Source organism: Phragmites australis, chromosome 6 (genome assembly GCF_958298935.1).
Source record: "Phragmites australis chromosome 6, lpPhrAust1.1, whole genome shotgun sequence".
Classification (NCBI taxonomy): Eukaryota; Viridiplantae; Streptophyta; class Magnoliopsida; order Poales; family Poaceae; genus Phragmites; species Phragmites australis.
Window position 1 is genome coordinate 7,923,357 of NC_084926.1, and position 72,089 is coordinate 7,995,445.

Here is a 72,089-nt window from a genome sequence, read left to right on the forward strand (position 1 = left end):
GTGTGATGGCAATCTAGTCACGCTATAATTGCACACCAAAACCCCTCGCTTGGAGGAGCTCAATGAGGTATTCCCAGGAGAACGAGTCTAAGGCTTTCACGATGCCCAGCTTAACCATTAAGGACAGGAACCTACTGCAATGATAAGCCCTAGCTTGATTTTGAACTAGCATAAAGTTGTCACGGATACATCTGCCCTTAATGAATGCGCTTTGTGAGCGGGAAATGAGGGAATCAATATGCTTAAATAACCTAAGGGCCAGCACTTTAGCTAGAAGTTTTGTGAAGGAGTGGATCAAGCTAATTGCCCTAAAGTCATTTGCAATGGATGAGGCCTCCTCCTTTGGAATCAAGGTGATTCTGAAGGTGTTTAGGATTCCAAAGGCTTGTGCTGAGCAATTGTGAATGCATTGGAACACCGTCATCACATCATCCTTTGTGATTGGCCAACAACTTTTGTAGAAAGTCTCGGTGGATCCATCTAGCCCAGTGACTTTTCTGCCAACATTGCAAGGATAGCATGCCATACTTCATCCTCGGAGAAAGTGGCCTCTAGGTCTAAATCATCCACCCGAGGTAGCTAGAGGAGATCCTAGTTGATAGAGCGTAGTCGTCGCTTCTTAGTGCTAAGAAGCTCCTCGTAGTGGTGGTAGAGAGCCACTTCTTTCTCCTCATGAGATGAGGTGATTATGTGTTGAGTTTGTAGCGAGTGGATGAATATTTTTTTTTGTCTCCCATTCATTTTAAATGGAAGAAGCGGGTTCTAGCATCCCCACCTTTAGGTAGGTAATCCGAGAAGCTTGCCTTTTCCGCGTCTTTTCTACTGCCACTAGGTCTAGGACACGTAGCTTCAGATTTTTGCGGAGGAAAACCTCCTCTAACGTTAGCGTCCTATTTTATTGTGCTATATCTAACTGGAGGAGCACATAGTTTGCTATATTTAGTTGAAGCCGCACATCACTAATAAGCTGCCTACTCTAGACTCGAAGTGTCTTAGCCGTTGCATGAAGTCGGGCAGCTAAGCGGCACATTAGGTTAGCATGTTGCTACTAAGACTCTCAAGCCACTTGAATGACATTCATAAAACCCATGATTTAAGAAATTTTTATATTTTTTAAATCGAAAATTATAAAAAATAAATGTCCATTTCTATATTTGTGATTTTTTAAAATGGACACTTATTTTTTAATTTTTTATTTAAGAAATATAAAAATAAAAAAAAGTTTACCACGTCGCGCGGGAGAGAGAGAAGTGGGAGGCGGGCGAGACGAGAAGGTCACGTCGCCTCCATGGCTGGCCTGTTGGTTTCCTTCCTCCCTTGGTGAATGTGGCCACCGCGTCCGTACAGCGCCGGAGGTAGGCCGCGATCAGTTTCCAAACAAAGAGGATGATGAACTGTCAGTCGCTCGGTCTCACGCCATGCGTTTTTGCATTTTCACTCATGGAAATGGACAAATGGTGTCCAGAATCATGACGGAGCTCTCGATATTTTTTTCTCTGTAAAAAAACTGGGAACATCGTACTGATCATTTCATAACATTTGACTCTGTATCATTGAGACTAGCTAAAACACGGTCGGGCCAATTCGATTTCTACAGTTGAAGCCACAGAAACATCGCAAGAAAAACTCTGCGGGGAAAAAATATTGCAAGAGTTCCGCCAAGTCTCTTCTCCAAGCTCGGGTGTGACGAGAGAGGTAGCAGAAAAGGAGCACAGGGGTTGGGGCCTTGAATGCCGGGCGGGCGGGCTATGCCATGCACGTCTGGTCGCCGTCAGGACTCGGGACGGACGGATCGGTCGTGCCTCCATTGGGCGCCAACGCTGCTGCCACCTGCTGCTGCCCGCTGCATGCTGCTGCTTTCAATTGCTACGATCGAGGCCACAGCGACGCACTGCGCAGCAGCAGCTCCCATCCCACAGCAGCGGCACAGCCCCCCTCTCTGCCTGCGTCGCGTTCGCTTGACTTGATAAGACCTCCCCTTCCTCCTGAGTCCTGAGTCCTGACCTCCTCTCTCTCTCTTGATCGACTGTTGCGTCTGCACCTGCTGCCCCTAGCGGCCCAGCGATTGCATGTGTTTAGCTGCTGCGGCTGCAGCTGCTACCACATCACGTATTCGATCGCCTGTTGCTTCTCCTTGGGCCGACCCCCAATCATAGCGTAATGGAGTGCCTCATCATTCATTTCCCTCTGCTCAAAGCCATCTTTCTCGGGCGGTGTGTAGCTACTACCCATCACTACATGAGCCTTTCAAACAAGAACAACCCAGCCGCAGCAGATGCTGCTGCTACGACTATGCAATGCAACATGTACGAAGTATATTAATTTTAACTATGTACTAGAGAGGTTTACACCACCACTTCGATATGTTCGATTACTATCTAGTATATGTAAATATGTTCTTTGTGTTATCCTAAATCAAATTTGCATGTACTAGTGTTTTCAGAAGATCTGCGCTCCTGCTGCATGTTGGCCCATTCTCATGCATCTTGAATTGCCTACGTGGCATTGAGTCATTCAAATGGCCGAGTCCACAGCCTGACTGCCTGACTACATTGAGCTTGTTTCCATATCCGCATGACTCGCATTTCACAGGATGCCTGTAGTTGGAGCCATCTACATGCATGCACGCGTCCAGTAGCTCTACATGTACATATGACTACCTGTATTCTTCCAGCTATACAGTTGTTCAGTCATTAGTGACTGATCGTCTCCTGCATTTTCTGTGTGAGAACTTAGGTACTGTTTGGACCAGCTAGAGTTTATGGAAAGCTGGTTTATGACTTATGGATTGTTAAAAGCTAGCAAGTAAAAGCTAAAAAATATTTAGATTCCTGAATTATAAGGTGATTGGATTGTTGGTTTTATGTGTTAATTGCCTATAGTATCCTTACCTTTATTACAATTTTTTTGTGCCAAGTTTCTGTTCATCTGCTATTAAGCCGGCTGTTAGGCGGCAAATTTCTGCTGCTGCCCTGTCTTTTTGGTGTCAGGTTGCATCCTGCATTTTGCAGTAGCTGCTGCTGCCACCCTGTTCTACGCCAAGCTGCATCCTCTATGTATATATGATCGACCTAGCTAGCTTCTTCACGTGTATGTAGTTGCCTACTAGCTAGCAGTTTGTGTTGTCGTAGTTATATTACTAGCTATCTAGGACTAGGAGCAAGCTTCTGGATCGTATGAAGTAACTTGCTTGTGTGTTGACCTTGGTGGTGCCAAGAATTATGCCCACACAAATTAAAAGGCTCATGTGGCATGAAAAAAATATTTATAGGTCCTTACAAAAACTAAAGTGCAGGAATAAAAAAAATAAAAGGTTTATGGTTCATAAAAATTTAAATATTTATCCATACAAATAGCATCTCACAATCACTCTCACATAGCAAACAAAGCATTAGCAAGGTTATCACGGAAGACATTCATGTCTTGATCTTCGTCACATAAATGATTATTAGCACCACTTCGTTGAGATGAAGAGGCCACCGGGATTGGCATATAGTTTTCATCACGATCACACATGTCAAAGTTTGCATCTGCCATAGAGGGTCATACATGCAAGTATTATTTTGGTTTGCTTTATCATTGGATAAGATGGTAAGTCCAACAAAATCATCCACTTCATCTTCAAAACACCAAATGAAAGTTCGATGACATTGCGAAGAGATGGATGTAAAAAATTGAATACCTCATTTTCCCCACATTAGTCAACAAGTACAATTGCAAAAATATAATGAACAAGTATTATTCGAACAAAAGAGTGCACACCTTTGTGTGTGTTTTCCAAAAGCTGTCATCAACCACCACCGTTCCATTTGCCCAGCCAAGTCCAGTTTGTTTGTTCAGCCACAACCAAAAACTAAATAGCCCCTTAACTCCATCCCATCCGTTTTTCAGTTGAATTCTAGAGTGTTGCAACCCTGTGCTTATATAGTATTTTTCAGCTATGTTCTTATAGGCTCTAGAGGTCATAAATCCATTATTCCTATTCTCAGCCCTTATTTACTCAACACAAAGGTCACATAACACAACAGTATTGGCCGAAGTCTAATTAGCCTTGTCATATAGCTCCTTCCTCTATGGCAGATTTGTCATATAAAAAAAAAGCAAAATATCTGAGCACTTAGAAAGAAATAAATGCTATATCATAATTTGCATTTTTAGATGCTCTACATGTACAGAACTTTTTTAGTATTGATACACATACACCAATAATAGGATGCAACAACATGTCAACATATGGCAAGTAAATTGCAGCCGAAATCATATTAAATGACATTCAAATTCTTTGTCAATGTAAGCTACAACTAGCTGATAAGGCAAAAGGCTACCCTATCAGATTGATATCATCCTATCAGATAGTGTTAAATGTTAGAAGAATATGTTGATGAACATCAAAAGCATGTCTGTCAATTGTAACAGTCATGCTGAGACTCAAAGGCAAACTATCATTTGTGCGCTCAGCTACATCTGACATTGCTGAAACGCGTCTATCTATATCTTCTTCAACTGTTTCTTCTCCTAGCACTAGAAGATTAATAAACACAATGTAACTATTTCTTCAACTATTTCTCCTAGCACTAGAAGATTAATGTGACATTGTAACTATTTCTTCAACTGTTTCTTCTCCTAGCAACTGTTTCTTCATGCATCAACTGAAGATTAATAAACATAATGTTCATCTTCCCTATATGCTATCCAAGAGCAATCACAACAGCTACGCATGGGAAATCACAAGAGCAATCACTGAAATGAAAAATCAGATGAGCAAGAAAAATTCCTCACCGACGATCCTTGACCAAAACCTTCATCCTCTTCTTCTGGGCTAGCAGCTGCATCGGCCAGCCAAGGAGTGTCAGCACTCTCACCTGCGTCGACGGCGAACCGAGGAGTGCCACCATTCCCATCTGCGGCGGCGGTGACCCGAGGAGTTGCACCACTCCCAGCTGCTGTGATGGCAACCCATGGAGTTCCACATGCGCCTCTGGTAGCTGCTCCAGCCGTTCGAGGAGCACGAAACGACCTCGCCGCCGTGGCAGCAGGATCGCCATCGTGGCAACAGGATCACCGCCTAATCCGATGCATGTCACCACGGCGGCACGACCTGCGCTGGCGGATCGAGAAGGGCCAGTGCCTCAACACCCACCTGCGCCCTCTGCTTCCCCAATGTTGCCGACCAACGAAGAAAGTAGCATCTCCTGGTATGACGTCAGGTTGGGGAAGTTTGGGGCCTGGAAATTGATGTCGAGCCCCTCCATTTCGTTGAATCCATGTCGAGGAGTAACACCATGGCCGCCAAGGGAGGTGTTCGGCTCGGAGAAGAAGTCTATGGCAACGGGATTGGGCGCATCATGATGAGATCCACAAACGCGTTGTCATCCCCGTGCTCCCCAAAAAGGTCCATCAGCAAGATTCGAGGCTACGGCGGCCGGCAGCGGCCGAGCGGCAACCCCAGCGACGGCTAGGGTTTGGCGAGCGTGAGGGAGAGATGGGCGACGGTAACTGCGAGCGTGAGGGTGAGAAGGCGATCATGAGGGAGAGATGGGTGGCGACAGTTGCGATCGTGAGGGAGAGAAGGCGATCGTGAGGGAGATATAGGCGGCGGCTGCTGCACCCATGAAGGAGAGAAGACAAGCATGAGCGAAAAGAATGCACACGAGTGAAGGGATAAGATCGTGGGGGTGAAGGGAAAAAAGGTCTTTTTGACATGCATTAGCTGAAAATAGCTAGGGAGAGCCAGCTTATGAGATTATTATTAGCTAGGTGGTTAGATTATTATTAGCTGGACAAAAAACTAGTTTCTTTAGATTAGCTAGAGCTTTTAAAAACAACTTTCTATAAGCAGCTACTACAGAAACCCCCTTCACTGTCGGCTGGGTGGATCGGCAGTGAAGGGGGTTATCATTGCCGACTGAAGGATTTGTCCGGCAGTGATACCCAAGGAATCACTGCCGGCTGAAGCTTTCGGTAGGCAATAATTCACTGAAATTACTACCGGCTGAAGGTTTCAGCCAGCAGTGTTTTCCCTCTCCTCCCTCCTCAGTCCTCTATGTACTCCCTCTCTCTCCTCGATCCCTTCGTCTATCTCTCAATACATGCATACAATGATACATATATTTACTGTAAATCAATAATAAAAGCACCTTTATTAATACATAGTAATGAACACATATTACAAGTCAGACATCGATAAACACACATACATACATAATAGTTCTAATAGGTCACCCCCTGAAAAGTCAGTCGAGTTGAGCCAATCTAGTATCCCTCTACCTCTACCGCGATGAGGATCGCGTCTCCGCACTGATGAATGATGATGTGTGTACGTCCGGGGACGCCGAGGGGCTGATGGTGGTGGAGCGGAGGACCCGGCCACGCCTAATTGACCGCAATGTCGTCTATGCTCCAGACTTGCCGGTGTATCAAAGACATCGAAGTCTGACACTTGAACACCTCTACGGTTTGAGCCTTTGGCCTCCTCTACAGCACACTAACGGGCCGTCCTCTCGCCCTCCTCCTCCTGGGCACGCTTACAGGACGCTGCTTCTTGCTCCTCCGCAGTGCACAGCTGACGAGGCGGCCTCTCATCCTCCTCCTCTTGGGTACGCTTACGGGACGCTGCTTCTTGCTCCTCCTTCGCATCATCGTTGGAAGGCTATTTTATCGAAGAGTCATCCAATGATACCAACTTCGTATCATACATAGTAATTCATATCATTCATTAATAAATAGAAATTAATGTCATTCATTAATATTGTGTCAATTAGTGAAATATAATACATTGTTAAGCCCCTTGATGGCCTTCCTCCTTGTCGCATACTCTCTACTAGAAGGTACGATGTCATCTGAAGGTCACTCACATGTGGACGGCATGATAGGTTCATGAAACTCGCCGTTTGGGTTGATAATATGTTCTAAAAAAAACCTAACCATATGTTCTTGAAGTGCATGTATTTTTGTAGGTTGCAAGACACTTGTGCGTAGTTTAGAGTACTGCGTTTGAAGAATCAAAAGAATTAGTCCTTAAACACGTGTAAAAATTGAAAAGAAGGCATCGATACGTTATTTCATACCTCAAGATCACTGAATATAACATCGTCTCTGTCCGGACTGAAAGCATGCATAAAAGTAAGAACATAAAACACGCAGAGATGTTGCCGGGTGGCTGCCTCATACACTTCAAGAGGAAAGGATTCATCAGTGGAATGAATTGAACCTTTTTATTCAGTAGGAAATGCAAGACATGAATATGAATTGTGTACCGAAAAGTTGATTTTTATATCGTACTGCTTCCTGAATGGAAAGTGGATAACTCTCTTTTTGTGGTATCTTATGTACGCCTTGTACGTAAATATGAATATCAAATAAACTTAGATGCAATCGTTGAGAAGATTAAATGATCGAGTTAACCTATTTAGCATGTCGATGAAGTGTTGGTAAGTCATCTTATCTCTCTTTTGTGAGTTTAAGACAATGATCTTGCTCAAGTCTAGGTGGATGACAAAGAGAATCCAATGAAAACTGCAGAATATGTCACCATAGTAAATTAGTACTAGAATCGAGTTACCCATAAAATGAGGACACCCTAGCACGTAAACACATACTCTTAATTGTAGGGTAAGAGTATTAATTTCTTGTATTGGTAGTGAAGTAGACACTTCAATAAGTAGTCTTCGGTGAAATCTGGATTCTTCGTTACAAGTTTCTGGTTCACAAGCCCAGGATCGATGAATCCTATTTTCTTATCTAAGTCTTATTTGTATGCTTGGGTCTCCATTCTAGCTATCCAATTTCAAGGTACAAGATCATATAACATGAATTATATGCATAAGTCACTTACAGAGTCCATGCTCTGGCTATAGCCACGTCGAGTGCATCTTCCTTGTACAGTTCATACAAGTGTAAAATTCCAACCAGAAGAAGCTGTCCCCATTGAGGAAGTATTCATCTTTGTATCTTACGGGGCCTGAAAACCCTGCCTGGACTGCTCCAAGTACCACTGATGTAATCGACATATTTGAGTTGTAAGGTTTCTTTCTATATCTGGTTTGACCAAAGGTTTGCTAAACTCAAATGGCCATGTAACATCCAACTTTGATATATTCACTCCCACACTAAGTTGTGCTAGTTCCTCTACTGTTATTCTTGAATCAGCTAGGAAGTCCGCAATGCTTAGAGCATCCTTAATGATTGGGCCCAATTTGCTCTTGGCCTACTTCTTATTGATGCGTTCATAGTCAGTCGGCGGCTTGAAGCCGCCCCTGTTTGTTTAGGTTTGGCCATTTTCATGAAATATTTCAAGGCATCTTAAGGCACAACAGGCTTTAGTGGAGGTGGTGTAGGATGAAAATGAGACGTGACACTGGCATCCATAATATTTTTGGTTTCATCATCAGTGAGCCAATATACATCCTTAGGTTCTATCAACTTTTTAGATGCCATCAACTTCTTAAATGATGTCGTCTGCTTGGATGTTGCAGAATCTGATCTTCTTTTCCGAGCTGATGACTGTCTTCTTGATGGTGCTGGCTTCTTGAGCGATGGACTTTTTCGAGGAGGTGGACTTATTTTGGGAAATGACTGAAGAGAGGGAGATCTTTGAAGCAACGGCGACCCGAGGTGTACTGGAGAGTAGAGATTCTCGTGAGCTGTCCCTAGTGGAAACACTATGTAGACCTCACATGCGATGAATGTGTGCTTGTTCTCTTCTATAGTGTTTGCCCCCTCCTCTGCGGGGTAGTCCACCTCAACATGGCGACACTAGTCAACTGCCTCGTCTACTTCAACCATGGCGTAGCCCTCCAGTATCGGACGTCTGTGCAAGTGTTCATGGGAGCCACGGGGATAAGCCACACCGGAAGTCACTTTGACGGTAATGTTCCTAGCACCAATGTGTAGTTCACATGGTATCTGTGTTGTGATGAGGTCCATAGCATTAGTGATGGAGTCAGCTCCTAGAACTCCCGTGGACGCATAGCTACTCCGACGACCACCGGGGTAGAGCGTGCCTACTTGTTCTATTTTTTCTTATATATGTTTCCTCTCCTTTTTTTAGCGCTTGTTCAAGTATTTTCATCATCCTAGCTTATTTTGCCTCTCATTCCGCATCTCACTCTACTTGGGATCTCTTTTGACTCTTGTAACTGTCAACGTCACCTGTGAATCCATTTTTCCAACCCATTACCTCAACTTCTCGTGTGCAACCACTATGCTCCTTGTTCCTCAGGGGCCAAGGTGAGCTCGTCCATATCCCTATCTAGCTTAAAAGAGCCTTGTTCAGACTGCTCGTAGGCTTCCACAAACTTTTTTTACAAGATCTTGTGTCATTTTTGAGTCTTTGGAGGTCGTAAAAGATAAGCTTCCATCAGACAAGTAAGAAGCACCCCTTCCAAGAAGGAAGTGTGTTGATCGTTCACTCCAGCCCTCCGTCTTAGGCATGACATCTCTCTCTCGCAGGTCATCTAGCTGTTGTTTCCACTGCCTTTCTTTCCTCACGTACCCACGACTACTGACTTTGTGGGGATACAGGTTCTTCTTCAAGTTTTCTTTATTCACCTCACTCAACCTCTATGCTTCTTCCGACAAATTGTACTCCGCAAAGGCTTGTCAAAGATCTTTCAATTGCGACCATTTACGGAATCTGGTGTTGTACCTTTTTACACATACGTTCTGTTTAGTGTCCCCTTCCAGTTCTTAAATCAAAGGCACATGATCATTAGCATCTTACACTTAACTATTTTCAAATCTGTCTCTTAAGAGAAGTCAAACTTCTTAATATCTTGGGCCACAAGATGTCGTTCTTGATCGAATCAGGAACCACATGCTGATCATCTCGTTCACCAGTCCACAGTCTGTAGTTGATGGGCACATGATCCTTAACCGCAATCCCATAAACTAACTTGTATGGTCCCAGAACTCTCTGGTGCAGTTGGCTTCTCTGCTGGTGAGACCTCTGCGATCACAAATCATCTCGTAGGCATCATTGAGGGACCTCAGACACAATACCGCTCGTGGGATTGCTCATTGTCGTGACCCTCCGGAGCATCAAGCATCTGCGCATAAGTGAAAAAAACTATTAGAAACCTATACGATAATATCTAGAACTGATGCATTCATTTACTTATAAATTACATCATCGCCTCCACGGGCGTCTGTTTGGTCCAAGTTGAGGTAGTGACTTGGGTTACCTTCTTTAATGTTTGACAACGACACTACATCTCCTTCTAGCACCTGGGCTAGATTGGCAGTTGGTGATGCCATCCCTTCCTGGGAGTTCTGCATACGATGACGATGAGCGATTGAATATTCTACATATAAAGAGCAGAGAAAGGATGGAGATAGAGATAAAGCCGATGAAGGAGGGAGGGAGGGAGGTTGTCGAAAGAGTGAGATAACTATGAAGGAGTCGATAGATAGAATGCATACGCATATAATATTGTAAATGAGTACGTTACGACCACATTTAACAAAAAAAGTCACATCTTACATAGCAAAATAGGCATAAATATACTAGCAGTTAGCACATTGATCTTATAAGTCACATCATCTTACGTAGCAAAATAATGATGATTACAACCAGAACTAGGATTATGACATATTTACACATGAAATCACACTTCTTTTTATATTCTAAGTTAGCTAATTTTAGCTCGGCTTGGATTACTTGACTGTTGTATGCTGTAACAGCTTCATGTTCAGACTTATATCCTTTGTAACATGCTCATTTGAATCTATTAACTTGTATGTTGCATTCCTCCCAACTAGAGAATGCTCCACTTTGCCGACCACGATGAACAACATACTATATCATAACAGTCCTAAATTTCATATAATATGCAAAAATGATATACTACAAACTCCACTAACAACAAAGAATGTTCTTGCAAAAAACTATTAGGCATAGTAGCTCTAGTAAATGGTCTTATTAGGACTTCAGTACTGATTACCTGTTCAAAGAGAAAATATTCTTCTCAAGTCAGCATTTATGTGCCACTCCTACTAGTTTAGAGAGAAGCTTCTCTCAAGACGAGCTGGACGCCCTTCCTCTCCGAATAGGTAATCAGTACTAAAGTCCTAGAAGTAATAAAGAAATACGGTCTCCAGCCATATCATCATCGCCACTATTTTATTGTATTTCAAAAGAATGTTTGCGTCTTCGTAGAGAGCATTTACCTAAAAATGGTGTATAATAACTCAATATTAATGTAAAATCTGGAAACCTAGCAGCATTTGCATCAGATTATGGAGATGATTATCTCCTTTCATCATTTGCTTATCTAACAACGAACAACATAATGTGACAAAAGCCTATAGAATAGGCTCCAGCAGTAGGATCATAATCGCCCTTGGGATCAAAGTGCTATTACAAAGTAAGCGTTGTGACAAGAATATTCCAAGGTGTTTAACTTGCTAAACAAACATGAATACAAACTCCCTACTAATGAGCCTGACTTTATCATTATGCTGAATCATATTTGCTACAAATTATCAATTATATTATTATCAAGTTATTCAACATTAATGAAAACTATCATTAGATACATCTAAGATCCGTCTAGCACCATTAATGATTCATCAGCACGTAAATTCATCTTGATACATATAGCTTGTCATATAAGCATGCAACTTTTCCACTTTTGCTTTCTTTACCATCACAAAATTTTGCAGATTATTGTGCATGTTTTGAAATAGAGTTCACACTAATGTTAAATAACATGCTAATTATAAGACAATATTTGCTACTTCTATCACTCATTTCTTCATCTACCTTTCACTAAAAGGATCATGATTTGTATATGTTATGCAGACCATCAAATTAAACTTTGCAACTTCATTCACATCTCCCACTGCAGTAAAGGAACAATCTCAAGTTCAATTACCTCTCTAGTGTCAGATGCTACTTTTCTAAAGAGTATTGGCAATGAGATCCCTACATGACTATGCGATATATAATCATCATATCTATTTAGCGAGATGACCTTTTATTCAACTAGTTTTTTACATACCCCTTGGCCAACCCCAGAAAACACCTGCAGCCTTTTACCGCAACATGCTTCCCATATTCAAAAGATTGTAAGATGGTGAACGGATATGTAATGAGAATAACACCTTCACAAGCTTAGTAGCAGTGAACTATGCACCCATATTTACCCCACTGCAAGTGTACGATCCCAAGGCAAGCACTAATTTGACCTTGATAACAAGGCCAATAAAAAAATACAGACTCAATACTACTATATAACGCAATTACAAACTTTTTTAAAGAATTGATAAAAAATTAATGCCTGAATTTTAACTAAGGACTATATGCCATTGGCCTCCATTACAATAGCTAGAAGACACGGAGGTGAGGTAAGAAGGTCAGTATGAGGTTCAAAACGGTCGGTACCTGTAAGATAGCAAGGGTCTGGGCGGTGGGGCGCACGGGCTGGACGTCGAGGAGGAGGACAACAATGTCGAGGAGGACAGGGACAATGGCACAGGATCGTCGGTGCGAGCTCGTGATCCTCCGGCGGTATAGGCTCCTCGGCATCGGGAGGCGTTTCTGGGGAGAGCACATGGAAGGGGAAATTTTTTCAAACTGTCAAAGGGTGCGGGGCGTCGAGCTATTTTATACGGGAGGACTTTCACTGCCGGCTCAATATGACCACCGACAGTGAAATGATACTTTCACTGCCGGCTCAAAAGGACTACCGACAATGAAACTACTTTAACTGTCGGCCCAATAAGTCCACTAAATGTGAAAGTAGTTTCACTGTCGGCACGTCCACCGGCAGTGAAACCCTTTTCACTGTTGGTGCCGCGAGATGCAAAAAGTTTCTTTAGCTTCACATGCGCAGAGACTCGAACCCATCACGTGCACCAAGTAAGACCGAACAAACTGCTATGCTAGTCAAGTGATTTCGATTGAGTTTGTACTATCTATAATTATTAACATTCTGTTTACCTAAAATCCTAATACATATTTATAAAAATTTGAATTTGCTATATACCAAACTTAAGTTTTGTATATACCTAAATTTCCTGGTTCAATTTTCTAATTCGATAAAAATAAAATAAATATGTTCATACCTAAGTTTCTGTATTGGGGCTTGCTAATTAGTGAAATAGTACATTCACTGCCGACTCAAGAGGATTACTGACAGTAAAAATATTTTCACTGTCGGTCAAAAAAATCCATCATAACTACTTTCACTGTCGGTCCAATTTGTCCACCGGTAGTGAAATCCCTTTCACTACTAGTGCCGCAGGATGCAAAAAATTTGTTTTAGCTTCACGCGCGCTGAGACTCGAGCCCATGACCTGCACCAAGTAAGACTGAACAAACCGCTATGTTACTCAAGTGATTTTGATTAAGTTTGCACTATCTATATTTATTAACATTCTATTTAACTAAATCCTAATACATATTTATTTAAATTTGAACTTGCTATATACCAAAATTAAGTTTTGTATATACCTAAATTTGCTAATTCAATTTTCTAATTCAATAAAAAATTAAAATAAATATGTTCCTACCTAACTTTCTATATTGGGGCTTGCTAATTAATTAAAAAATATATAATTAGAGCTTCCTATATATTTTAATTTCATCTATAAATACTTTAAATTATTAAAAATTGAAAATAAATATGTTCATAACTATAGGTAATTAATTGAAAATAAAAATAGTAATACATAGCAATAATGCTAGCTTGTGCTATTGCTAATTCATTATTAAAAATAAAAAATCAATATGCTCAATAATAATCAATAATAAAGGCATCTTCCACCACAAAATACAAATTAAAACTTTCATAACAAAAGTGAGTATAATTGCATCTAAAACAAATTTATACATTGTAATTAATACAATTTAGCTACTTTGTCTTAACGATTAACCCTTCATTATGATCACGACGTACATAGGGAGGTTCATCGGTGTCTTTCATGGGACCTAGGTCGACGTCCTCTTCGAAAGGAGATGACGCGTCAAATTGATTGTAGTCTTCCTCGTCAGCAATATTTTTCACTCCAATAGTTCTTCTTTTTTCTTAAAGAACCATGCGGCGCTCCTCCCTGTTAGCCAGGTCTGGGTCCTTTACATAGAAGATTTCATAATATTATTCACAAGTACGAATGGTTCTTCTCTATATCTAATGAGGTTTTAGTCCACTGTAGTCATACCATACTTATCGATCTTCACACCTCCTGGGATCTGACCCATTGGCACTGGAAAAGAGAAACCTTTAATACTCCATATTCGAGCTCTCAGATCTCCTCTATAAATCCGTAGTAGGTCTCCCAATTTCCACTGCAGTCATAGGCATTTATACTGACACCGCTATTTTGGTTAGCACTCTTATTATCCTGAGCTCTCGTATAAAATGTATAGTTATTTATGTCACATTTTTGAAATGTCAGGATTGTAGTTGATGGTTCGTGAGCCAAAACAGTTAACTGAGCACAATCTATTTGCTTATATATCACCTGTCTCGTAACCTGACGCTAAAATTATCTCGGTGTTCTCGCGCGATCTAAACATCGGATTTTACTAGGTTTTTGGTGCATAGCATCTTCTGGTGTTCTTCGACATCTGGGTCCACTACAATTGATTGTTGCAAAACTACGAAATATACTTGCGTGAATGAAACGGGGTCGTTAGTGCGGAATGAGTTCGCACCTATCGTCCCTTTCCCTTGTAGCCTCCCCTCATGATGAGATACATGCACAACAACCGATTTGAGATTCATGTAGTCGACCTATTAATCAATGACCTTCTCAGTTCCCCAACCCTCAGCCTTGCAGCCTTACGATCAATTTCGGTTACAAACATATTTCTTTAGAACTTCCATGAACCTCACGAAAGGGTAAATCTGATGCAGAAACACGAGGCCAAAAGTTCGTATCTCTTTCACAATGTTAACAATGAGATGCACCATGATATCAAAAAAAAGATGGAGGGAACAACGCCTCAAGCTGAGATAGAGTCTCGACCACGTCTTCCTACAGCTTATCTAGCTTGGTCAGATCGATAGCCTTCTGTGATATCGTGTTGAAGAACGAACATAATTTTATGATTAGGTTTCGGACCTTCGACGACCGAATACCTCTAATTGAAATTGGAAACATCAGTGTCATCATCACATCACAATTATGAGACTTCATACCAGTTAATTTCAAATCTTTCATGTTTACCAGTCTCTTTATTGCGGTCGAGTAACCGGATGGAACTTTGCAAGCACTTGTACATTGCAATTTTCTTCGCATTGCTTAGACTGTAGCTAGCAGGACCAAGATATCTGTCGCCTTCCTCTATATCTTTGAGATGTAGATCCTGTCTGAGTTTCAAACATTTTAGGTCCTTCTGTGCTTAGGGTGTATCCTTTGTTTTGCAAGGTATGTCTAGTAACGTACCAATCAACACTACGTAAGAAACCAGCAAAGGAGACATGTTATTAGTGACGGCTTCTCAGTAAGCATCACTAATGTACTATTTGTGACGGGTCCAATGATGACCTGTCACTAATGTGTGGCCCGGGCTGGGACCGGCCAAGATCCATCACAAATGAGGGTTCATTAGTGACGATGAGCGAATGACCCATCACTAAAGACATTAGTGACAGGTTATATTAAAGTCCGTCATTAATAATTCAGTCATTAGTGACGAGTATATGGGACACACATCACTAAATATAGCCTACTCATTAGTGACGGGTCATTATCATACCCGTCACTTATATTAAAGTTATCAGTGATAGGTCATAGTTGTTACCGTCACTAATAACTAACTCATTAGTGATGGGTGTCCTTATCACTTGTTACTAATTTCTTTGTCGGCCACTACTATCTGCTCAATCAGTGTTATCTGCTCATTTTTCTGTCTCGACTACTCTCATCTCCGCTCACGTTTGCTCACCTCCTCCTCCCATCGCCCCCGCCATTTGCACCTTGCCGCCAACACTGCCGCCATCCTCTCTCCTCCATCACAGCCTGACGTATGCCGTTGCCCTCCTCTACCCGCTAGGGTTAGGGCAATGGATCAAGGTAGTGGCGGCGGTCGTTGCCGTTGCCGTGGCGGACTTGGATGGATCCTGACACTTCCTCCATCGGCTCACGCACCAGGCGTACACTACCCTCCAGGCGTTCCCCCACTGGCCACGATCGAGACCGATCATAGTAACCTCTTTTCTTTTTCTCTCTCATTGTTAGGCTCATAGTGACACTAATTAGGACACAATAATTTAATTGAGTTTATAGTACGTTAGGCTCAATTCATATCATCCTATCATGTAGGTGTTGAAACCGATCGTATGGCTCAAAGAGGAAATCCCTGCTATAGGTGGTACTATACCTTTGGTGCAATCCACTCTAGATGGAAGGAATTTTGTGAAGCTATCTGTCTCTTTTGACATACGTTCAAGGGGAGAAAGTAGTGGGGATATCACTATTAGGACCTGTGGCAATGCATCACCGATTTCGTTGCGTTCTGAAAAAACCGCCATTGAAGGGTGCGTGGAAGTGCTTGAGAAGCATAGGTTCTTTTTGCCTGACTACAACTATTTTCAAATAAAAGTGTTTGAGGAGGGCGAAGAGGATTTGGCTTCGATCAGTGAGAGGCTTGCTCAGTTCAATGAATATGATATGGTACAATAATATGTAATCCGATTGTTTTGATATACATGACTGTTAGCGTGTATTATTTTTATAATTTTATTTTCTTTGATTGTAGGGTATTTTTGGTGACACCTTTGCGGCAATCAGCTTTCATGCTATCTTAGATCAAGCCATGGAGCATCTTGGGTTAAGCAAGTTATCACACGCATTCTTCTCAATGTGCATGACATCGATTGCGTGTCGAATCACCAAATACCACATCACCTTGATGAGAGGCATTTTATTCTTTCCTTCACATCGATATCATCATGGTCACGCTTGTACCGTGATGCATCGCAGATGAGACACACTTCCAAGTCAGCATGCTCTCCGTGATACAACATGCAATAATTTGGACATACAAGTATTTTATACAATTCTTACCCCAATGGGCACACAACCTGTTTGGCCTGGTATGTGTTTTCTGACAGCACATTTTCTTTGGAAGCAATTTCTGTACGAACATTAACAACTCTATGAAGCTTGTATCAGATTGCTCGTTACTTGCCTTCAATTGTAGCAGTGAAAGCACGGCACACAACTTTGTGCGTTCCTTCTCGTAGCCCAGGAACAACGGTGTTTTAGAGTCCTCTACCATACACTAGAACTTTTAAAACTTTCTTTCATTGGTGAAGTTTCCCTCCTCACCACGCAACATTTGCTCTAGATCATCGGTGCTGGCGTCGGCGTCGGCCAACATCTCCTCTAGATCATCATCGACTAATGTATTTTCGGCAGACGGCATATCGGTGTAATCGTTAGCTGGCATATCGGTGCACAAGTTTTCGTCTTCTCTGCCATTGCCCTTCCTGTGCGATCTTAGCTTTACCGTGCTCGGTCCAACGAGTATAGTCAGGCATAAAGCCCCTTGGCATCAAGTGGGAATATATCTACTGGGTAGTGGAAAACCGCTTCTTGTTCTCGCAATCGACACATGGACAACACATGTATTGAGACTGCGTATTTGACTTGTGCGTCGCGGCTTGTACCAGAAAATAATCCACATCATTCTTATACTCTATGCTCATACAGCTCGTATCGTACATCCATCTTCTGTCCATCTACAATTATATCATTATTGTAAATCCAAATTCATAACATCTAGAAGATTTTGTGATCACCAACAAATAAATTACCTCGTCATCTCCTATCGGCAATTAGCCCGGGTTGGAGGAGCCGCCTTTTGCATACTTTCGCATTGGCTTCCGATGAGTATTTGTTGGTGCCATGTCTAGAAATTTTTCTTTATTATTCAACCCCTTATCTATGACTCATTAAGATAATATGAAAAATAAATACGTTCATACATAAAGTTTCTATATTAGAACTTGCTAATTAAATAAATTAAATATAAAAATACAATTGGATCTTACTACATACCTAAATATCGTGGCGAAATTTTTTGATTCATTAAAAATCAAAATAAGTGATAAGATCAATTTTAGTTTTTAAGGTAAAATATTTTGAGTTAAAATGCTAAATATAGGATTTAACTTGTGGATTTCAACTTACTTGAGCTCAAGAGGCTACTAGAAGCTTGCTTGCTGTTTGGGAAAAATCTAGAGTTCACTTATCCAAAAAATAAAGAAAAGGTAAATGAGCAAATGGAGAGGAAAGAATGGATTTTGTTTGGATAGCTAGAGAGAGCTCATCTAGACCTGCTTCTTGACAAAAATGAGCTTAAGTGGTGGGAGAATCAAAGAGAGAGAATGAATGAAGTGGATGCTGTCATGTGAGAGTTTGTGAGGGGGAGAGAAAATTCTAATCAAACTGTTTGTTAACTTGAGCTTGAAGAAGGTGGAGAATGAGAACATCTCTACCGGCTCATTTAACTAGCCAGCAGTGATGTTATGCTATCACTGTCAGTTAGTGGATTAAGCTGGTAATGATGAGTGAGTAGGGTATCACTGTTGACTTAACTCATAGATCGACAGTGATGACATTTATCACTGTCAGTTCATAAGTCATGATGACTAATTCTTCTCACGTGATTTACAAACCGGCAGTGATACCACATCACTGTCAATTCATTAGAAACCGACAATAATATACTACTCCCTTTGGTTGCAAATGTAGGTCGTTTTAGCCTCCTTAACTATTCTCTAAATATGAGTCATTCTCGAACTTCTATGCATTTGTTTCTTTTTTATTCCTATCTTGCCCTTGTTTAATAAATACTACCACTCTCATAAATGAAGGAGTTATCTTTTTCAATACAGAATAAATGAAAGGTAATATGGTCATTTGATCTATTTTCTTAATTCTTATATACAAGTCTAAAATGATCTACATTTACGATAGAAGAAAGTAACATATAAACCTGATTTTGTAGCAGTAATCCAAACAACCCGAGAAGGTAAAGGGAAATAAAAGAAAACGCTTTTGCTTCATCAAAGTCAGTGCGGATTCGAATGCAGGAGGTGAAACAAGGTAGCCGAGCAAGTGGCGCGGTCCAGTCCCTTCCACACAGACACGTATGCGACCTGTACCTGTACGTGTGTGTGACCAGAGGAGAGGACAGCCGCAGAGGTAGCCTACCCGGCCGAGCCTAGCCAAGCGCTGCGACCAAGTGTCTCTGCGTGCACACATGTGCGTGTCGCTTGCATGGATCCCGCGGAAATCACGCGACGCTGGATTGCTTTTTCTTTCTGTTCTTCTGGTGTGCATGGCTATGGCGTTCAATCACGCAAGCTCAGTCTGCTGCACTGCGCGGGCTATGTTGGGTTGCTTGTGCTTGTTGGTTTACGGCACTGAACCACTGAGGCTGCATGGCGACGGCCATGTGACTTGCCCGTCCTTCATGCTGATATGCAATGCAAGCATGTTTGTAGCTCAGAGAAGGGGGAATATATATTTGTTCAACCATCACAAATTGTAGGTTTGATTAAATTAAACCTGATATAGTAGAGCATATATAATGCTGAAAAAAGACACTTATGTAGTTAGATAGATCCAAGTTATATACTACAAAATTATAGCGCGGATTGATCCAAGAGCCAGGTCAGACTGATCAGGTTCAGTAGTTTCGAAATGGTAAATGCTGCGAGGCACTGGGCTCGGATATCGATCGATCCATGGGGGGCGGGGGAAGGAAACAAAAGTAGGCAGCTAGTGAAGAGGGTAAATGGTGGTGTTTGGATCAAGACTTTCCAAGAGAGGTCACCTCAGTCGGTCGATCAGGCGCGTCCATCCATCCATCAGGGATCAGCACGCGCTGCACCGTCGACTCGACGTCCCAACCTCCTCCTGAAAAGATTTGACTTCAGTTCCTTCCTCCACGCACACCTTTCCCCCTCTTCTTTATTGATTGACGCAGACAATTGCATGCATCCAGCCATGCACGGTGGCCATCGGCTTGTTCCCCAAATGGCCAAATCGACATGCCTTCTGACTGCTGTTGCAATTTGCTACTGCATGCATGCTCTTGTTCACATGTAAACGTATAGTGCACTATTTCTTTAATTAGTTTAATGTCGTACGAGACTTTTGAAGTAGCTCTGTGCGTGTTAGAGTCAGCTTTGTTCTGTAGGTACAAGCTTGACATACTTCTTGGCCTACATTACGTAGGTATGAACGGTTGAGAACCCTATTTCTGTCATTCAGGACATCTAGGGCACCATATAGTACCGTAGGTAGGATTCAGTTGTTCTTTCATTTCCAAAAAAGATCTAAACAAAGCCATGGCTACGTTCTACCTATGTAGGTTGATGCATCGATCAATCCTTCTAGCAGCAAAAGGAAGTTACATAGTACTGGTAGCTGTAGATCGAGCTTTTCTTTTCTTTTATAGAACTATAACCAAACGGCTTAATAATACTTTGCAAGAGAACCTTGCACTCAATTGCTTTACTGGTCACCTTTTGTTTCGCAAATGGACTACAAATCAGACCAGGTGGAACGCATGATATACCAATCCTGGGAAAGAATCTATTCCAGCCTCGAGAGCTACTAGAGCAAGAGGTACTACTCCTTGAGTCCGTGCATGGTTCATGACTCCATACATAAACGCGTATGAGCTCTCTTTACACACTTTTTGTGGCATAAGCATACAACAAAAGATGAAGCCTTTTTTTAACCTTGGCCGGCCAACCGGGCCATACCTAGCTCATGCATCTGCAGGAACACACACACACCTGACGTCTCTTCATGGGTACACCATCCAGAAGCAAGCAACGAGCATATGCATATGCCCTAGCTTTGAGCAGGCAGGGCAGCAAGCTACCTCTCGCTCTTGCCTGCTGCCTTTGATAAAGCCTATATACTAGCTATGTATCTACCACGCACATACAGGCATGCACACACATGCACGCACCAATGTCTCCCCCTATCTCCTTTTGCGCTTTGTTCCTAGATGGACGGTTGTCTCATCTTATTCTTTACTCCTAGCCTCTCTTTTCCTTTCTTCAAGCTTTGGTTCCCTTCACCAGCTACGTACGACCATATGGAGCACGCATGCATGCATATACATGCACCATCAGGTCATGTGGCTACTTAGACGCACTTTGATCTATGCAGCTAGCCTTCCAATCCTTAATTTTGATCAGTCGAAGTGTCGACGACGGATCATATTCGTCCTAGGGTGAAGTCTAGGTTCGGTTTCTTGCTGCTGAGCATCCCGGTTACTTGGAACGGCGACGAGTTGAGGTCGGAGACATCGTCAAGGCTTTGTGATTGCACGTCCTGCAATGTTGAGTGGACAACAAAGGAAGGGGTTAAAAGATCGGAAATGAGGTGGTAACTGTACTAACCGATTGCTCCTAAATGCTGCCGACAATATGCATTGATCATAGCTCAACAGGAAGCTGTCGAAAGACACATGAAACGAATGATCGCGGTTGCACTAACTAGCATTGCATCATGGGCATTGGTGAGGTATTGGAGATAATGATGAACTTGGTTTTGAAAAAGCAGGCTATACCTCGACGGATTTGATGTCGCCGGGAGTGGCATCTCTTGATATGTCATGGAACCAGGCACCCCTACTGCTCAAGCAAAGAAAGGAATTCAATCGTAAAAAAAAGATTATCATGGACTGGTCGAGAGAATCAAATGCCTTCATATCTTTTCATCAGTGGAGTCCATTGCGAGAATGAGAGGGAGAAAAAGGTAGGGAACAAAGCATGCAACGCCTACTTTCACTGTTAAGATGCTGTAAATGAAAGCCAACTTTATCATATCTGGGGCTAATTGGTGGTAAAAGTTGTGTATATGTTATTCTAGCTTATGCTACTCTCCTACCGTGTGATATGGCACACTGATCAATGCTTGCATATATGCATGCATGCACATACAGCATGTAGGTGCTACTAGTAAGGTTCGTGTACAAGACATAGATGCATCACTGGTACTCTGATCTACTACTACTATTTACTACCGTAGTACGTTTCTAGTGCACGATTGCTTGCATCCATACATACATGTATGTAACAACTATATAAAAGAGATCACGAGATTGTACATATCAATGTACGTTGCTTCTCATGTAGTTTCTCAAGATTCTACCCACAATGTCTCTTTGTAGTGGTGAAAAAATATGTGCATTTTGCTATAGCTATCTAGCATATATATTAATCAATCTTAAGAGCTTAATTAATTTATTCGAGAGATGATTGCACCATCATGGGGAGCAGATGGAACAAAGGTACGAGCCCTGGTGCTTTTTGTGAGCAATTGGAGGTGATTGTTATAATAAACAAGGAAAATGAGACAAAGGAATACTCCATTGTTTTGCCTAAAGTAGCTAGAAGATGACCAGGAGTAGTTTCAATCTAAAGGAGACGACTAGTTTGAATCTAAAGGATGTCGGAAATTGTGCATTAGCTGACTGTTCTTTAGAACATTGTTAAAATACTGCTGGCTATAGTACGTTTAATGTCACAGTTGATTTTTGTATGTAGAACATATACGTACTGCATGCAGAGATCTATGAGGCAGATGCTTACATGGGAAGTCTAAACATGTGAGTAGGTACATGTGTACTGTATTCGGAGAGTACTTTGTGCCTTTTACAGTAAACGGCTTTTTGATATGGACCTATACAATCGATTAGTCAAATAGTTACTCCTACGCAACTACACAAGAATGCAAGGTAGCTTTCCCTTTGTTTACTGCCTGAACCCTGAAATGGCTGCAATCAAGTACGAAGAGTCCAGTGCATGTAATTCGAGATCTCTAGCTCAGCTGATGACTATCACTACTGAAAATTTCAAAAAAAAGCTAATAGCTTGGATTTAGATGGAGTAGTGATGTGGCAAAGGTCTGATAATGGAATAGCAGTGGCGGACCTAGAATCAAAATATCTAAGTGTCCCATTTGTTAGACTAGAGATCTAGGTGTCCTATTTACTAGGTTAGAGGGTGTCCTATGAGGTTTGGTATATATGATGTATCACTGAAAAGCATAAAATTATCCAATGTCATGTACACCCCCTAACTTCAACGTGGGTCCGCCCCTTGGAGTGGTGCTTCATAGACATATTTTTATTATCAGATTAACAAAATGAAATGATGACTCGACCTCGTAAGATACATATAACATCAATAGATGACAAGCAGGAACTAAGAGGAAGCAATGGCGTTATATATATGGCACCTTATTGAAGAGTTGTTCCACAGAGCACACATGTTGGAACCATGCTCGTTGCCATCAGGGTTTGATTGCTGGGCAGACGACTCAGATCCGCTGGTGGTGTTGGTGACGTCGAACAGGTTGTCGTCGGGGATTTCTATAATCATTTTAGCAGCTTCTTGCCCTGCAAAATATTCTAGTAGCTTGTCACAAACTCTACTAGTCAGATAAATGTTAATTGATTTTTCTACACTGTTGCTGCTTCCTAGCTACTGGCACATACAAGTATGCATGATTTCTCTATCAAATGGATCATTGTACGAACCATAGGATGACGCAGCTGCTGGTTTGTGGTCAGTGGTCTTGATGGTCCGATACATCTGCAAGAACAATGGAGAAGGAAATTATATAAGACCGGTTCCCACAAAAAGATCCCATCTCCGTGTGACACGTGTCCTCTACTTCTCTCACATGTATTCAATCAGATCATTAGATCCAGAACGAACATTGTAGATCAGAGTCTTACAGAAACCTTTTCTATAGAGAGTCTCATATAATTTTCTTTCAATGGATATAACTAAAAAAAAAAATCTTGCAAACTAGGAACATCGAGAGTACATTAAAGTCAAAGGGGTACTGGTCTACAAAGAGGTCCAGTAAATAAGGCTGCACAAGCGGGGCATTGATGGTTCTATCAGCTACTATGCAGCACGCAGCAGCAGCAGCACCAGCCAGCAGCTCGAAGGGTAAGATTAATTATTGCGAAATGATATTGGGTTGTACTTGCCACCTCTTCTTGGGCAGTATGTGTATCAATGCTCCTGCTGGCTGCTGCTGCTGCTGCTGCTGCGTGCGCGCGTACGTATGTGCAACGATCCACGACGATGCCACCACGCACCATATCCATATGCATTGCAGCCCCTTCCCTCCTTCCAGTGTGGCTTTTAATGGCATGCATGCATTGCATGCTTTGTGCTGAACTGCTGATCTCGAGTTTTTATTGAAAAGCTGCGCCCCGTGTTGGAAAAGCTACATCTACAGTGTCGAGCCCCTCGCCTCCCCCTCTCTCTTTCTACCTGTTTCGCCCTCTAGTCTCTCTAGAGGGAGATGGGGGTGGTGATACGGGAGAGAGAAATTTACTGCTCGGCAAGTGAAGTGTAAAATGGCTATTCCATGCATGAGCTAGCTAGTAGCAGTACAAGTGAAACTGTAAAATGAGAAAAAGGTCAACTTTTTCAAGGAATAAATGAGTATAGCTAGTTGTATGTACTACGTATTGCCTCTTCCATATTAAGGTTTAGCTTGTACTCTTTATTTAGGAAAAAACATTAGAAGCAAGATCTGTACGTTAAGGAGAGAGAGGATGAACATTCATAAACGAAAGCATGTGCAAGAAGAATGCAAAACATGTTCCTAGGGGAGAAGAAACTAGTGCCAGTAGAGGTTCATTCCGAGTTGAAACTAACCCAATTAAGGACTAAAAATTTAGTTGATTCCCCTCACCTGCAAGTGCGACTTTACATGGGCTAAGGTCAGATCCTTGACGTCCATTAGCTCAAGAACTGACTTGGGTGTAGCTCCTGCACAAGCGAAAGCATCAGAAATATACTACGGGGCCATTCACCAAGCGCGAGCGAGCTAGACAAAGGAGAAGAGCGAGCGCGGGCGCATACTCTCGTGGCCCCCCAGCAGCTCGACTGCGTGGACGAACCGCGCGTGCAGCGACGTCGTCCACCGCATCCTCGGCGCGCGCGCGCCCCGCTTCGCCGGCGCCGACGCGAGCCGCAGCGCGGCCTTGGGACACCTCGGCCCGCCGGCGGCCGCGGCGTGGCCCATGCCGATCGCGTCGTAGCAATGCTGCTGCTGCTGGTGGTGCGGGTGGGGGTGGCTTTGGAGCAAGGGGAGCCCTTGCGAGGTGTTGTACACGGGGATGCCACGGATGGGCCTCATCGAAACCAAGTCGCGGAGGCCGCTCGCCTCCGGGAGGATGGGCTGGGTGTGGTGCAAGAACGGGAGGTGGCCCGAGCCCTGATGATGCACGGCGGCCGCCGGGTGGACGCCGACGGCTGTCGGCGCCGAGGAGGCGATGGCGAATGGAGCTGTCGTGGCTGTGGCTGCTGATGTTGTTGCCGGCGAGGTGTTGTCTAGAGCTCTCTTCCAAAACCCTAAGTCCATTGGCTTGGTGGCTGGGGAAGGGCTGATCTGCAGCTGCAGGTCTGGGTGTGCTGGGAACAGCTCCATTTTCTTGTTCTTGTGATTTGTATGAAAAAAATTGGTGTATTTTGTTGAAGAGAGGAGGGAGAAATATGGCTGTTGTGTTGTGCCTGATTTGGTTGGGGAGCAAGGAAATTGAGGAGGAGGAGGATTTCTAGAGAGTGAGAGAGCAGGAGTTCAGAATGGGTGTGGGAGGAGGGGTTGGGGGGGGGGGGGAGGGGGGATGGAATGCAAAGGACAGGAGTGTTTGTTTGTATGTGTATGTGCAGTGTGAAAAAGAGGTGTGTAGCTTGTTGCTTGAAGGTGGTCTATGATGGAAGGTATAGACAGCTCTTTTGTTTTCTTTCCACTCCCCCCCTCCTCTTCGCTTATTTTTCCTCCATACACGCACTTTTGGGGGTGTCTCGGGGGCAGATTGCTGTGGGAGAATGACGCTTTTGATACCATGTTGCGTGAGGGAAGAGAAGGGAATGTGAGAGGTGAGGTAACATTCCTTTTTCAGGCTATATGCGGCTGTATGCTTTTTCTTTCTGATAATGAACGTCATGTAGTGTAACTGCTGGGTGCATACCTATTCTTGTGGGCTTGGTTCTAACTAAGTGGTCAAAGTTGAAAGAAGTGTACAGGAGTGATTTATGCGCCAACCGTTAGATAGCACAAGAAGGGTTGGGAACTGGTTAAAGAGCTCCTATCAACCACGTTCGGTTAAGTTATTTTTATTTTTAAGATTTAAAACCTATGTGATTTACATTGAGACTCCTACTAACCTGTCTCCTCCATGTCTCTCCTAGTTTCCTTCCCGTTCACCTCTCAATTGTTGTGTCCATCACCACCTTGCGCACATCCTTATCTATCCTGATGTGAACCTTACCAGTTGTGTTGTCGGGCGGAATTTACCTTGACTTTAGCCAGCGTTGACACCTACGATGACCTACTTTCAACCGCCACTGAAGCAGCTACCCCACTCTTCCATACGGGTGGTACGCCTCTTGTTGCCACCCTTCACTCTTATATGGCACCATAAGCCTATTGTGTGATGGATATGGTGGCAACAAAGTTGGAATTACACACGTTGATTGGCAGATGAAATAGAAAGATAACTCCATAGGAAAAAAAGGTTTACGTTGAAAATATATCTGATTGATTTGAAGTTCTCAAATTTACTACGTAACAACTTAAACCATCTAGTTTAAAATTTGATTTTTGCTTATTTATTTTTTAAATAAGAGTTAAAACATTTTTAACTCCTACTTGAAAGTTTGATTTTTTTCCGTTTGATTGGATTCGATAGTTAAAGTTATATATCTGGTAGGTAAAGTGTTGATGTAAATTATCTAGCTAAAGCTTGAGTGAATATGCATATGCCATCGTTAATTACATCCCTCCTCCTGAACTTACAATCGTCGCCATCATCGCCCTCCTCACGGATCCGGCGAGGCTTCCTCCCATCACACGCATGCAGCGGATCCAAGCAAGAGGGCGAGGGTGAGGGCAAGATCCATGACAACTGAATCCGGGGTGAAGTGAGCGGAGGAGCGGGAAATGTGAGGCTTTGGCACGGGTGCGACCTCTTCCATGGCCTCCTCTCCTCCACGCTTCAACGGCGGCCGCACGCTCCTCGGCTTCCATGGTGGTTGTGTGCTCCTCGGCTTCCACACCGGCCACACACTCCTCGGCTTCAATGGCGGCTGCATGCTCCTCAGCTTCCACGCCAATCGCGTGCTCCATAGTGGCCACACGCTCCTCGTCTTCCATGACAACCGTGTGTGTTGTGGCGGTGCTTCGGGGAAGCTCGAGCTCGACGATGTGTGTGTAATCCAAGTTGTGGGGTGGTGAGGTGCCTCATCGGCAAGCTTGAGCAATAGTGGGTGCCAACGAGCGGCGGTGGAGCTCCCGAGGGGGGCGGGAGCGACGCCCATGATTTTTTTGTTTCCTAAAAATACCAATACAGCCGATGAACAATAGTCAACACTACTACAGAAATGGTCAAAAGTAGCGGCACATCGTCGAGGAGTGTGTCACTGAAGATATATCAGTACCTGTTCTTAACCTCTCACGCCCGAACAGTGATGGAGCCGCTAAAAACCGGAACTGATAGTTTGTATTAGTGTCGATTCTAGTCACAACCGGCATTGATAGTTCATCTAGACCCAAAAATTTAATCCATTCTAATTTTGGCTTGACCAAACATCCGGCTCCAACTATTAGTGCCGGTTCTAGTCACAACCGACACTGATAGTCTATATGGACCCAAAAATTTGTTTCAATCTAATTTTTGCTCGAGCAAGTCCCGCTGCAGATATTTTTCTCGACTCTTCTCTCGTGCAATCTCTCAAACTCTCATCTCTCTCTCTATCTCTCCTCTCTTTCTCTCTCGTACTTGGCAGCACAACAGGTCTCCATCTTCGGTGGGGACGAGGTAGGCCAAGAACGCAGCAGCACAAGCAGCCGCTAAGCTAGCCAAGCCCACCCGATTCGGCCCCTCCTGCTCCTGCCCGCTCTCTAGATCCCGGAGCCATTGTCAGTTCCGCGCTCAGATTCCTAAGCTCGTCTCCTAGATCTAGCTTCACTCATCCAAATTCTGTTCTTGTTAGCAAAGAGGTAGTTTTGACCGAAAAAGCCCGGTTCTTGGCTGCTTCTTGGTGTTTTTACTGCGTTTGCTCGATCGAAATGTGATCTTTCCAATGGCGCAGGAGCTGTTCAGAGCCGCTCAAGCCTGCTCGCATTGTTGATCGTGTGTTTGGTCAAAGAGTTGGTTGATTCGTTCACAGCCTGCTCGCTTCCTCATCTAGAGAGCTCAGTTGGGAGAGTGTCAGACTGAAGATCTGAAGGTCGCATATTCGATCCACTCTTACCACATTCTTCTGTTTTTAAACACGATTCTCTTCTTTGTAATCTAGATACTATTGCATATATGTGTTCTCCATATGAAATATAGTTGGCAGATTCTTTTGCGTTGTTGTGTGGACGAGATAAGACAATTCTTGCGTTGTTGTATTAAATTTGATTGTGAGATGTGTTGTATGGATGAGATGTGTTTGATTTGAGCACACAACGGCGGTGATGAGTGCCGGATCATTTATTTTTTGGTTCCCGAAACCTTTTCACTGCAACAACTAGCAGTGAAAAGTATTTTTAGTGCTGGTTCCAGACTTGGCACTGATAGTCATCATAAACTGAGATGAGGCAATAGTGTTGAGGTCGTCAACATAAACTGAGATGATGCAAAATCCAGTGAGGGATTTCTTGATGAAGACATAAAGACAATCATTGTTGTTAAAGTAACCCTTCAGAAGAAGGAACTCACTTAGTCAGTTGTATCATATTCTACTCGACTGTAGCCTAGAGTGACTTTTGCAACTTTACACAAAACATGTTATGATTTACCTTTGGATTTGGAATCTTAAGCCCTTCAAGGACTTTCATGTATATACCTGAATCAAGTGACCCATATAGATAAGCGGTCAGAACATCCATTAATTGCATGAATAAGTCCATTTGAACCGCCAATGAGATTAAGTATCGGAACATTGTTCCACCCATACTGGATAATAAGTTTAATCATAATTGATACCGGGCTTAAGTCCATTTGAACCCTTATGCTACAAGCCTCGCTTTGTATCTTACCACCTCATTATTTTCATTTCTTTTCCAAAGAAAAACTCATTTCGATCCAACAGGGAAAACATTTAGAGTAGGTATTACAAATGTAAATACCCATCTTTTAGCAAGCGAGCTCAATTCTGCCTCAATAGCCTGCTTCCATTTGATCCAGTCTGAGCACTTAAGGCACTTTGCTATGGTCTTAGGTGCTGGATCTACCTCGAGGTTTTTGGCAATATTTGAGGAGAAATAGATGTTGACAATGTAGTCTTACGGTTATAAGATTCTCCTAAATCGATATAGTTTGTGGAAATTTCATGCACTTCCTCTAACTCCTCAGGATTTCCCATCACCATGGAGTTAGGTTGTTCTAATGTCCCAGCACCAAGATTAGTGAGCACAATTGTGTTAGGCTCTGGATGAAGAGCATCCAACCGGTGTCTATCAACAATAGGTTGATTTTTATTTACTGGCTTAGAAGATATCTTCCTTTGCTTCCATGATTGCTTTTTAGAAGCATTATTTGCAACCGGATTTCTCCCTCTCTTACTGGGATTTGGGAGATGAGTGGTTTTATAAGTTACCTCCACTCTTTCAGGTGCCTTCCCTGCATGAATATGAGACTTTATGACACCCTTGTGGTCAGTAAATGCATCTGGTAAGTTATTTGCAAGATGTTGCAAATTTATGATCATCTAAACTTCTTGTTCAGATTCTAAAGTACATGGATCTAAAGATTGAAAGCCAGTGGTATTTCAATTTATTTCTCAGGATTCTTTATGGTACAAATATCACCCTAATGTCAGGAAATTATCTTCATCGAAGATACAATCAGCGTACTAGGCTATAAATAAGTCCATTGTTAGAGGCTCAAGGTATTTAATAATTGATGAAGAATTATACCCCACATATACACCCAATCTTCTATGGGGCCCATTGAAGTAAGATGTGGTGATAGAATCAATACATACACAACGCGATCGAAATTTCATAGATGAGAAATACTTGGTTGATTTCTACGTACTATTTGCAACGGGGAGTTGCATGATCTGCAGTTGGTCTGATTTGAATCAAATTTACAACATGCAGGACCGCATTACCCCAACATGATGTAGGAAATTTGCATTTCTATAAAAGTGGCCGAGCAATCCATTCTATTCTCTTGATAAGAGTTTCAGCAAGACCATTTTGAGTATGAATATATGGTACTAAATGCTCTAGAGTAATATTTAGAGCCATGCAATAATCATTAAATGCCCGTGAAGAGAATTCAGCGACATTGTCCATTCTAATGGACTTTATCCTTTATTCAGGACAATTAGCTTGTAATTTGATAATAGCTATTAATTTTGCAAATGCATGGTTATGTGTGGATAAGAGGCACACATGGGACCTTCGAGTAAATGCATCAATAAACAATATGAAGTACCTGAAGGGTCCAGATTAGGTTGAATTGGACCACATATATCTTCTTGAATACGTTTAAGGAAATTAATATGTTCATATTTACTTTTAAAGTAAGAATGCCTTAAAATTAACTTCTTTGTGGCATAGGTGGTGCACATAAAATCATATGGTTATGGGAATATTGCAATATTTATGTTGTGACCAACATAATTGTGAATTGTTTTTCTCATCATCCTAGTTCTGGGATGGCCAAAGTGATTATGCCAAGTCTTAAACTTATCAGAGTTTGAAAAATTATTTTAAACGCAACATGTGTTACGGATGTAATGCACGTATAGTACAATCTAGATGATAATGAGGAAAATTTCTGGAGTACCTCCTTGTTAAATCCATTGTATTTGATGAGAAACAGGAATTCTTCACCATTCTCGGTTTGAGTTTCAATATGGAAGCCATTAAGATGAATGTCTTTATAACTGAGTAACATACGTGTTAAATCAGGATACAAGAGTGTATCCGCGATTACTAATTTTGTACCCATAGGGAGTCTTATTGTGGCTCGACTCAATCCCACAATCAACGCATCGCGGCCGGCGATGGTCATAACATTTTCATGTTTCTTATGTAATGTATGGAAATATTTTTGCTCCCGTAAAAATGTATTAATTGTACAGCTATCCACTAAATAAATTTCTTCTTCCTCCATCTGGTTGCGTCCCATAAAAGATTCTATATATATAAAAGGAGAAATTTTAGTAGGAATTTAACTCATATATAGAATAGAGTGATGATATTATTTAATACATGTCAAAGGTACATGTTTGGATACAAACGATACAATATACAACAATTAATAAGACAATTTTAGGCTAATCACAACTAGAATGATGAGTATGTATTGGGAATAAAATTCTACGATCATATCATCCACATTGAGGGGGTCATCCTTCTTCTGATGAACCATATCTTGATTGTTCAGAGGAACATCTTGAGAAGATCCCGTGACCATATCATCTGCAGATTGTTCATTGAAGTGTGCCTCAAATTTGTCTCCATGAACTTGCTTGTCTTTCCCAATAGAATTGAGATATAAATCCACCAAGTGCCTAGGAAGCCGACATATGCTTGTACAATGATTCTTACATTCACAACACTGACAAACTTGAGAGTTGTCTTTGGTATTATTCTTGAATTTGCCTTTACCTTCGGCGATGTCATGCCTTTTCTGCATATTAGAAGACTTCCACTTTCATTTACCCTTATTGTTGTTTTGTTTATGGCCACAAAATTTATTAGTATTATGAGTATTAGCATGTACTTCAGGAAGTGGAGCAGCATCCGTTGGGTGGTTCTAATGATGCTTTATAAGAAGTTCATCATGTTTCTCCACCTGAAGCAATGTATATATTAACTCGGAGTACTTAATGTATTTTTGTTGGTGATATTGTTGTTGCAATACCTGAAACAACATATGAAAAGTGCATAAAGTCTTTTCAATCATGTCATAATTCGATACTATTTGACCACGTAACTTCAGCTTGGTGCAGATTTTGTGAACCTGAGAGTTGTAATCTGCTACAAATTTGAAACCTTTAAAGCGAAGTAGAGACCAGTCGCGTGGAGCTTCTAGTAAGATGACATATTTCTGTTGCTCATAATGCTCCTTGAGGGTGGTCCATAGAGCTAGCGGATCTTCCTCCATGACATACTCATTTTTTAGTCAGGGTGAAGGTGATGACACAGAAAAACCAAAGTAGCATATTTAGAATGGTTAGGCATTGGAGGTGCATTCTCCGGCTATGGAGTTATGATGGAAAGGATCTGCTGGGCAACCAAACTAAATTTGACATCTTGTGCCCAAGTCAAGTAATTGTTGCCATCCATAGCAAATTCTGGAAAATTCTTCTTAGGAAGATTAGTCATGTCCTATATGAAATGACATGTATTAATTTACTCGAATGTTGTAATTGCTTGTATAAAAATACAAGATGTCTAAAAAGATAAGTGATGTAGACCTTGATATAGTACAAGCAATAAATCACTGCTATAATATTAGACTCTATTCGCGATGGAATAGGTGACAGTAGTCACTGCCAACATATAGGCTCTGTACAAAATGTGGGACTGACATATTGAAGGTAGTCACTAAAATAGTGTAGACCTCGCACTATTGGGCGAGATAACTCATTGCTATTGATATGGACTTCGTCCAATTAAGGTGGATGACGCTATAGTTGCAGCTAATATCAAAGTCTTCAATACCTTTTGCTATGCCAACATTATAAAAGGTAATCATCAATTAAATAACATTTTTCTAATTTTTTTAAAATTATTTAAGCTGATGCTTAAATAAATAAAGACGAAAAAAGTATTCCAAAAAGAGGCTATAAGAGGTTGCATGGAATAAGCAAGTGTGTATTAAACATCAATATATTGAACATATTACATAGGTAATATGATTACGATACACTAATACACAATATTCTGCAATTATTTGAAGTCTAAGGACTAAAGTGCAGAAAGTACAATATGATCTATGTTGACAATGGAAGCACGTAAAGGTAGAAAACACAAAGGGTTTATTTGCAAAGTGCGCTATCCTTGGCATGGCCCACAACCCACTAGAGGTGGTGCCCTATTGCTGAGGTGCAACCCATCAACTTATCTTGGCACAGCCCACATGAGGTGACAGCCTACCGCTGAGGCACAGCTCGTAGAGGCGACACGATGTGGCCTGCTGGCTTTCGTACCCTGCTTGCGCGGCCCACTAAGGCGACGGCCAGGCACGGCTTGTCGATGTGGCGCAACCCAAGTCGTCAGGGCGCCACATAAAAGGGGACAGGGAGACCTATTAGGGTTACGATACCCAGCCTCCCCCTGTGCACCGATACACAAATACGGCGGCACCACCCAGCTGCCTTGAGGCCATCAGACATCGTAGATCCACCGTAGGAGCCACCACGTGTATGCCATCGTCGAACCGAAGATGCGACTAGCCAGCCATTGGCTTGAGTATCACGTGGTGGTGATGTAGCCCACCCAATGTTTGAGCATGCCACCCGACGATGGAGTGCCCCGCCTGATCGGCGATTCGGCACATCAGGCCAGTGATAGGTTGGCCATCGACATGCACCACCACCCCCTCTCTCACCTCAGGGGCGGAGCCAGCCTAGGGCCGACCACCGGCGTGCTTCACGTGGGTGGCTGCCACCACCGCCTAGGAAGTAAGAGAGCACACCGTCGATGAGACCAAGGCATGTGGGAGTCCATGGGCGGCAAAACCTTGGCTACCGATTGGCCACAACGATAGAGGTGTGGCGAAGCCGGTGATAGTGAGGAAGCGTATCCACCAAGGGGGCAGAGACGAAGACGATGAGGAGCACCGGTGAGGAGGATCCATTCACGAACATCGATGATGGGGCCCCAGCCGCGGGTGTCGACGAGAAGGTCGCAGCCATGTGCACCGGTGAGGAGGGGTTGCCATATACATCGGTGAGGGGGATCCAGCCGCTGGTGTGGATGAAGGGGACACGACCACATGCGTCAAAGGCGCATGCTATGGAGCATCAGCGCCCTCGAGTGCACGCAGTGCCACTAGTCCATGCTATGGACAACACGCATACCATGGACGGGGCATCACGACATCGAGGGTAGACGCGCGGTTGGAGAAGTGGGTGTTGTCGCTATTGAGGACACAACCTGAGGGGCTGGCCGATGAGTCGCATTCAGGGCAGTGCGGAGGATCATGGCCAGCCCGTACAGAGGAGACCGACCATCACAACTGAGGAGGTGCACTCGGGGTGCACGGCAACGATGACGATGATTCCAACGGCAACGTGCACAATAAAGCGGCAATAAGGGACAAATGAGACGAAGGATCGAAGCCTCTAGAGCCATCAAAGAGAAAAGAACATCTCAAGTTGACGATGGTGAGGGCTCCATCTTTGTGCTTACCGTGGGATGGGCTCAATGTTCTTTCTTCCTTCCTTTGTGATGTCGTTCTTCTTCTCGGTTGGCCGATGATCAATGGATCAAGCAAGTGCGTGATAACATGTTAGAACTTAAGATCGACACAATAGAAATATAGATTGTAATAAAGTTTGATTGATTCATTTCATTGATACATTGTATATTTATATATAGTATATATATGTCTATTGGGGGTATCCCTTCCCAACAGGCGGCAAGACATGCAACCGCCTATGATGGTTGTTGGTGGATCGAGCAACCGCAACATAGATGATCCTGCTATGCATTCTTAAAATTACAAGGATGGGAGCCTTGTCGTGCATGGAATCTTCGCGCCACATGCGAATGCAGACACAGCAAATGTGCGTGTCAAAAATGGACATGTGTGCATTAGATCCATCGAATACGCGGCTGCAGTGCACGAAAAGCACATAGCTGCCGGTCTGGTCATGCTCATGCAAGCGTAAGTACATGCATGACTGGTAAATTAATCCAGCCGGTAAGCTAAATCTGCCGTAACGCTCGCGACCCATCAATTATTTACCGACCGGCTGCTTTAGTTCCACCAGGACCTAAAAGAGCCAAGGATCTCCCAGGCACATACCAGGCACGAATTGAACATTCTTCTAGGACATACATGACGTGATGCGATGTATCTCGCACAGTAACATGACAAGTGCCTTTGGGATAACACTAATCGAGCAGGGGGTACGAACCACATAGGGATAAGGTTAGCACTAGAGGAAAGCACGAATGCGGTGGCGCACAAGACATATTGTACTGCCTCAAGCTAGCAGTAGTGACACATGACAGATATGGAGAGAGAAGAGCTAATCGGTCCGTCAGGCCCACCATTTATTAATTGGACATGGCTAATGTCCACACGTGCATCCTAAGATCAATTTTTCCTCACACTCTAAATTAGGAAACAACTTAATTAAGTGTCTTCCTAATCTAGTCAATTAGTCGATTAGGCACCTCCGCACATAAGAGCGCGCCTACACCAGCACGGAGGACATGCAGTAATGTCGTGCCCGAACCTTCCACCATGTCTCTCTTCCTCCACACCGCCTCCCCCTTAGGAACATTCATCCATGAACTATTTTTTGCGATGCATTTTTTGCCCAAACAAAAGGTTGGCACATGATGTTGAGGAAACATTGTCTGCACGATCTCCACCCTTTCCATTCCTAATCAAGGCATGCACCGAGAGAAAGGAGGGAAGCAACACTGAGAAGTGATATAGGAAGCGAGACGCGTTCGTGTGGATGAGAATACCACCCGTTCTTCCCCTATTCAACAAGAAAACATAAAAAAACAATTTTGTTGAAATGTGCAGGCAGTCAGACTGGATTCAGAAAGCAAAATAGAAATGATGTTAAGATAGATTAGATAAATCTTCTCCGTGTTTTGAACAAAAACCAAAGAAAGTTGTGAGAAATAGAATCCGAAAAATCATGAACCAGTGAACAAATCATCAGAGGTAAAAATCCAATGTAGTAAATTAGTAGGCATTGCGTAATTCCTAAAAGCAAATAAATATTCAGACAGAAGCAATTCGGTATAATCTTTCGAGAAATTGGTGCAATCTGAAAAGCAAATCGATTATGCAAATTTCAAAAGCAAATCCATGTTAATCTTAAGGCATCTTCTAGGCTAATTGGCACATCAGAAAAGCAAACGATGATGTGTGACACACCGATCTCCACCGTCAGCTTGCTGCAATAACTCTCGCCCTGTACCACCATCAACATGATGAATCCACGGTAGTTTCTCAACGACCAATTGGTGAAGTTGCCGCTGCCCCTGGGGCTGCATCTCGGCGTGCCTCCCCGACTAAGGGGCTGCGCTGCGGCGAGGTCGATGGTGAACTTGTCGCCCTTGGATGCGGGGATGGAGGACTCGGCCAGGGAGACAGCATGGTCCATGCTGGGGTGAGGAGATCGAAGTGGTAGCCCAAGCTATCGGACGTGCCGCGACACCGCGCTCATGCTAGCACAGTAGCACTCAAAGCAAACCCATGGGCTCCCAAGCACTGTCACCGATCGGACGGAGGACGAGCCATGTGCTAGGGTTGGAGCGGCTCACACGATCCGTCCCCCCGGCTAGGGCACTAACAGTGTGACCATGGATGCCATCGTCACAGGGGAGCCCGACAGGTCATGGACCGTCACCGACCACCCCTTCCATTCCTTCCCCACCACCTCGCGCTCCAACGGAGGTGGATGGGTGCACCATCCTAGAGCCCCTGCTAGCAGAGGTGGCAGCTCAACGCCACATGGAAAATGCAAATCGAATCGATTTGGAAATGGGAACAGACGGGAAAATGCAAAATCAAATTGATTTTGGGATGGGAACAAAGGGGAAAAGGCAAATCGAAGAACTCACCTTCTTGTGAGCCACTCCCCGCTTCAGATACCCCAATCCACTGCATCAAAAGCACGTCGCTCAAATCCACCTCCAAATCGATGAAAGCACCGTAAACCACTCCCGATTCTTATTTCCATCCCCAAAACTGGATCAAGCACAAAAACAAAGCGCTAATCAAATCAATTTTGTGGCAAGCAATAGGAATCTCATGCAAACGAGAGAGGAGATAGAAAGACACAAACCTAGAGAGAGAAGAGAGCCCGACAAAATGAACCGGTTCGGCTCTATCCAGAAAACTTCCCCGTCTCATTAGCTTCTCCAGAAATTGATGATTGGTTTCAATGATACGTGGGCAATTTTGATCTTGCATTTTTTTCTAGACAAATTTACAAATGCTTGAAAATATACCATACTAATAAAGTATATTTCATAACAAATCTAAGAATACAAAAAGTTTTAAATATTTATAAACTTTTTATAAAAAATATAAGATTAAAATTACTGCAGTAAAAATCCGATAACAAATAAACAAAAACGAAAGTAGTATAATAGAACGCTGCCATGCGTACCACCACATCGTCCGACCTACATATAACCAAGACACATATATAGCAGCAATGCATGGGTGCAGAGGCCATGTCTTGTGCCTTGATCGTACGCGGGTCAGACAATCCTACACATAGCACTTAACTAGATGGGTTTGTTGCTGTTCTAGAATTGATCTTTGCAGCAACACCTCCAAATCAATGCGCCCATCTGTTACTGGACGCTGAAAGTAAAGTGAAAGCGATTCCCCGGCCGCCTTTCTGTGTGACATGTGCAAAGTCTATGGCAGGGAGACATGCACGCATTGCTTAAGAAAGCTATAGCAATGGTAACATAAGAACAATCTCCAACATCACGCCATGTGCACGGATGGAGACAACAGCGAGACCTCACCAACCGCATGGGCCTGGCCGGAGTTGTAAATGTGAGGTGGAGTCACACACATAACGCCCAAGGAACGGGTGACCTGCATCGCCTGCCCATTACCAAGCGGTGCATGCCTCGTGGCCGGTTGGCCCCACCCATCATAAGGCTACAGCCAGCAGGACCCCACCGTCCGTGGCCCGGTCCAGCTACCGACAGTCAAAATCACACCTTGCTTACAGTTTGACCATTTTGTAGCAGTAGAAGGGTACTCTCTCTGGTTATAAATATAGGTTATTTTAAATTTATGTATAATAATTAAAAAAGTAGATCAAATGATTTTATTATCTTTCATTTATTCTACATTGAAAAAGATAACTTATTTATTTGTGAGAGTAGTAGTATTTATTAAACAAAGGTTTGATGGGAACAAAAGAGAAAAAATATATAGAAGTTCGAGAATAACTTATATTTAGAGAATAGTTGAGGATGCTAAAACAAACTACATTTACGATTAAAGAAGTATATATTAGTGTACTATTCAACCCTGGTTAATATACTGGTACTGTTGCAGTGTACTGTGGCAGCCTATTTTCTGTTTTTATCTTTGTGCTGACTGTAGTGAACACCCATACCTAGGGCATCTGCAAGTATTGTGGATTTGATAATCAGGACACCGGGTTCCATCCACAGACAGGATGAATACTTAATCCATGATGTGGACATGGAGAAATGACTAATCAGTCAAACGCCAAAAAAAAATATGCTGCGACCTGCGAGGGTACATTACTACTGCATTAAGTAATTCATGAACTGACAATAGAAGCCACTACAGAACAAATCTGATTTGATCTAGTAAGTAGGAATAGGATATGATGATGCCGACAACGAGCATGATTGTATAATGATTACTATATTAACAAGGCGCGTCTACTTAGGCCAATAGCTGTTTTGTTCAGGGAAGATATGGATGACTAAGCAGATGTAGTTAGACCCAATCAACAGCACAAGAAGTACTGTATCTGTTTTCTTTGCAAATAATGGACAAGCTAATAGGGATGGTACAACATGGCTGCATGCTGTAAATCAGATCGGCTCAGCCACAAGGTTTTTGGTGATGTTAGTCTCGCTTGAATTGCAAGGTCCAGACTGAGCCATACATGTGAACTGTACTATCCTAGTTCTGCAGTTTCTACAGAAGCAGACTAAAGCTTTTAATTCTTGGGTCCTAGAGAACTTTCAGACCTAAACCAGCCAGCATAACTCAGTAGGCATGCCATTAACCTTGAAGTTTTATAGTTCTACAGTGCTTCACTACCATAGAACAGATGAAGTGTCACTGTATGTCACTGATAAAATAACCATAGACAGTTGATAAGACATATATGATGTGTATATAACTTGACCGCCTTTTGGGTGTACCAGAATCACAGTTTTACATATACATCTGTTTCTATCATACGGACATGAACGGAGTTTAGAAAAAAAAACTCGTTTGTGATATTGTCACGAACGATTTCTTATAAGATCCGTCTGTGTTTGTATGGTAGATATAAATGGGTTTTCTAAAAAAATCATATGTAGTTAAAAAAACCTAAGTATTATTTTAAATTTGGCATCTAGCTCTTCAGCTTTCCACTACCCCCATAGATACAAACCGCTTGTCTCACTCACTAAAGCGACGGAAAGTTCATCTCTCTCTTTCTCCTTGTTGCCACTCGAGCTCCTTCCGCAAAGGTTTTTTAGGGTTTATTTTCACGAGAGAGGTTTGAGATCTAACTCCGAATCCCCTTCCATTCACGGAGGTGAGTATGGTTTGCAATGCAGTTTTGTTAGGATTTGATTCAATATGTGTACTGAGGGTAACGTGGTGTTTATGTGTTCCAGATCTGTAATAGAATGTCTTTATTCATTACTATCAAACGCTGGAAGGATAGGGTTGATCCTATGGCTGCTTCCACGGTCCAGATGCTTGGCGCCAATTTCGATCCTATGGAATATGTGTTCTTCGCTGCTGTGAAGAGCACTACCATGGACCCAGTTTTATGCTGTGAATCGTGTTATATTATCTTTTGTTCATGATGGAAATCTCTTTTGATGTTCGTCACAGTGAAGATATTTTTGTGAATTGTAATACTACTTTGATCCGTCATCTTTTACTTAACAAGGGTAGGAGATTTGGAAGAATGTAGTTTGGTTCTAGCATATGACTGAGTTAGTCAGGATATAGCCTGATTTGGATAACAACGAGATGATGATTGAAGACAATACTTGGATTGAGATTGTGATGAAAGATAGATGGCTTAGATAATGTCAATCATCTCATCCTTCTAGAAGATCAGACAATATAATTAGGGATTATGTATAGGTTTATGTTCTGTTCTGAACAATATGTGATGCTTAGATTGTGCAAACAATGTATTATGTGTGTGTGTGCGCGCTCTTATGTGTTATATATCTATGTGATGTATGCCATATCATGAAAGCAACTAGGAAGAAAATTGGTTTCTCAGGGGGAAGAGTCACACAAATGGTTTTTTAAAAAAAACATATGTGACAATTTATATAGATATGTTCCAACAAAAACTGTATGACATTTAATATGTATAGGTGGATTTTCAGAAAAATCCATCTATGTGTATTGCAAAATTGATTTGTGCGTAGTTATATTATAAACGCATATCTTATTTAAAAAACTTGACCGACGTTAGAGGAACTAGGTGCCATTATCAATAAGAAAAAATAAACACTCAAATTTGTGTCGAAGAGAACTTGAACCTAGGTGGTCTAAGTGTATATTCACACTCTCAACCAACTGAGATAGCTTAGTTCCTCGCATGTCTTATTTAGACCTATATATGTAGCTCTGATACAAATAAAGTTATAATCATTTATAACAAACTCAATATTATAGATATATTTATAGAAATGAAAGGAGTTTAAAATACGTACGTCATAATCCGTTTTGAGTAGTGCGTGGTACTATACTAGTACTCCTGTACACATGAACTACCAAGGTCTATGCATATCTGTGTTTGCTCCATTGTACTGAGCAGTGAGCAGGTAGGTCAAGATATGTATGCCTTGAACTCTGTGGCCTTTAATGGATGTCTACTTCCAGAGTGTGGTCACATCTTGTTGAGGATTTTGGTAACCATTCATGACCAGGCAGAGGCCATGCAACGATTTACTCAATAAGGTACGCATCAGTGTCCATTAGCTGCATAGCATGGTCATGGACCTATGGTGAGGCCACAAGCCCACAACGGCGTCGAAAATATTGGAATGAAGCATCATCTGGCTTACAAGTCTACCATGAACTTAAATCGAGCAGATGTGCATGCAAAGGGAAAGTGGGAAGCCAAGATATGACTTGATAGGCCCACTCTATTAAACCACATGTAAGTTACTCTCTCCGTTTCTATATGTTTGTCCACATCCACTATTACATAAAAAAAAAATACTAAAATCGAGTGAAAAAATACAATAAGATAACCATGCTACCCCTAATCAATGCAAACATGAGAGCAAGTAACACATCAGCGTTAAAGTAAATGCATGCGTGCACTCAAGGGTATAGCAGTAAAATAGATCATAAAGCATTTTTGTTACCGCAATAGATAAATAATTTAAGATAGATACTCGTTACTGTAAAATTTGTTACTGTACGACGTCAGAGAACTGTAGCACCTCTCACGAATTACTATACACCTCTGACGTTGCTCCACCAACGTCAGAGGAACCGGTTCCCCCAAAATATAGACAAACATTGTGAAACGAAGGTAGTAGCAGCAGGCATAAGACCATACGAGTATGCCTAGCTTGAGTTGTTAGCATCCTGGGCAACAGGGGTGCCAGCAGAGAACAACACCAGATCTTCATCATTGTAAGTTGGAGTTTTCACAATAGTAGAACAGTACAAAATAGTGATTTTTCACGATTTTGTAAAAAAACAATCAAGTCAGTTACCCATAAAATAGCCTGGCTCCACCCCTGCTGGGCAATAAGCACATGGAAAAAGTGAAGGATGGTACTTTGTCCTAAAAGTCTTTAGACACCTAGAGTATGAGCATGGTGTCAACTGTGTGAGACACTTAGAGTATTCAGACGTGTCCGATGAGCAGACGTATTCAATTGCTATATTATATCGGAAGATTATTTTCTTCAATTAGCCTAGACAGTAGAACCACGGTCGTTTCTTAATTAGGATATGGAACAATCACCTTTAAACAAGATTCATAAATAAGAGATGGCATGAAACATTGAAACTAAAAGCATCCGAGGCGCACTTACATTTTATATGAAGCATATCTTCACCTTAATGTTGAGCCCTAGCGAATCAGGAAATCGAGTCTTTATCATCAGGATGAGGCTGACATGATAGCCGAATAGAAAACAACAGAACATGTACAAAGTGCAGTATTCTTGGGTCTTGGCAAGCTTCAGTCAGCACTCAGCAGTTAATCATCGTCGACATGGGAGAGTGGCAGCAAAGAGAATCCGTCTTTTTTACTGGTCTTTAAAGACATGCGATGATTTGATGACATGCATTTTTTTAGAACATGCACAAAAGAATGGAAAGTGAATAGGCAAAGTAAGAAAGATATCAAATCTTTCCATAAGATCCAATCATTAGTTTTTCGTGAAGGACTAGCCTCTTTACCAATGTAAAGCCGTGATAGCCGTGTAAAAATCATACCAAACTACCGAGTTAATGGCTCTTATATGCCCTCACTGCGTTTTCAGTAACTGAACAGGTGGAGCGGATTGCCCTAAAAAAAACAGGTGGAGCGGAATGATGGTGATGGATAAGTGCAAGTAAGAAATCGAGCACTGGGCTATTGTGATTGTCCCACCGTGACAGCGTAATTTAGCATGCTATGCGAAGCTAATGATATGGAATGATGGCTAATTTGCAGAATTTTGTAAAAGCGTAAAGACAAGAAACAGCAGGTCATTTCTACCTAGACTACCTGAAGTTTTCCCGGGAATTAGAATGGAGGAATTCATTCAACATATACAAGCCACTTACGGGACAAGAAGTCAAATTAGACTTAGCTAGCCAACCAGAGTTATGATGACATTAAAATCTTAACTTACAGAAGAAAGTAAATCTAATATGGAAGATTTTTGCAGATCAGGACCTAACAGCAAGGAGTTACGACTGAAGTGCTCCTTTATTCCTTCTGTTATACCCACTTTTCATAGAGCATGATTGATTCGAGCATTTACATGGGCTTCAACATTATCACAAAGCATCTACTTTGTTACATATGCAACATGACAGTCAGTGGTAGTGAAATCCTGTCGGCATCAATTGATTTATTAACATATCAAAGCTATCAACACATCAGCGGACAAATGTACCAGTGCCAGCAATGACATAAGAATAAGAAAATGTGATGATTCCATACTACAAAAAAGAGCAAAGACCAATAGAATGTAGAGTGGTTCATTAAAAGATGTACAGTATCCATTTCGTATATGGGTCTATTTAAGCATTCTAGGTACAGGTGTATCTGTGGAAAAAGAATGAAAGAAATTGTTAAAAGTTGTAGACTAACCTCTTCACAGTGGAAAACCTACAAGAAAGGGGAAAAGTGAAGAATGAAGATGTACAACCAAGGAACATCAGAAATTGTTTGCCTAATGCTTTCAGGTCTCATGCCACATAGGAGACCTGGCAATAGAATCATGAATCCAGCCATAACAGTGCCTCTATTGGAGGCTTGTAGAAAGAATCAGTTCTGAACCATCCATTACCAACTGGCCGACCAAAAAGTTGGAATAGGAGCTTTCAGCTTCCAGAAGTTACGATTGCTGTTAACTTACGTTGTGTTAGCAGTTAGCACCAATAGCAGCATACTTCATTGAGCGTGCTGACTAGCCAAGTCACTGTCCTCCTGGAATCTATAAGATATTTCCAGTTCAGAAATTGTGCTGGGAAAGGACGGGCCATGAATTTTCAAGCGTTTTGGCCCAAGCTCTACAGATGGAGATAGGTAACTACAACCATTAGATTTCTGTCTGAAAGCGACTTCGTCTTCCACAACATCTGCATCTAGCTGATGTATCGTCTTCAATTTGGTTGGATTGATTAAGTTGTCTCCATTTCCAGAAATGTTGTCAACACAATGTGATTCAGTACGAACAGTATCACCTCTTGTACCACAGGATAATTTTGTTAACTTTTTCTCTTGTCTGGCATCTGAATAGGCTTTCTTTAACCGCTTTAAAACCTAGTGTTGGGAACAAGGAGAAAGTCATTAGTGAAAGAGAAGCATGAGTGAAGGTAAATATTGAAAGTTCTGGAAAAAGGGTTGTGTGCATTTGTCTAATCACTCCATGAAAACTTGCCGTTAACTAACTTGGTTTAGTTGCTATTTATGAGCAGTTATCCTTGTTATTGTGTCCCTCCATGTGTTAATATATGTCTTGTTTGTGGAATGAAGCTCCTTTTTCTTGAGCCAAGGAATGAAGCTCCTTCATCCAGTTTCTTGTAAGTAGTTTCAGGAATGAATCTTAGCAATTAGGAGCGTTATACACAGTGTCATAGCTTTAATTACCCAACCCCCATAGCAAGTTACATTGCCAAACCTGTGTAGGCCTAGCCACAACTGTATCATACATCAAAATTCTTTGGAGACATGATATAGAATAAAGCATTGGTATAAAATGATGGATTTTTAAGTTGAGAGATGAAATTATATACAACTCAAAAAATGAGGTTCTGAAAATACTACCATAACGGACTAACATAAATAGCAAACTGTTCCGGAGTCCATTGCGTAAGTCCAATACACAGTCTTATATCAATATAAGTCAATTAATTAAAGATAGTAATCTACCATTCATAAATATGTATCGTTTTAGACATCGACAAGGACTCTGAGTGTCAGGATAATCATCCGCCGTGAGGATAACCGGGCGACGGCGGCAGCTGCTAGAGGAGAGACTAGAACATAGATTGGGGAGACAACATATTGGCGGAGACTAGAGAAGGGGACTAGGAACTAGATCTATTCTTCTTGCTTGCTTACAATGATGTGTGGATGCCCCTTTATATAGGAGAAAATCTACGATTTGCCATCGAATAACTACTGATTCTACAATCCGCCATCGAATAAATTCTGTTTACTTCTATACCATCGAATAAATGTTTCAGTTCCTTATATGCCATCGGCTTCCGATACTACCCTCCGCTGCACTGTTCATGAACAGTATGAACAGTTCCCGTGAATAAAAAAAGTCACAAAAAATATGTCGATTTTTGTGCACGCTCTATAATTCATAATCAACCCGTTTTAACTGTATTCACCTAAAAATACTGTATAAAATTCAAACTAAAATTCTTCAAAATGTACTACTTTTGTAACTTCTTGCAATTTTTAAGCCTCATAAAAATTTACAAAAAATCTGAGAAAATTTACTAATATTCCTCTAAAATGAGTTGATTATGAATTATAGAGCGTGCACAAAAATCGACATATTTTTTTGTGACCTTTTTTATTCTCGGGGTACTGTTTATGAACAGTATAGCGGAGGGTGGTATCGGAAGCCGATGGCATATAAGGAACTGAAACATTTATTCGATGGTATAGAAGTAAACAGAATTTATTCGATGGCGGATTGTAGAATCAGTAGTTATTCAATGACGAATCGTAGATTTTCTCTTTATATAGAGAGGGAAGATCACAATCCTAAATCAACTCTAAATCATAACTTGTCTAATTTATCTCTACTAAATTGGAACCTAATCAAACTCTATCTCCTAATCCAAATCAAATTTAACTTCTACCAAACTTATCTCTTAATTAAATGGCAACCCTTGATCTCCTGCCATAACATAACTCGTGCTACAAGACCGTCCGTACTGTTCATGTGCATGAACAGTAATTCCTGCACGTGGACAGTAACCTTTGCACATAACACTGAGATATACCTTTGATCATCAATTCTATAAGATGTTACCAAAAAGGTGTAAATTATAGATATTAAGATAGATGCTACTGGTGACTAATGTCCATCCTCGTAAAAAGGGACAAATTTTGTCCTGGAGATCACCGTTCACAATATGTACATAACATCATTCTCATATGACCAATCTAGACATTATTTGTTAAAGTAAAAAAAAAAGATTTTGACTACACGCAGAATGCAGCACCATCTACTCGGAAATGGAAAAGGTAACAGTTAAAGTAAGAAAAATCACAGAAATATCAGTAGTACCTGATTCTCAGTTAGATCTGTTGTTACATCTTCTGAACGTCTTTTCTCCAAAACTATGCCAGACCTTCTCTTCACTCTAAATACCTCACAGTCAGAATCATCAGTATCTTGTGCAGCCAATTTGTCAGACGAGAATGCTTGATCAGGAGTAGATAAAGGATAGGCATTGACTGTTACAGTTTCAGAAGTAATTGCATTCGCAGGACAGGAGCTAGAGAAGGTTCTTCTGTTAGAACTAGTACACTCCTACATATATAAAGTAGCATCAACAATTTTAAGTTACCCCAATAATGTGCAGCAAAATCACAAATAGAAACAAAGCAGGGTCATACATCACTATGTGTAGAATAGTCATGGGGCCCATGTGAAAAAGTTATTGTTGATGCTGTAGGATACGGCTTGTTCAAATCATATCCAAGAACGTCTGTATCTGAAATGGTATGAACTTCAGGGAAAGCATCTATTTGAATCTTGCAATATGGGATGTATTTAACATTGCGGTCCATGCAGTTGAACAAGTAATGGTGTGCGCTAGAGCCATCACTTTGAGACATTTGTTTTACTACTGCATCCAGTATTCCAGTTTCCTCAAACTTTTTTGATAGTGCCTCCAGTTCAAAGATGTCTTTCCTCACAAATACAACACGGTCACAGCCGCAAGGGCACTTCCTAATCTCTTCCTCTTCAAAACAAGGTTAAAGAAGTAAACAAGATGACCTCAAATGAAGCAGATGTCTAAATTTGAGCTAATAAGGCCTTACCATGACAAAGGCAAATTGCATCAACTCTGCAGTTACACATAATGTGAGTTACATAGCAGTCACGTTTGCATATGCCACAGAGAACTGTGGCATCAATGTCTGCTTTGTAGTGTGTGCGAGCACCCATTTTCACAAGTGACCAACGAACACGGTGTTGGAACCGCATCAACTGCACAAAAGGGGCCTTCATATTGCTCTGTATATGTGTATCTCCAGTTAAGGTAATATCTTTGTGATCAGACATGGAAAACCCATCAGCAACAAGTGACATTTCTTTACAAAGAAGCTCCTCATAAGGTAGTACTGGTACCCTCTTTAGAAGTGCATAACGTTGACTAGCAATTGCGCCCAGAGGAAACCATTCACCCATAGCAAAATTTACTGCCTCACCACAATTAAAACCTGAAATTTGTTCAATGTTTTTCCAAAGTTCATAAATCATCATACGACATAGAAGATTTGAGATATCCGATAGTTTTGGAAGGTAAGTGACACCAGGTAGTTGCAGAAGAGATCTTACCATGGCTGAAACCAGAATGATAAGCTCGGGGAAATGTTATAACAAACTCTCCAGGTTTTTGTACAGCTCTATAGACAGGAACACAATGATGCAGCAAAATATTTGGAGGGAAAATTGTAGTCTTCCCCAAAAGAACATCAAATGCTGCACTTTCCCCTTCACCTGATAAAATTTCATGATCATATACATGCTCACGTACCACTTTCTCAAAATCGGAAGCAGCATTTCCTGGAATGCCATACCATGTTTTTGAGGCCCCACAGTGGTGATAGTTAATACTGGCAAAATGATAGCTCATATAAGAACAACAGAACTGTCAATGGGCAGCATCATGGCAAGAATAGGCAGTAGAAAGTACAAACATGACAAAAAAAATATGGGTCATGCACCTGTACAAGTAATGGTCTTCCACATGCCAGGCAAACATACTAAAGAGCATTCCAATATACAGCATTGGATCTGTTATTCCCTGAAAATTCCAGAAAATGTAAGTAACCAACAAGACAGGATGAGAGTTCCTCAGTACAGTCTACTCACCGGAACTGCTGCTTTGAGAAGACGCAGTGTAGAGTTGGGCAACCGTGAGAATCTCTGGATCAACGCATGAACAAAATATTTTAAGATACCATGAATCATTGCAACAAATGTGATGAATAAGATCACTGAATGATCAAAAAACAAAATTTAATATATCAGGATTACAAAACTTGACAAATATATAACTGCAGGACTGAGCATTTCGTGAGTAATCCTTTACCAATACTCAACAAAAAGAAAAGACAGACTAGTCCCTAATATGAGATGATGAAAGAAGGCAAAGTTAGAGTCATAATACAAAGGATATCTGCAGATTGTATCCAACCAACACAGCAAGATAGGCAAAGCACGGCAAGCATAAGTTTCAGATGCCGTGTAACATTAAGTAGTCTATAAATGCTAAAAACTGGAACACAAAGAAGTACCTTCAAGTTCCATTTGCTTCTCCCAAGTTGGTCATTAGGAGAAGAAGAGAACGCACTACCATCAATATCACATGCATACTCAACAGACTCCATCTTGCCGAAAGCTATTTCATGCCAAAATTCCTCTTCCATATACCTTGGTGGAAGACAGGCAGCACTGGAGTATCTTCGAACAAATTCTTTATTTGCCATCTTCTCAAACTCTCGAAATGTGTACTTCCTGATAATTCATACTAACATGTGATGCAATACAAATGATAAAAATCGCTTATCAAACAGTAATGCAATAACAGTAGGACAAACCTTCCACTCATGAAGAAAGCAAACTTGTCATCCTTGGACCATTCAGCAAGACGGAGAGGCTGAACTCTTGTTGTAAACTTAATCCCACCTAGTTCCTTCATCAGTACAGCACCAGCAGGTACAGAAGCACAGATAGGTGAAACGATCTTGCATATACCTAGAAAATTGAACATGGTCTCAGCAACATAACATCCACAAAAACCTGCTTAAAAACACAGAACAAAAGTTCTACACAATTCCACATGTGGGCTGCTGCTCATCCTTTTTTCCAGCAGGCACATAAAACTCACAAATCATTATTCCACAGTACACTGGTGCAGCTTATGAACATATACTACTGCAACTAGAGGAGCTGTATGATTGAGTTCTGAACGTATTAGCGAAAATTGCATCTGAGATGCCTAAACTTATAGAATGGCATCACTTAGGTAGGTATCTAAATTTCAAAACTTCTTGGCAGGTCCGTAGACTTGAACAGTTTGCCACTTGATACGATTTTGTAGTTTAGGGACAAAAGTGTCACCATTGAGAAAGTATAGCAACTTCTGGTGCTAATCAGTAATCTCTTTATTTCATTTTCATGTGACTACATCTGTCGATAATTAGTTCTCTGTCTACAATCATTGCCACCCCCTTGACCTTGTTAACTAAAAGAATATAATCAACAAAGGACAGAGAGAAGCAACTATTACCATATCTTGCAGCCACAGGTGCAATTTTCCTGAGATAAACCATTGGATCCTCAAACTCCTCAATTGATGGAGAAAACACGGGACAATCTGGAATCTCATCAATCCAATCTAGGCTGGATAGATTAAACTTCTTCACTCTGTGCTTCAAGAATGGGTCTCTCATAGACCCTCCCTCTCTCAGTGATGCATCACAACTCCTGCGCAACCTTGCCCCGCATGACACAGATTTCAGGGCAATTCCATCATTCCCTGCCATTGTTCTGGAGGCATCGGTCCCTTGATCTAAACACCCTGAGGGCAGTGGCTGAAGCCACCCATGCTTTGCAGTCCCCAGCTCAACAGGACGGGCCTCCTTGATCTGAGTAAAAAAAAAACAACTACTTATCCTGCTAGAGCACTGTATACACATTTCAATACTAAATTATAGCTAGAAGTGGCCTACTGGAATGCAAGATGCCAAACTAAAGTGAAGTGGACATAATGTAAAAGGTTTGTCTGAGCTCATGTAAACAGAATATTACGACCCAAAAGGGGAGGCTAATCGTACAAATGTAAATATGTAATTCATGAGCATGTGTCTATTGTGTGACCCTTTTCCATACCAGTCTATATGCCTAAAGGTCAAGGCTGAATTCTACGAAGGTGAGCAATCACTGAATTTGTTCACACCATAAAACCACCGGAGCCACGCAGGTGGTAATCCTCGAAAACGAAATACATACAGGATGCTAGCAAATAATAAGTCAAACTCTCCTGTTGATTCCGGGAATCCAACAGGTCTATGCCATGTCAATCACCAAACGTAGGAAAAGGTTCTGGTCAAATCCATCCAAACAGGTCCGAATTCCTTCTAAAATCACTTCCAGATCAGTTCACTCAAATAGATGAGTTCAAATTAAGCACCTACAGTCATAGCCCGCGAATTCACATAATATCGAACCTATCAATACTATAGCAGAAACCCACAAAGAAACCCGTGCGAAAATAGAAACTTAAGTGGTCAAATCCTTTCCAGAAATTTGTGAAATCTATGGAACACTTCGAATTTAGAAACACCTTAAAACTGAACGTGAAATTAATTCATTACCATATTAGGCTCAGTTCTACAATAAATAAGGAGAGACTTCGCCATCTGAAGCAAATTCTTCGCCCGGAAACGAACAAGAGCACGAATAGTAAGAATTACGCGAAGCCACGCAAAATTATAAATTGAGTGGCAAAAAAACACATGAAATCAGGCGCGCGCATGGGAAATCGCGAAATTAGAGCCTAAATCACCATAATTCTTAGCAACCAAACACGAAATTAGAGCCTAAAATACCATAATTCCCACCACGAACCATCAGAACTGCACGATTAGCTTCTCGCAGAAACTGCACTCCCAATTCGACGCCAATTGAGTAGAGTCAGTCGCCTCAAAGAGATAGAAAATAATCACCAAAAATCCTACTAGCTATGAATTGAGCAGAGTTCAGAACGCCAAGCCGATTCCAACGAATCAACGGTTTACGAAATCCTTTTACAGAAGTTCGCCATAAAACCACCGAGCTTCTCACCAAAACCCGACCGCTTCGAACAAACCCAACCACCAACAGGGGCGCACCCGCCCACCAATTCCCGAATCACAGTCCACAAACTAACAGATCACTCACCGTCTCATCTCGCCGCAGCTTCCCGGACCGAGACCTCCTCAAACGGGGACCCACATTCCCCTGCGGAGCCCCCCTACCGGCTCCCACGCACGCTCGGATCCGCGCTCGCCACTGCTCCGATCCGCCGCGTCCCCAACGTACGGCGCTGACTCCAGAATTCCCGCTCGACGTAAGCTACAGGCCCCACTGCGGCGGCGGCGGCGATGAGGTGATGGAGGAAGCGCCCGCAGCGGTGCTCCGGCGAGCGGCGGAGGAGCGAGCGCAGAGAGATATTAATAAGCGCAGAGGAAGAGGAGGATGAAAGGAGGGGAAAGCAAAAAAGTGCGGGTGATATTAATAAGCGATAACAACCTGTACCGCCGAGGGTGGGAGGCGTTTGGGCCAGCAGCGCCATCACTATTCCGTGGGATTAGAATGTGGATTAGCATGGGTTTTAAGATCTTGATATCTATGTAGCATTTAAAGTTTGTAAGTTAAAATAAAATTATTTAAATATATATTTTTAGTCTACAATAAAAATAAGATGCTCAACTAAATTATCAATCGATTTAAAAAAATTTAGAGTTTAAGCTCTTTTCTGGTAGAGATGGAGTGGTTGGGGCTGCAGGCCGTCGTCTTCCTGCAGTGCCAATTACTGTTATGCCCTCATCATGTAAGGTCTTTTTCAACAGTAACTTTAAACTAGCACCGTAATATTATGGCATGTTCTTTTGCCGTTTCCAAGGGTCGAAGGAGCTCTTCAACAGAGATAGTAAAAAAGATTTGCCGTGTGCTATAGTGAAGAGGGCTCTGGCATATAGCGGCAAATTTGCCGGCTGCTGCAACTACTGCAACACTGTTCACGTGAGTATGCGTGTAGGTTCGAGGGGAGGAAGAGAGTAATAAAAGATAGTAAATAGGGTGTATGTTGGAGATGAAAATAATAGAGGATATTATGATAATGGATGCTGTAATAGTGTTATAGGGGGTAAAAAATTTAAAATTTCTGTTGAAGATGATCTAATATATGGTGAATGTGTAGCAGGGTATCTCGTGACAATTCACAACGAGAATTATTAGATATGGTTATTACATAGCAATAAAACTATAAATTTTGTACTTATATATAGATTTTTGTCTTTCTGTAAACCATCTGGTATGGGTTCCAGAAAACCTTTTATTCTCGGAATTAGCCAGAACTCTCTAGAACAATAGCTACTGAGGCAGATTAGCACAGAGAATCATGTTAACATTATGTTCGGCAGATGGATTAGGGTCAGTTTATTTTAGCTTTAGACTTTGAAAATCTGTGAAAACTTCTTTTTATGATATTGTGAGATTTTATAGTACAACGTGTATCGTGTAATCAACTTTTAGATCGTAAATGTTTATTTTTTCTTTTGCTTTTAGGTTAGAATCTGTAATCAGAATAAAAAATAAACAAAGCTTAATAACAGCATCGTGTCTAATTTCCTGTTTCAAGCACTGAAAGGCGGCTTTCGAATTCGAATGAAGAAGCAGCAAGCCTAGTGAAGCATCTTGTTACCTCCCCAGCACGTTGTTCTTCTTCCCCACATGTTGTTACTTGAAAACCCTTTGGTTTGGTTGCTTTCTTTCGTTCTTTTTTCTGTGTGCGCCGATGATGCCTTTTACACAGGTGGCGAATGCCAATTCGGCGGAGTAGTATGATGCCCTGGCCGAAAACCGGCAAGTCGGCAGCGAATCCGCGCATCCATTGCCATCAGGTTCTGACTTCTGAGAACTCGCGATTCCTGCGAGACTCGGTCTCCAGCGCCGAAAGCAACTTGTTGGATCAACCAATATCTTCGGGTCGACTGCATGAGAGAGAACTGAACCAAATCCGCCTGTGCTGTGAAGGCTTCAGGCATAGCCGAGTCCGGCTCGATTTACTCCGAGCTTTTCCTTCAAAAACCTTAATCCGAGCATGACACCAAGTAAACTTTCCATCATGTTGTAATCTCCTCCATGGCAAAAAAAGTGGTATTGAGCCTAAACGAAACAATCTCCAACTATAACATGGGCATTCACGTGGTCTTTTCAACGTACCATTGGGATTGCCAATTTATCCTCAGTGAAAATTCGAGCTATATCAGTCAAATTCCGTGCTTTGCAAAGTTTTTGACATATGCTTCTTGTGTGCCCGAAGTAAATATAGTGGACACCGAATAGTCGGTAGATAGTAAAACAAAATATCACTCGAAAGATGAGATAGCAAAATTCGCTTTTCTATTATTGTACTATCAAATTCTAAAGAACAGATGCTTTGGTCGGAGGAAAAGTACTACACTAGTGAGCAGTTAGGCTTTTTGTTGCTTGGAGCAGCCTTTGTTTGTCCCTGTAAAATGAGGAAATATTCCATACTTTGAGTAAGAGAAGATGAAGTGGACGCAAATTATTGAAGTGGGAGCTAGTGAGCAGCCTTTGCTTGATATGTTGTCGTTTTCCTTTAGTTTGGCATTTAGTTATTACTCATTTCAATCACAAATAAGTGTCATTTTAGATATCAATATAGTCTCTAAAATACATCTTTGACTACTATTTTTTGGTATAATATGTTAGTAGAATATAACAAAATTATATTATTATGAACTTACTTTTCGAGATAAATCTATCTGTATACTTTTCAAATATCTAAACTCAATAAAAAAATAATCTGTCACCAAAATTTAAAAATATTGACCACACGTAATTCAAACTTATATTTATTTGTGACCGAAGACAGTAGCACCCAGTCAAGTTGGCCAACTCATTAGAGAAAAATATCCAAAAGGCAGCTTTTGATGTTAATGGCATACATTGACCTTGAGTTTAATCTGACCGTGCATGTATATACACACACATAGTTTAAATCGTCCTTTTCATGGCTTCTATGCTCACATGGTGCGCAAGAAAAGCTGAGACTGTTTTAAGTATGTGTGTACTCGCCGATGATTTTCAGACAGCTACCAGATTGGCCAAAATCCAAAAATAAATAACATACATATCGTATATTATAAAAGTAAATAACATATTATAAAAATAGATAATATGTATTTACAAATTTAATATGTGTATTCGGCACATTAGGTGTCAAATACGGTAATATTGCACTGTATTCGGTATATGAATTGCTAAATATGGTATACGGTGCTATATTTGATACCTTAAATGTAGAATATAGCCTTGTCGTGCACCACGCTCCCGAGAAGAAGGAAGCTAGGAAGCTAAAAACCGTACAAAAGTTAAAGTTTTTTTATTTAATTCACAATTTTATTTTAGAGTATAAAAATACTCTAAAAATTCTAAACATTTTTATGAGCAAACTAAAGCTCACTAGCAACCCATTTTAATTAGTTTGATCTAAAAAGTCTGAGCTAATATTTAATTAAAATTCTCCAAATAAGCCAACTTTTATAAATTCTAGCAATTTTAATGCCTCAAATAAATTCTCAAAATCTAGAAAAATCACTAATATTCTTTTCATGTGATGTATTAATTTGTAAAAATATTTCTAACCTTAGGTTATTTGGTGAAAAAGTAAATCCCTTTGTAATGCTCCATTTATATGTATTTTTATCATTCATATGATATTCTCTTTTTAATTAAATTTGAATAAAAACAATCAACATGCACAAAACATTGGTTCTTAGATTAATATTAAGCCTTTATAATGCTCCATTTATATGCATTTTATCACTTCATGTGATATTCTCTTTTTAATTCATTTTGAATAAAAAAATTCAAACATACTCAAAACATTGGTTCTCAGATTAGTTCAAACATGCTCCATTTAATTGTTGTTGGCACCAAGCTGAAAATGACAGGCAACCTCTCATATTAATATTAAGACTCTTCTTATTATTCTTTGTGCTTTATTTGTTTCTTGTTTCTCTCTTCCTGCTTTGAGAGATAGCATCCCTGTCTACATGTTACTGATCTGGTTGTTTAAATTTTAATTAATAAATATTAAAACTTGTCATATCACTACCTTCTTTAAAAAAATGAATGTAAATATATATTCGTAATTCTTGAGTTCTATGCTTCTTAAGTGTCTGATTTTATCATCTTAGTAGTAGTTAATCATGTATCACATAAGAAGAAGATTAGTGATTTTTTTGATTTTTTAGGTTATATGTATCAATATGAATGTATGCCTTTATTTTTATTCAAATTTAATTAAAAAGAGAATATAACATGAAATGATACAAAACATATAAATAAAACATTATAAAGCAACTCACTTTTTCACCAAATAATCTAGGGTTGGAAACATTTTTATAAATTAGTACATCACATGAAAAAATATTAGTGATTTTTTCTAGGTTTTTGAGAATTTATTTGAGTCATTAAAAATTGCTAGAATTTATAAAAGTTAGATTATTTAGAGAATTTTAATTAAATGTTGGCTCAAGATTTTTAGATCAAACTAATTAAAACGGGTTGCTAGTAAACTCTAATTTACTCATAAAAATATTTAAAAAAATTAGACTACTTTTACACTCTCAAATAAAATTATGAGTTAAATAAAAAATTTTGAACTTTGATGCTTCAATGTCCTAACCTCTCTTCCTAGCTTCCTTCTCGAGAGCGCAGCCCACGGGAGAGAGGTTGTATTTGTCAGCTCCTCATATGTCGTGGTATCAAAATTACATTTTTGATAGATTATTTAGAGAATTTTAATTAAATGTTGGCTCAAGATTTTTAGATCAAACTAATTAAAACGGGTTGCTAGTAAACTCTAATTTACTCATAAAAATATTTAAAAAAATTAGACTACTTTTACACTCTCAAATAAAATTATGAGTTAAATAAAAAAATTTGAACTTTGATGCTTCAATGTCCTAACCTCTCTTCCTAGCTTCCTTCTCGAGAGCGCAGCCCACGGGAGAGAGGTTGTATTTGTCAGCTCCTCATATGTCGTGGTATCAAAATTACATTTTTGATAAATAAGATATTAAATATATATCCTAAATTTATAAATATGATAATATATTATCTATTTTTACAATATATAATGCGTATGTTGTTTATTTTTAGATTTTTCTCTATACATATATTGTTTATTTTTTATTTTTACCCTACAGGAATAGGCCGAGATTCCAGCTTAGATACGAAGCAACGGTTCTTTTATGCTGTTGCTGAACAGTCTCTCTGCCCGTCTCTCTCTACCTGGAGCAGGTGACCATGACAGCTGAAAGCCCGAAACAACTTGTTCACAGTAGTTGCATCTTAACCAAAAGAAAAATGCAGCGATTAGTTGGTCTTACTGATCCTGGGGTCTGGTCGTCCACAGGGCATATCTTCCGCCAAAACCAAAGTTCCAAGGCGTACAAACGCTGTTTCCTGACCCGCCTGTCAAAGATGATTAAATAGGTCACTCAAATCCATCCGGCACGGGTTCACTCGGCACGGCTCGGCTACAGCACGGCTCGATAGGTCCGACTACTGTAACAGGTCGTGTCGTGGCCGACCCGCGTGCCGCGTCCTCGATCTATGGCACGGCCTATCTTCCACCGTGTCGTGTCGGGTCGGTCCACGGCACGGTTGGTACGATGGGTCCGGTCGATACGGTGGAGATATGTTTGTCCCGTCAGCACTCTAAAAATAGAAAAAAATCAAAAATAATAGCTACAAAATCAAAAAAAATATAGAAAATAAATAAAAAAGCTTTATTATTATTGATGGGTCGTGCCGTGCCTCCTGGGCTGTCGCGTGCCCGGGTCGTACCGTGCCGGATCGTGTCGTGCCCGTGCCGGCCTGAAAGATCTAGGCCGGGCCGTGCCGGATCGTGTCGTGCTCGGCACAGGCACGGCCCGAGGCTTCGTGTCGTGCCGGTCCGGCCCATCTAGGCTCGGGCCGGGCCATGTTTGGACCGTGTCAATAGTGTCGTGCCTCGGACCGGCCTATATTGCACGGTCCATTTGGACATCTTTATGCGTGTGCCCCTTCGTTGGTCTTACTGATGCTGAGATATTGCCTGTCGTTTTAAAGGATACTGGGCGGATTGGCGCGTCTACGCCGCATCCATTTTTTTTTTACATAATATGACAAAAGAAGTCTAAAAATTTATTTTTATTATTTTTAGACATCTCAATATTTATTTATGAATTTATTAATATTTAAGACATTCATTTAATTATAGAAAAAACAATATTATTTTTATGCATGCACATAATTTTAATTGGTAGACGACAGTAATATGAACCTAACAAAATTTGTTTCATAGTTTTTGAGTTTTAGATATTTGTTATGTATTTTATATTATTTCAACCGATTTATTAATATAACTATTATACCTTTCGCTATTTTTTTAGAATTTTCAAAAAAAATATCATAAATGTAAATATATAGATACGTATATACATACATATATATATACATGTATTTGTATCCATATATAGGACCCATATAAACAGTAAGTACAGTGTCATAAACAGTACCTACAATAACTTGGACCTTAAAATCACTCTAATTTTTAGAGTTTTAATATATAAGTATTGATAAAAATGACGCATATAACACACGTATTTCATATTTACACATACATATACATCCGTATATGTCTATACACGTTATGAAAAAGATTGAAAGAGATAAGAGCTCCTGTATATGAGGACACATGGCATCACTGAATATATACGTGAGTATATTTTAATATAACTCGGACTAATCCGGATGCTATTGAAAAATATCATGATGTGACACCGGTAGACTAGGTACCCGGCGCTATCATGGACCAGCTGCTTGTTCGCCGTGATATTGCCTTTGTTTCGGCCGTAGTTTCTAAAGAGTAGCTTTTATATTTTAGAGTGTGTAAAGTTGAGAGTCTAAAAGTTAAGGGTTGTTTGAAAACCTAAATTTTGGTAGGTTAAATTGTTATTTATGTATGTCAAAAGTATGAAATACCTTTATCTGTCTTGGATGCTATATTTACCATTTTGTGACACGTTTCTTATTCAATCGAATTTGTAGCTTATTTATAAAATATAAAAAAAATATAATTAAATTGTAAAAGATACGTTATTCATATAAACTTTAATTTTTTAATGTACAATTTACAAGATCAACAAATGCATGAATCCTAGCTCCTCGCCAATGTTAGTTTCGCAAGGCAGAAAGAGATCGGCTTGTTCTAGCATCAGCACCTGTTGTTCTCCAGTCTTTTCCATACCTCAACCTCCTTTTCCAACCTATTTTTTCACCTACTCATATGTCTTCTTTTACAATTATTCTCTCAAGAGATTACTGGACTATACTCAGTAGCAGTGATTTCTCAACACGTTATCAGCACAGAACTCTATCAGAAGACAAGCTAAAGAATAGGATCATCTCGCTTACAAGGATTTAAAGGTATCATCGATTCGGTAAGTATACTTGCTGCTACTGTGTATTTTGTGTCAAAATAGGTCTAAATCCCAAGAACAGTAGCAAGATCGCATGAACAGTAGCCAGTTCATATGAGTACCATCGTTATGTTGCATCTCATATAAACAGTAGCCTGTATATGCATGTATAGACAGTAGCCTGTATATGCATGTATAGTAGCACGTTTACATGAGTAATAGTGCAATGAACAATAGCATAGCGAGATGGATCTACACGACAATGGCATCACAGTGCGAACAGTACCAACGCATGAACGATCTACATGGCGAGATGGTGGGGCCCACAATCGTCGTCGGCCGGCAAACCAGCAGCCTTCCCCCTACAAGAAATCATAGTGGGTTAAAGGTCACCGCCACATATCGGGAAAGAAAGAAAAAAAAGGGTCACACCGTCGGCATGGAAGACGGCGTCTTTCTTGTTTCGCTATGCCACTACGCCCCTGGAGGACCGTCGGCGTCGCCCGAATCGTCGTCGTCAGCCACCCACCATGCATCGCATCGCCCCCCCCCCCCCGATGTAGCCCATGTGTGTCACCACACCGGCGCTACCCCCACACGATCGCTCGAAGCCACCGCCATCATAGCCTCGCTGGCCCTGCTGCTCCCCACTCCCGCACGAGCATCACCACGCACCGCACCTCGCACCTGGATACCAAGCACCGACCGCCGACGAACCGTAAACCCTAGCCGCCCTCATTTTAGAAGAGGCAGGTGGGTATTTTTGGGCCAGACCAGTCCAGATGTAAAGAAGGTCAGCCCGACAAGGGTGAAAACTGGAAAGAAAAAAAGAAAAAAACCAAATTTTGCATTTACCCCCCCCCCCCCCCAGGTTTCATGTATTTGAGCGCAACCCTAAAATTTTGAGTTTAGGCCCTTGGATGCTCTAAAAATTACCCAGACGCTATGTTTTTCATAGAAGTACTCTAGAATTCAAATTTTGTACCTATTTTTGCAATTATGTAGTACTTAATTCTATTATCATTGTTTCTATATTATTAATTATTCTTTTTACTGTTTAATTGATTGTTAGACATTTAAATTCAGTAAAATTCAAATAATAGCATAGAAAATATCGAAAAATTTGCAGTTATCCAGTTCAGCAACATGATACAACTTTACTAGTAGTAATACTTGCATTATTAAATATATAGATGGCTGGCATCACAAACAAGAAGTTTGTTGAGCTGAATGCTCATGGTCGCAACTATCTTACTTAGGCGTCAGATGCATTGATTGTATTGGGCAAAAAGGCTTCGCACTGCAATTAGTTTGGGAACAAGTAGTGCAATGGTTCTCACGGAGGATGAGAATGATCGGGCACTTAATTTTCTCCACCACCATCTCTCTCCCACTTTTAAGGATGAGTACATGGCAATGACCAACACTAAAGAACTATAGGACAGACTGCAGGAGCATTTTGAGCGCCTTAAGTGCACCATCAAGTCTCTCGCAGAGCAAGAATGAATTCGGCTCTATGACTTCAAGCATGTCAGAGAGTACAACTCAGCGCTGCACCACATTTGCACACTACTGTGTCTATGTGTGACGCCCCAGGTAATTAGATTACCCGAAACTCCGTGTTTCCTCTGTACTTGTCCCATGATCAGTAGCAAGTACACACGGTTACAACAGTGATATCACATCTATACATTTTACAAGGTGAAAATATTTAATTGGATTAAATTTACAATATTATGACCAATTGGTCTACAATATAAAAGATATGCAACGGAAAAATACGAGGAAATAGATTCAAATATCCAGCGAGTGTGCCTTAAACCCGCCCACAGGCAACCAACTGGGAGTTGAATCCTAGAAAGACCCGATATCATCACTTCTATGATTTCCTGGCATTATCTCTGAATAAACAACTTCAGGAGGCAAGCTATATATATTGCAATGATACAATAATGTAGGTTGAATTGAAGGATGGCCAACATATCTAGTTTTGCATAAATGCATTGACAATTTGGAAAATACAAAATATAATAGATTCGCAACGTAATTTAAACAGAGCAAAACGTAAATGATAATGCAAATAAATAAATAACAACAGCTTCATGTCTACCACAGACCATGAAGATCGATTCTCCATCTAGACATACACAATACTTACACTAATGCCTACAAGTGAAACCCGACATCCCAAAACAATTAATCTAAACCATGCAGCCTTTCCTAAGGGGCTCTTGACCGCGAGCTCGGCTATTCGAATAGATTTATTACTCTGTAGAGTTTGTACACTTTACCCACACGACATGAACTTCCCTTTGGTGGTACCCGTCGATACCGTACACTCTGCACGTTGAGTGTACATAGGGCGTCATGACAAAACCGTTACACCGATTAATACTAACCCTTGCTCCTCCCGATTAACATTATTCCCTCCGACTAAGTACCCCAGAGGCGGTCCCACTAGACCAGAGGGTATTAATCGTTATGTCGGCAAACTTTGGTCCCACACGTATAGCCATGGGAGTCCCTTCGGATACACCCACCTCGTGGATTACCCGCACATATACACCAAACTCCCAAGAAGCAAGGGTAGAATTACTCGGGTTAATAAGCTAGGGCCGTCATCCATACCGACACATGTGGTTGTACTGTTTCCCTTAGTTCCGGGTACAAGGTACCGGTCCTCATACAACACGAGCAGATCTCCACCTATACACTCTTCTGTGAGAAGACGCTCACCTTTCGACACACATTGACATAAACCTGCCCGAATCTGAACAACAACTCAAGTTTATCGAAACAAAGACTTAACTATTTTAACAAATCTTTCCATGTCCCAAGTGATAGTGTGACAACCAAATAAATTACCATAGACAGCAAAGCTAAGCATTTCTATCACACCTTAGTACGGTTCTACCCAAGTGATATTATCATGTCAACCTAAAGCCTAGGTTAACAATGGTAAAGTTAACAAGTTCAAGGAGAGTTGACATATTAATTCAATTAGGTCATGACTACCATCCCAAATAGCAGTTTTATAAAACATCTATGCATGCGTAATAAATTTTCATAATCAATGCATAAAGTAAATTTAAACACTAGGCCCAAAATGGTCAAAAGGGATTGCTTGTCTCTCACCTTTGTGATATTTCTGATCTCTATCATTCATCGTTGATCACACTTACGTACACGACAAATACTTAATCGATAAACACCGAAAGATGCAAACAAATCCATCCAAGAAAATCCACAGCAATGGACATAAAATATTTCTGCATGAAAATAAAGAACATGATTTTAGATGAATTTTGCAATAAGAATCGTGTTAATCGGAGTATGAGTGAAATATATTTTTCTTGTGTAAAGTTACACCAACAAAGATTTTTAGAAGTTAACAATATGAGATCAAAACATGTGCTAAAATAATGGACAAACTCATCTAACATGCTGGACAACATTTTTCTTAAAAAAGTACACTATTTATACATATCATTAGAAATGGATTCAAAGACTTTAGAAATTCCATGATTAAATGGCGAATTAAACAAGATTGATCACATTTAAATCATCACAAAACTTAATCTGAAATTTTCATGAAAACTTGCATTTTTATACTTTATTCCTTGGGAAGATAAAGCTAATAAAAGTGGTTTCACATTTTTTAGAATATTGTATTAATTAACTATAATTTAAATAAGCTAAAACACATTTAATTTATTAATTAATTGTCGGAAAGTATTACATGAGTTCTATCATTTTTAACATGTAGACTACAACAAAACGAAACTAACAAACTTGGTTTCATATTTTTCAGGGTCGTATTTATTCTACTACGAATTATACAAGTCCTAGTTATTTTGAGCAAAAATTGAACAGTCCTACAGAGGCTAGACGGGAGCAGTGGCTAGACCGTGGGCTTGCCGGAGGCATCGCCGGCGACGGGAGACGATGTGGTTCAGCTGGAGGATGGAAGCAACACGTCGAGCACGCGAAGGCGAACCAGTTCATGGGCTTCTCGACCGGAGAGCCCGACTGGAGCACTGGCGACGACGGGTAAGGCGGCACGGTGGCGCTCGGTCCTCGGCGAGCACCGCGCCGATGACGGGCCGGGGCCAAGGGAGTGCGCGCTTTACGTCTAGTGGATCACGGCGGAGCTCTCAATGGTGCAAGTTGGATTGGAGAAGCTGTGGAGCAGCCGGTCGTCGATGAAGTGCTTCGGCGGTGGCCACGGTGACCAGTGGAGGCAAAAACGGCCATGGCGGCGCGTGCAGCGGAGGAGGAAAGATCATGGCAGCGGCACGCATCAGTGGCAAGGAGGATGGCGATGGCGCTCGGCTCAGAGAAACGTCGAGGCGCACCGCGTGCTGGACGCGGAGTGCACCGGCGCAGGAGCGCCCGAGCGCAGGCTAAGGCACGGCGTGGCGTGGAGCTCTTGCAGCGCTGCTGTGTTTGAGCTGGAGGGAGTGGGCTGCTGCTACTTAATCATCCTAGCACTTGCCTGCTTGCTTGCTTGTACTGTTCCTCTAGAACAAAAATCTACACAACGATAGTAGAACTGGTGGGCAGAAATGGTGGTGACCGGAGCTACGGAGAACGGCGCGACCAAGCAATCCACGGTTGATTCCCTGGATGTTGACGACTGCACGAAGCGATGGGGACCACTGGCGCTGAGAAGAACGGCTGCGCTCTCGCCCAACGAGGCGAGCTCGCGAACTGGTGTGGTCGAGGGAGGTGAGGGAGAGGGAAGGAAGGGGATGGCCTGCTCCGCTTGGCTTTAAAGCCAGAGGAGGGAGGTGGGGTGCGGTGGCGTCACCACGCCGCACGCTCGGCGCGAGGCCAGCAGGAAGAACGACGAGAGTGCGGAGGTGCACGGGCACAGAGAGGTGAGCGGACCCGAGCGACCGGATAAGGAGGAGCGGCAGGCACACAGGGAGTGTCGCTGTGCGGGATGGCCGGCGTCCTTGGCTGACAGCGAGCACATGGAGCGGCATGGCGAGGAGGACGATGGTGGCCGAAGCTTCTCGTGCCGTGCCGTGGCAGTTGGTTTAATTGAGCTGGGCCTAAGGAGAGGAAATGGGCCAATGAAGAGTGAACGTGGCCTGCAAAGTACGCATCTATTTTTAGCTAAGAAAATTTTGATTTTTGAAATCTACTCAGATGCGCTCTAAAAATTCTACCAAAAATTATCAAAATACTACAGACTTATCTGGTTAAATTTTTATAACTTCTGGCTAAGCCGATTTTTCTAAAAAAAATTCAAAACAAGATGCTATGCATATAAAACATGATTTTCGATGCACAGAAAAACTCAAGAAAATAAAAGAAAGAGAATCTCATAAACACATTAACACTAAACAAATAAACCATCACAGATTGAACACACCAAATGAATTATTAAAGAATTCAATTTATGCTCCTAAAATTTTAAAGAAACTTGATCTCTTGAAAATTAAACCTGTAGTCTCGCATTAACAACGATTAATTATCTCAAAAACTACAGCTTATGATTTTGGGATGTTACACTATATAGGAAAGAGATCACAGAAGAGAAGAAAATTGAGAAGACTCTCTCCAGTTTCCACTCAAATGTGGCAGAATCCGCACGTAATCACTGTCAATCGAATTACAAGAAGTATTCTAAATTAATTGACGTGTTGCAAGTCCATAAAATTCATGAAAAAGTAATAAACAAGAACTTCTTATCCCAACCGCAAGGGAAAAGTAATAGTCTAGAAGTTAATCACAGCTCTTTCAAAACGCTCAAGAACCACTATAAGAAGCGAGGGAAGGGAGTAAAGAAAATAGTGGCAGACAAAGTTAAGTCAGGTGATGATAATGGCAAGACGGAGAAACAAGTCAAGCCATATGGTGAGCAGAACCAGACATGCTACAAGTACGGTGTTTGGGGCAATTGGTCCCGAATCTGCAAAGTACCAAAGCATGTTGTGAAAGCATATCGGAAAAGGAAAAGGAGCAACCAGAAGCACACCTCACCATTTCAGTTGGGATGAAAGTGGACAAAGCAACAGTAGTTGAAAGAGAAGCATCTCACATAGAAGTTAATGACACTCCTACACTAACAGTGAAAGACCTCCCAATGAAAGATGCGGATGCCTCTACTTTGCTCTCCTTCACTGCTATAGAAGATGCTATGAAGGATAAAGTGGAAAAGAAATCCATTGAAGATGAAGTGGCTGGATATTTCACAGACTCTATCTAGAATTAGAGTAATTAGCAATTTACTTAGTTGCTTAAGAGGATTGAATGAATAAATGTAAGTTCTAGAAGAGCAAACCTAGCTGCATATAATTTTTTCGATAGTTTATGAAGCATCTAGTCTTGTTGCTACTTCGTTGCATATGAATGATTGAATGCTTTATTTATAAAATATGTATGGTGCCCGCAAGAAGGATGTGTGTATTGTGGATAGTGGAACTACAAGCACCATTTGAAGATAAAAGATATATTTTCAGTCTATTAGAAATAGCTCTGGAAATATGAGACTGTCACTGGTAGTGATAAATGCATACTAGGTTCTGGAAGAGCCACAGTCAGACTACATATAGGAACTACTTTGCACATTGAAAAAATATTGTTGTATCCTGAATCTACAAGAAATCTCTTAAGTTTTAAAGATATTCGCGCTAACGGTTTGTATGTAGAAACTGGTGAAGAAGATAGTAGGGAGTACCTACACATCATTAAGCGTGATAGCGAAGTGAGAATACTAGAAAAACTTCCCTCTATAAGCAGTGGCTTGTACTATACTCGCATTAGGGCACCTGAAGTGTTCACTATCTTGAAGACTGTATTTTATAGTGCAGAATTATTCTTCCTATGACATGATAGATTAGGTCACCCTGTTCTTAGAATGATGAGAAACATAATTACTAACACACAAGGTCATGAAATAAATGTGAAGAATTTCCCGAATTATGAAGATTTTGTATGTCTTGCATGTGTTATCGGGAAATTAATTATAAGACCGTCTACCTAGAAAGTACAAGATGAAATCCTTGCATTCCTGAACCGAATCCAGGGGATATTTGTGGTCCTATTCAGCCGTTTTCTAGCCCATTTCGGTACTTTATGGTATTAATAGATGTATCCTCAAAGTGATCGCATGTATGTCTATTATCTACCCGTAACCACGCATTTGCAAAGTTAATCTCACAGATCATACAAATCGAGAATAATTTTCTAGATCATCGAGTGAAATCCATTCGAATGGATAATGCTGGAGAATTTACTTCTAAAGCGTTTGATGATTATTGCACTAGTATGAGAATTAAAATTGAACATTCTCTACCTCATGTCCACATCCAAAATAGACTAGCTGAAGCACTGATAAAAATAATAAAGTTCATTGCTAGACCTTTATTGCTATTCTGTAATTTGTCTGCTACATGTTAGGGGCACACAGTCTTACATGCGGTACCTCTCATTAATTATAGATCACTCCCCTATAACATACATTCACCCATACAACTAGTACAAAGGGATAATTTCGAAGATTTTTCATTTACACAAATTTAGATGTATTGTTTATGTGTCAATACCGTCGCCACAGTGAACCGCTATGGAACCTTTGCGAAAAGTTGCAATATATGTCGGTTATGAGACTGCATCCATAATCCGATATTTAGAACCAACAACTGGGAATCTGCATATGGTTTGCTTCGTTGACTGCATTTTTTTATTAAAAAAATTTTTTTGTCATTAGGGGGAGGAAAAATACCCTTGGACGAAAAATGTCGGGAAATTATATGGCAAGCTAAAGAAATTGCAGTGCATGATCCTCGCACTTGTGAAGCAAATGGTGAAGTACAGAAAATTATCGATTTGTAGAAAGTAGCAAACGATCTGCCAAATCATTTTTGTGATTTGAAGAGTGTGGCTAAGTCGCATGTGCTTTCACGTAATGCACCAGAGAGGGTAGAAGTACCAAAAGAAGGTACCCCTTATCTTGTCATAGGAGCTCCAAAAAATAATAAAAGGACAAGAAATTTGGTTTCTCAAGTCTCAAATAGCTGATGACGTCTAGCAAAGGTGGGAAATGAGAGCTTACCACAGCCGATCACAAAAATACCTCAAAGAAAAAAGAATAGGAGCCAATTGAGACCTGACGATGGTATGAAACCTCAGGAAGTAGGCATACTAGATTTGAATCTTCCTATGCAGGAAGAAACTAGCGAAAATACGCACGCTGAAATCGACGCTAGTAAACTAAAGGATCTTGCTCCGACAGTAATAAATTATGAAGAGCAAGATGAAGAAGCACCTGAAAGTGCAGCCTATGATGAAATAGTTATAAATTATGTACATTCATAGGAATCCTAGAATAGAGCAACAACAATAGTTGACACATACTTCATAAATAAAATTGCCACAAATATAGATCTTGATCCTGAGCATGCATCGCTCACTGAATGTATAATGAGATCAGATTGGGAAGACTGATAGAATGCAATAGCAGCTGAATTATTATCCCTGAAAAAAAAGGCTTTTGGATGAGTATGCCGCACCTCCCCATATCAAACCAGTTGGATACAAGTGGGTTTTTGTTCATAAGAGGAATGAAAAGAATAAAATTATAAGGTATAAAGCACGACTAATGGCACAAAGTTTCACTCAACGATCAGGCGTTGATTATGAAGAAACCTATCTCCTAGTAATGGGTGATACTACCTTTAGATATTTAATCTCAATGGCAATCAACTTGGAGTTAAAAATGAAATTGATCGATGTTGTAACCACATATCTTTATGAGAGCCTAGATTCAGATATTTACATGAATGTACATGAAGGAATAACATTGCCGAATCAGGATAGAGAAAATAGATACTTTTATAACGTATAATTAAAGAAGTCATTATATAGGTTGAAACAGTTAGCTAGAATATGTTACAATTATTTGAGTGAATTTTTTTGCAAAATGAGGCTACACGAAATGCACGGATTGTCCCTGTGTATTCATAAGAAGGTCTCAGAATGGAAATGTATAATATCTGTATACATAGATTATCAAAATATCATCGGTATAGAAGAAATAGAGGAAACAAATTCACACTTGAAGTCTGAATTTGAAATGAAAGATTTAGGTAAAACCAAGATTTGCTTGGGTTTGCAGCTAGAGCATGTGACAGATAGAATCTTTATACACCAGTCAAACTACACTCATAAGGTGTTAGAGCGTCTTGGTTTTGAAAAATCATTTCTAGCTAGAACTCTATGGTTGGAAGATCATTGCAAGCAGATCAACATCTCTATGGACCTAGAAAAGAGGGAGATGAAGTGTTGGGACCGAAATTCCTATACTTAAGTGCAATAGATATGCTGATGTATTTGGCTAATTGCACTAAGTCAAACATAACGTTTACAGTAAACCTACTTACATGATATAGTGCATAACCCACTAAAAAATATTGAAAGTGGTTGAAGGATATTCTACGCTACTTGCAAGGTAGCAAAGATATGGGTATATTCTACATAAAGAATTAGAACCTAAATCTGTTTAGATATGGAAATGCTAGTTACCTGTCGGACCCACATACAACGAAATCATAAATTAGCTATGTTTTTTAAGTGGCTGCAATTTTCTAAAAATCATCAAAGCAAAGTCTTGTATCTACTTTGACTAACCACTCGAAAATAATAGCTCTATATGAAGCCGCGTGGGAATACGCATGGCTTAGAAGAGTGATTAATCATATCCAACAGTCATGTGGTTTGAATAGTGCTAACATTTGTATTATCTATAAAGATAATGCTGCATGTGTCGCACAAGTACCATCGAGATATGTGAAAAGGAACCTAACAAAGCATATCTACCCTAAGTTCTTTTATGCTCATGAATTGCATAAGATGAACAAAATAAATGTAATGCATATCAAGTCATGTAAAAATTTTGTAGTTTATTCACTAAGTCTCTCCCTGTATCTACTTTTGAAAGATATGTCTATGGTATTAGCATGATGAGGTTTAGAGAGTTGTATATTTTAGGGGAAGAATTTTTATATACTACCGTTATGAAGAATTAAATCTTAGTCACAAAGATTAAGTATCTAAAATTAATCATGAAGATTATATGAAACATTTTGGTTGAATGATACTCTTTTTTTCTTTAGATAAGTTTTTCTGAAGTTTCTCATGTTAAAGTTTTTAATGAGGTAATTCGTGTGATCATATCGCGGGTTGTGTACTCTTTCTTCTAATTTTTCCTACTGAGTTTTTGGAGAGTTTTGATGAGACATATGTATTTCGTGAGAAGTGATAAGAGTGAGTGTTAGTAAATCTGGAGTTTTATAATAGAATTTGGATTCATCTTGATCTCTAAAAATTTGATCTTCTTAGAATAGGTCTCATCTCTTAAGTTTGTTTGACACTATATATATATATATATATATATATATATATATATATATATATATATATATATATATATATATATATATATAGGGCCCATCTATTCTTAGCGCTGCGCTAAGAATAGTTATTTAGCGCCCCAGCCTGTCTCACGCCCCGATCGTTGCATCGTTCGGTAGATCACCCGAAACTGTAAAAGTATCGCCCGCAACTGTAAAATTGGTTCAACAACCGTAGAAAGAAAAGTCTTGGTACAGATTGGACGCATGCAACCGTAAAACACGGTGTGAACAGACCGAAACCGTATAAATATTGTCCGTAACGGTAAGATCGTTGTCAACAACTGTAAAATAATTGAATTACAGTCCATTCGATACTCGCCCAACTGTAACCATTTAAAATATAAAGCCTAACTGTAAAAATTCGATACTCGCCCAACTGTAACCATTTAAAATATAAAGCCTAATCGTAAAATACGTTTTGATGAGACGGAGTGTTCCTCCAGATCCGTAACCATATAAAAAGCATCCATGAAGCTATAAAATAGTTATGTTTAAAACAGATCTATGGAACCATGTGTTTTTTTTTTCTTAGACACAGCTTTAACAAAAAAAAAACGCAACCGTAAAACAAAATTAGAATTAGTGTCTTCTCAGTTTTATGGTGAATCACTGACCGTAAAAATTAAAAGGAAAATGTGCATATAAGAATATGTACATTTGTATACGGTTGCAGTAACAAATGAATTACTGTTTATTCGATAAACGCACAATCGTAACCTTTTCAAATGTAACGCCTAACTGTAAAACACTATTTGATGAGGGCGTTGCGGGGTGGATCAAAAAAGGGCACCTCACGGGGAAACGAATCCGTGGTGCGGGAGGAGGTTACAGAAAATAGAAAGGCCTTGGAAAAAATTGGCCGAAACAAAAGGGAATAGTCAGTGAATATTGAACTAGAATTAGGGTTGGAGCGATCCCCCGAGTGGTGGACATGGACCGCCACCATGAAAACAGTGTTTTGCGTAAGTAGAAATGGAGAGAGGCGAATTCTGTGCAAAGCACTATAACGGCGTGCCCATCGCACGCTACGACGCAGCCATTTGTGGGAGCAGAGGAGGATCGCAGCGACTTCTGTGCTCGTGTCGCGTCTGCATCACAACCAACTCCAGAGAGGATGGTCGATGCGGGAGGTGCGTATGATGGATGCTTGGAGTCGGTGGCCTCAAATCCACAATATCACCCACAAGGGAAATTTCCATCGGAACCCTAAGCCGGTGGTGAATACGCATTGACTAAAAAAAATAGTAACCGTAATGTGGAAATCCGCCCCACAACGCACTCCACAAATGGTGCGGTTTCCAAAATTTTCAGGAACAAATAAGAATCCAAAAAATTAAGCCAATAATTAAAAAATATACCATCACGTTACATTGGAGTAAAAGTTTTGTGGTTAAACATGATTGACAAAACCGATAGAGCAACATTTTTTATAAAAATATTGTTGTTGTAATATATTTACGGTAACAATAAACGAGCTTTAACCTGTATCAATCGATGATCGTAATGGTAACATCCAGTCGTAAAAAAATGCACATATATACGGTTAGATTGACTAATTCATTAAGGTTATGGGACGGGATGGGAGCAACGTGTCTGATGGAGTGGAGGGTATATATGTACGGTCATAATGAATAGTAATTTACGTATAGAAAATGATGCGATTAATGGTAAGGTCCTGCCGTGAGAAAAAAAACATATATACAATGCGATTAATGGTCACGTCCAACCGTAAAATAAGAAAGAAATATACGGTTACATTGATTATTGAATTACGGTTGCGGACTGGTTCGGGGCTGGTTGCAGGCTGGTTGGCGGGGTGGTTCGGGGCTGGTCTGGGTTGGAGGGGCAGTGTGGCCGGTGTGTTGAATAACTATTTTTAGCGCAGGGAGTAGAATAGAGAATATATATATATATGGAGCAACACCTTTGATCATAAACACAAATTAATAAAAAATAGATAATATTTTTTCCTACTCGTATATCTCTTTTTGTTATTATTGTCTTAAGAAATAGCTTAACTATATAAAAATTGCGGTTTCCGGAGAGAAACAAACAGGCGCAAGTGCCGTCGCTCTCCGTGCCCTCCGCCTGACTCGACGCGAGCGGACTTTCCCGTGTCCGCGAGACGCAACGTGCAGCGAATCGAGAGCCAGAATTAGCAAGGGCAACCAGGCGACGAGAAGCCGCAAAGGGAACAGTGCACCCAATGACCGCCGCACAGCGCGGTTAGTTCGTTAGGTCCGTCGGCTTTGGCCGCGCCCCAGCGGAGATCGGCAACGAACCCCCCCCCCCCCCCCCCCAACCCCCCGGCGGACGTCCACATCTTGGTCGGATCGTTCTTGATTTCGCTGGCCGCCGTCGTGGCCGATGAGCCCGACTGACTCTAGCTGGTGAATAATTGTTTTCACACGGGCCCTACAACTACTAGTCGTTGTACAGTAAAAGGCAGGCAAGGAGAATAAGAGAATTGTTCGATGGCTGTGTAGCTGAGCGCCCGGCAGTCGTCAACATGTTCCAGTCCATGCACTGATGATGCCTGAAAATCAGAAAATGCAATGGCGAACTAAAAGCGAGCTTCCCGCGAGTCTAATCTACAGCTGAAAGATTCAATGCCGTTATCCTCAATTCATCATGCGACGGTTATCCAGTCCCCAAGTCTGGTAGAAAATCCAAGTAGAAACTAGGTGTAGAACTGTAGATCCTCACAGAAAACGAATTTCGTACGCTATAGAAGTCTCTGGCGTGGGTGACCAGCCCATGAGGATAAGGAGCTGGTCGCACCTAACACTCCTCTTCTCTCTTCATGGGCCTTCGGATGCAGGTAAAGATCATAAAATATAGACGTAAAAGGAGCACGATGATACCTGAAAGGATTCAATAATTCCATTCTATTTAAATCCTTCAGGCCCCCTTCCGAGCAGCAAGGGATCCCTCGCTTTTTCCACTTTGGGGGGACCTGAGATCACCGCGCAAAAACGTTGCCCTGGCCGGTCTCGCTTGCTGCGGTTGCTGTCCTCTCGCCATCGTAGTCGTCGCACTTTTGAGCTGAAACTAGATAAACTGCGACATGGAGCACGGGCTGATGAACTGGGACGCTAGCGCTCTTGCCAAGTCTGTGTGCAGTAGGGATGTCGCAGAGGACATGCATGGCGTCCCTGCAGTGACGAATCCAGAAGAAAAAAAACTAGGAGCTCTCCTTCTTCTTTCTTTTCTCCTCCTATTTTTTTTCTTCCTCCTCCTCCTTTTCTTATCTTCTTCTTACTATTCCATACCAAAAATTTGAGTTCCCCCGCGGTGGATCCGCCACTGGCGTCAAGGCGACCAGAGAAGCAGCAGGACGATTCGTTGCAAAAGCTAGCGCAGAAAAAAGAGGATATCTCGTGCGTCTGTCTACAGGTTCAGGCGTTCAAGCCGGCGTTGGTCCGTCCGCCGTTGGTTAGTTGTCCAACTGCCCAAGGTACAGGACTTTTGTTCTGCGATTTTGGTGTACTCCGGAATCTGAGCTAGCCCGCTGGGGAGGCTTAGTTGGGCTGGATCTCTTCCGGGGCCGGCTCCA

The 72,089-nt window shown here is 41.1% G+C and overlaps 2 protein-coding genes and 1 pseudogene across 3 annotated transcripts; all 3 read right to left on the minus strand.

The window, feature by feature from the left end:
• Positions 1 to 20,582: 20,582 nt before the first annotated feature.
• Positions 20,583 to 25,681, minus strand: LOC133921474 (probable transcription factor KAN2). 2 transcript variants are annotated; one of them, XM_062366359.1, is made up of 6 exons: positions 24,870 to 25,681; positions 24,700 to 24,776; positions 23,522 to 23,576; positions 23,221 to 23,380; positions 21,548 to 21,611; positions 20,583 to 21,309 (listed from the first exon to the last, which is right to left on the minus strand). In XM_062366359.1, the coding sequence occupies exons 1-6, from the start codon at positions 25,435 to 25,437 to the stop codon at positions 21,193 to 21,195; spliced, it is 1,041 nt and encodes a 346-aa protein (XP_062222343.1). In that variant the 5' UTR covers positions 25,438 to 25,681; the 3' UTR covers positions 20,583 to 21,192. The 2 variants fall into 2 exon arrangements, with proteins under 2 accessions (XP_062222343.1, XP_062222344.1); XM_062366360.1 differs by lacking the exon at positions 20,583 to 21,309 and adding an exon at positions 21,337 to 21,431.
• A 10,324-nt stretch (positions 25,682 to 36,005) lies between these two features.
• Positions 36,006 to 36,605, minus strand: LOC133922914 (uncharacterized; annotated as a pseudogene).
• A 6,453-nt stretch (positions 36,606 to 43,058) lies between these two features.
• Positions 43,059 to 51,102, minus strand: LOC133921475 (lysine-specific demethylase JMJ706-like). The gene is made up of 11 exons (XM_062366361.1): positions 50,788 to 51,102; positions 49,136 to 49,493; positions 48,444 to 48,600; positions 48,141 to 48,360; positions 47,716 to 47,769; positions 47,568 to 47,647; positions 47,179 to 47,456; positions 46,659 to 47,060; positions 46,230 to 46,579; positions 45,898 to 46,143; positions 43,059 to 43,907 (listed from the first exon to the last, which is right to left on the minus strand). Exons 2-11 carry the CDS (start codon positions 49,389 to 49,391, stop codon positions 43,536 to 43,538), a joined length of 2,415 nt encoding a protein of 804 aa, XP_062222345.1. The 5' UTR covers positions 49,392 to 49,493; positions 50,788 to 51,102; the 3' UTR covers positions 43,059 to 43,535.
• Positions 51,103 to 72,089: the final 20,987 nt, after the last annotated feature.

Bases quoted from the DNA above. Each gene is read 5' to 3' on its own strand.
- LOC133921474 (XM_062366359.1), bottom strand. From the start codon at position 25,437: ATGGAGCTGTTCCCAGCACACCCAGACCTGCAGCTGCAGATCAGCCCT. The intron at 23,577-24,699 runs GTGAGGGGAATC...TTGTTCTTGCAG, and splicing joins ATGTAAAGTCGCACTTGCAG to ATGTATCGGACCATCAAGAC. The intron at 21,310-21,547 runs GTATAGCCTGCT...TCAACATTGCAG, and splicing joins GCGACATCAAATCCGTCGAG to GACGTGCAATCACAAAGCCT.
- LOC133921475 (XM_062366361.1), bottom strand. From the start codon at position 49,391: ATGGCAGGGAATGATGGAATTGCCCTGAAATCTGTGTCATGCGGGGCA. The intron at 47,770-48,140 runs GTACTTCTTTGT...GCGTTGATCCAG, and splicing joins GAAGCAAATGGAACTTGAAG to AGATTCTCACGGTTGCCCAA. The intron at 47,457-47,567 runs GTGCATGACCCA...TCATTTTGCCAG, and splicing joins GAAGACCATTACTTGTACAG to TATTAACTATCACCACTGTG.